The sequence below is a fragment of the Canis lupus genome, chromosome 4, assembly GCF_048164855.1.
Source record: "Canis lupus baileyi chromosome 4, mCanLup2.hap1, whole genome shotgun sequence".
In the NCBI taxonomy this organism is placed as follows: Eukaryota; Metazoa; Chordata; class Mammalia; order Carnivora; family Canidae; genus Canis; species Canis lupus.
The window spans coordinates 3,043,428-3,115,516 of NC_132841.1; the positions used below are offsets into that span (position 1 = coordinate 3,043,428).

Genomic DNA, 72,089 nt, shown 5'->3' on the forward strand with positions numbered 1-72,089 from the left:
AGTTGGATTATAGCAAATGTTGTCTCCTAATTGAATTCCTGAGTGCTTGATACTGTAGAAATGCAGAGTGTGGATAGAAAATATTCAAGAAGCAGTAAACTTGTTTATGACCAATACTGACTTCTAACTAGATCTTAGCTTATTGTCTTACAATGTATCTAAGGAAGAAATCAATAAATTGCCAGAGTAAAGACAAGAAAGTTTTAAAAAATTTATGAATTCTTCTTTGCTTCTATACTTTTGATTCAAGATCACCAGAAACAGTACAGTTTAATTTATATAAATATGAGTGGGTAAGTTTGCTTTTAGGTAAACTCATGGTTGATAAATCTACAAATGTTAGTGAAGGTAATTGATTTCTAGGTCACATTTTGAACTTGTTGAGATCAACCTTATAGGAAGTGAAAAGCAAACTTTTTTTGTGAACATTCCTTGCTGTTTTTTTGACTTTGGTTTAAACGGATATATGATCTAACTCAATTTATTTTTCATATTTGTCTAAACTCTCAGAAATTCATTTTTGGTAAATTTTGGTAAATTTTTGGTAAATTTTTATTGCAGTCCAGCTTTAAAACATTTCTATGGTCCCCAAAAAGTTCTCCTGTTCTCATATGTAGTTAATTGCTCCAGGACTAAGCAACCACAGATCTCTTTCTTTCTCTATAAATTTGCAATTCCTCAATATTTTACAGAAATGGAAGTATACAGTATTTCATTTTTTTGCAGCTGGCTTCTTCCACTTAGCATAAGGTTTTTTAAATTTGTCATTCCTGTAGTATGTATCAGTAGTTAATTTATTTTTATTGCTGAGTAGTATTTCTTTGGGTGAATATATCACAATTTGTTTATTGATCCACTGGTTGATGGATATTTAAATTGTTTCCTCTTTCAACTTATTGTAAAGAATGCTGCTGCGAACACTCACTCATCTCTGCGTGAATATATGTCTTTACTTCTTTTGGATAAATTTCCCAGAGTGGATTTTTTGGGTTGCATGCTAAGTTTATGTTTAACTGTTTAGGAAACTGCCCAACACTTTCAAAGTTGTTTGTGCCATTTTGCACTCTTACCACCAATGCATGAGGATTCTAGTTTATCTACATCTTTGCCAACATTTAGTGTTATCTGATTTTATGCTATAGCCATTCTAATGGGTGTGTGATGGTATCCTATTGTAGTAAAATATGCATTTCTCTATAGGCTAATAATGTTGAGCATTGTTTTATATGCTTATTAACCATCTATATAACTTCTTTGTGAAGTGATTATTCAAATTTTTTGCCCATTTAAAAACTTGGTTGTTTTTTTATTGTTTGTTATTTATATATTCCGGATACAAGTCTTTTACCAATCAATATATGATTTGCAAACATTTTCTTCCTCTGTGGCTTGTATTCCCATTTTTTTAATGATGTCTTTTGAAGAGCAGTAAGAATTTTGATGAACTCTAGTTTATCAGTTTTTTTCTTTATAGGTCATGCTTTTGTTCTATATCTTTGCTTAACACCAAGAAAGCAGAACACAAAACCTATGAAAAACCAGATGTAATTGCTTAGCAACCCAAGCACTTATCAGTTGTTAAAACACATGCGCACATACGTGTGCACATGCATGCACACATATGCACGGACACACATACCAGCATGCTTACATTACAGTCTACTTCCTTGAATTGGTAGTAGGCCAGATATTTAATCCTTTTTATTTATTACATAGCAAATAAATAAAAAGCTAAATCTACATCAAAATAGCAATTTAAGAGCTTTTGGCTCAGTCGACCATTTGCCTTCAACTCAGGTCGTGATCTCCAGGTCCTGGGATAGAGCCCATCGAGCTTCCTTCTCAGCAGGGAGTCTACCTCTCTCTCTCTCTCTTCCTCTCCCTCTGCCACTCCCCACTGTGCATTCTCTTTCTCTCTCTCTCAAATAAATATTTTTTTTTTTAAAAAAAGCTTTTTCACCCAGTATCTGTGTACTAGGAGCAAAGATAATAATCCGAACAGGTTACTTATCTCTAAAATGAGTGTAATAAAAGAAGAAGGGAAATACACTGTGTAACTTTTGCAATAGTGCCTAACACGTAAATGCTAATTCAATTCTCCATTCCCCTGATGTAAGGAATATTCATTAATTCAGTTAATATGTTTGAGCACTTGCAATGTGTCAGCAGTGATCTAGGTGCTGGGAATGTGTTGTTTTGAATAGTCCTGCAACACATTCTAGAATCTCTAGATTTTTTGGGGAAAAAAATCCCATTTTTATTGGATTTTCAAAGCTGAGGCTGCTAGTTAATATCCTGGCCGCCACCTGAAAGAAGTCCATCTGATGGGTGAGAGACTGTCTCCTGTAGAAAGTAACACAAGCCCAGAGAGGCATAGAGAGAACATTACTGGTGTCATTCGAGCCATTAAAGCCAACTATAACGGAGCAGCCCCGGTGGCTCAGCGGTTTAGCGCCACCTTCCGCCCAGGGCCTGATCCCGGAGATCCCGGAATCGAGTCCCACGTCGGGCTCTTTGCGTGGAGCCTGCTTCTCCCTCTGCCTGTGTCTCTGCCTCTCTCTCTCTCTTTCTCTCATGAATAAACAAATAAAATCTTAAAAAAAAAAAAAAAAAGCAACTATAACATGACCATGGTTGGGATTCCTAATCAAATGAGGGCCCCTACATGTTCTTGCTTGAGGTGGTTTCATTAGGTTACATCAATTGCAACTGAAAGAGCTCTGACTGATGTACCTTTGCCAGGTCACATAAAGGTCTTCCAGCCTCGGAAGCCTTTTGTCTATAGGAAGACTGTAGCCATCAAAGGGATTCCACCTTTTATAGCAGATCTCTCAGGGACTAATACAATCCCTGATCACTTTAATATATGGGTCATCAATCAAAAAACTATTGAATATATATCATTCCAAAACATCTATTGAGTGTTTAACTTAAACCCTCAAAAAAATCTTATCAAAGATTTTTCCTTAAAAAAGGACGGCACCTAGGATAGTGATCAGGACATCATCCATTTAAAAATCATTTGTTACCAAAAAAAAAAAAAAATTGTTACATGGAAGGATGAACAAATTGAACAATTCAGAGTCCAGTAAATACACAAGCATAGGCAGGGGAACATTTTTTCATGTCAAAATCTCAATTTCTAAAAAACACAGTGATATAAGAAAAGTTCATCTAATAATGTCCAAATAACATACCTCTAATTTATTGACTAAAAACACACATCTCTGGAAGATTTATTTGCAAAGGGCTATCAAACAAGCAGTTTCATAGAAGGTTTCTTTTTCTTCCTAAAATATGCATTTGTTCATTTGGTCTTCACATAAATAACCCAAGTTCATTGTGGAAAAATAATAAAAGATGATCAAAGCAACAATAATATACAGCCATCCAAAAAACTTCAGTTTGGTAAGCTACTATTACTATTTTGGTGGTAGTGCTGGATGTGGGATATGTGTATGCATTTCTACAGACTGATCCTGCTATTATCAATTAGTAATATATCATAGAGATCTTATAGTTTTTACATGTAAATGCACATAATTTGCATAATTATTTAAGTAACTATACAGCCCAATCTACAATATCTAGTGTTCTAATGTACAAATGTTCTAGAATTCATTTAGTCAATTTCATAGTGCTAGACTATTAGTTATTTTCCCAAAATAACAATTCAGCTATTGATGGCCTGAAAGTATATGGGTGTTTTTCTTAGCTTTTTATGTATATTTGTCAAACTGTCCTTCATAAAAACTGTAACATCTTACATTTCCACCCATCAACAAGCAGGAGAAATCTGCCATTCACACCTTCACTAGCATTATCATTTTAAAAATTATTACAAGTAATTTATGAGAAAATAATGGTACAAAATAAACATGCAAATAAATATGTATAAAAACCACAATATGAATTCTCTGCAGAAATATAGTTGATTCTTTATAAGATAAAAATCACATTAAACAGAAGAGAAAAGCTATATCAAAAATATAATTTTATAGCAATTTCCATGCATCCTTATAACAGTGATTTGTATCCATGTAATTCACTTTTCTGTGAGTAACATCAATTCTTCTTCATGATTATGTGAAATTGTCCTGCTTTCAATGAGTCACAAGTGGAAACTGAATTGTTTACAAGATCGAACTTTCTCAAGTATACTATTAAAATATCAATCAAATTCTTAGATTTTTACTGCCAAAGGGTACATTATTTTAAGAACAAAAGAGGTTTATAGACTGGAACAAATAAATAAAACAATCTACAACTTGGTGAAGAAAATTGTTATTTCATTAGTTTTAACAATAGTAGCTTAGCCTGAAAAGTTCATAAAGCCTGTTCAAATGTAGCAGATAATGAGAAAATCTTCCAGAGTGACTGTTGTTTTAATAATTTGGGGGGCTCTCTTTAAAAATAAATTATTTTACATTAACCTTTATTATTTAATTGTGACAATTGAATTAACATTTGATTGAAGTCACATTTTTATAGCATTTTATGGATTTGAAATTATTATATTTATAGAAAAATATATTATGACAGGATTTCTAAAATATGTTTTCTATATCACAACAAATTCAATTTTTAAAAGGGTTTTGTGGTCAAAGATAATTGAAAAACATGGTTTACTATATACCTCTCTCTTACTATATATCCTCTCTCTTAGAGATTCGCAACATACATTAGTAAATTAGAAACTCTAAATTCTAAAAATAAACATCCTGTTTTACTTTTAGTATATTCCAAACTTTTTGGCCTATACTTTGTGTCTCCTCCCCATATTCTGAGTGATAGCTTCACTTTTTTCTGGTCATTTTCTTCCTGGCTGGTGCAAAGCCTAGTGATATGAACTGGTCATGTGATTGCCTCCCAGCATTGGTAAGGGCAGGAGGCTCAGCTGCTGAGACAGTGGAAGGACCATTTATTATGAGAGTGCTGTGTCCAGGGGATACCTGGGAGCTCAGTCTGCCTCTGCACCAGGGTCATCTTGCTTCTACCACCCTTAGTTCTTATTTAAGCTGACAATGGCCTCCTCCATCTCTCTCAGCTTGCCATTTGGGATTTCTGGACTACTTATTTTTGTGGCTTCCCTGACTTCTGTTATATTTTGGAATTGTAGTGATAAGACAGAACAGAAGCTCTTACCTTGGCTCAGTCACTAAATGTCTACTTATTTAAAAACACATGAGGTACTTACTGCGTGTCAGGCACTGATCTAAATACTTCACGAATTAACTCTTCAATCTTCATGCAATCAAATGAAATGCATGCTTCTTATCAGCTTATCTATGAATGGAAAAACTTAAGCATGGCGAAGTTCAATAACTTGCTAGTTATCGCTAGTGGCTGTACCAGGATTTACACTCTTACATGCAAGCTATGGTGGTTTCTTGCTAGTCGTTACTGATGTTCTTATACATCATATCCTCTTCGTAGGGTCCACAACAGTGTGTCAGAATTCCTGCCAGAATATCCTAACACTGCCTACCTGGAATTCTAAGACTTTCCCCTTGCTCCATCTCTATGGTGGGACACTCAACAGCCTCATTTTTGACTCATCCCTGTGGACTGCTCATCTGAACTGAAATCATTTATCAGATCCTCTTGATCTTTACACTGTGCCAGCTAGATGCGATGGCATCTGTCAGGATTGAAATCAAAGCATTTCTGAGTGCTGCCCAATGCCTGAGTCTGCTCACATGGTTCCATCATGTATTCTGTAACTAAATACTCTGCTGATTTTTAAGTTATGAGCGCTATTCCTTTTCATCCAAAAACATTTAATCTCCTAGTTAATTGAACTTGTTCAGGAAATGGTACTATGTAAAAAAAAAAAAAAAATATATATATATATATATATATATATATATATATATCCTTTCTTACCTTCCTTTCTTTCTTATATGTATGTCCTTTAAGCCTTGAATAGTCATGCATAACTCCTTTCCCTTAGCCACATTTCCTTTGTTTCCTCTATAATAAGCAGTGGAAAAGTCATTTTAAGTGATGAAAGAATGAGATGAGTCAAAATGATTTTTCTACTGCCCCTGTAGTCTCTACTTTAGATAATGCTTAAAATAGATTCAGATTATACTACAAAGATTTCAGATCTCTTTGGATTTTGAAGTATATGTGTTCCTGGAAACTCCATTCTTGGGGCACCAGGAAAAGGATCCTGGGCAACTGCTTCAGAGCAAGAAAGTGCTGGAGAGATCCCAAGCCCCAACGTTGTACTTCACTTGAACAAGAGTGCTGTCTTGACAACACAGATAGGTGGTATTATTGCCTTAGCGTTTGGGGGTCAGGCAGCAGGTGGTGAGCAGTAAAGAAATCAATGTTAGAGGCTGGAAAAATGGTGATCCATGTTATGCACGATGAGATAGTGAAGTTTTCATCCATGGTAACAGAAGATTATATGCCATAGTCCCTACTCTACTCTTGGCTGTGTTTGGCTAAGCATTTTGAGAAAAAGATAAATTCAGAAAAGATTGGACAAGTTATACTCAGATTTAAAATAGAGTAAGAGTCCAGAATTTGGATACTTAAAGCAGTTGGAAAAGCCAACTGCTTCTGAATTTCACAGTAAGAGAATTTAGAAGACTTTCAGAGGCAAAGACCTGGTAGAGCCTCGTGGCTAAACTGAATGAGTCAAAGATTGGAGTAAGGGTGTAGACCTTCTATTCAGGCCTAATAGCCTTGAGGTAGCCACCATTAGGTTTAGGGAAGAAATAGAGGTAAGAAAACAGACAACAAAAGGGGGAGAGGTGGGAGAAAAAAGAAAGAAAGGGGAAGAAAGGAAGAGCAGGAAAACAGGGAAGGAGAGAGGGAAGCCAGTTAGAAGGCTGAGTGGGTCTAGGAAATGACATAGTTGTGCTTATTAAGAATGTGACTTTTTTTGCCTAGTGGCAAATATATAAGAAGCTCTCTAAGTTTGCTCAGTAAATTGCATTTTAAAGGAACACTGAGCCAAACAAAAACAAAAACTTAAGACTATTCAAGAGCTGAAATATCCCTTGGGCTCCAACCTTCTACAAACAGTACATAAACTCCAAAACCGATGCAGTCCCGGGGGGGGGGGGGGGGGGGGACGCAAGCCATAGTCCAGATGTGGTAGTCAGATGACAACCCACAACATAAAACCTCACCCCGCCCCCAGAGAGCAAGGGCAGGAGCCTGGCAAAACAACCAAACAAACAATAAAAACAAGAGAATGGAATGAAGGAAGGAGGGAGGGAGGGAGGGAGGGAGGGAGGGAGGGAGGGAGGGAGGGAGGGAGGGAAGTAGTTTCTCCTTAAGAATTGAACCAATATTCAGTAAGAACAATGCTCCCAAGACCCAACAAAACTAATTCCAGTAGTCCCAGAGACCTAAAATGAGAGTTTTTATTATAACTATCCTATCCGTGTGTTACCCACTATTGAAAGGATTTGGGGTCCAGAAGAGGAGACACTCGTATCTTAAGTATTTGCTTCTGGATCACTCATTAAGGAGCCACATCTGTTATCTGATGAAGAGGTCTCTGCCATACATAAGCTTGGATATGAATAAGGTTATCGATGACAGCCTAGTTTGTCTCCCTTAAAGAGATATTCACTGTGTAGAAAGAATGGGAGATTTGGTCATTAGAAGGGAAAATGATGGCAGCACCTGGTTAAATGTTTAAGAAACCTATTTCCTCTCCTTGGGAGCACAGTCTACAGTCACACTACACATTGCTTGCAAATGGGATCACCATGTGACTAGATCCTAGCTAGTGCTATGTGAGCAGAAGAGAGGTGTGCTTGTCTGGGTCTCATTCATTAAAATCCTCTATTCCTAGTGCTCTTCTTCATCTTCAGCAATTCTAGAGGCTATATGATAAAGGAAAAAAGGCAGAGGCATCACAAGATAGACAGGACCCACCTGAAAACTGCAGAGAGCAAAGCTTCCCTGCTCCCCCACCCATTTACAGTGGACTAAAACTTGAGAAAATGATAAAAATCTTATTGTTTTTTGTTAAGTCTCTGAGATATGTGAGTTGTTACTGCACTTAGGCCACCTGCACTAATATCGAAATTATGTTCAAAATCCCAAACAGCAAGCAAGCATCTTATGTTCCCTTTGTTCTAATAAATGTACTTATTTTTCTGTAAAAGCTATAAATAGATCTTAGCATGAATTTATTTAAGAACAAAGACAACAGTAACAATTTGCTAATGTCATCTGTTTTCTGCCCAAAATAAGGGATGAGGGGAATCACTTGTTTAAAGAATATTGAGATCATAAATGTTTCTCCCAGGACACTTTGTCTAATGAATGGGTTAGACCATGACTAGCAACAGGGACCATACTAGTGTTCTTCTCATTCCCAGATTAGACTTATGATGGAAATAAGAAAGAACCACCTCAATATCTTCATCTAACATCCTTGTGCTAATTACAGGCTTATAGATCATTTAATGATGTGATTTATCCTTGGCACAATTGGATAAGCCTTCTGATTAATAGAACATTAATTACTCTGTTAGTTTGCTTACTTCAGACCTGTTGGATGGTTTTCTCATGTGAGATTTTTTCAATTACTTGATTGCTTTTCTCTAATCAAAGGTACATGTTATATAAAAATAATACTTTCATATTATCTATATTATGTTTATATTTATTTTAAAATAATATACTTTTAAGCATTTAGAAAACTTTTTTTTCCTGAAAGTTCCATTTCAAGAAAATTTTAGCAGAGAAGACAAGTGAAAAGCAAAACTCTTACTCTCATGGAAAAGACCTGAAAGAAAGAGAAAATTAGAATGGAAAAAAGAATCAGAAAATTAGAATGGAAAAAAGAATCAGAAAGAGGAAATTAGAATGGGAGAATGTTAGAGATAATATCTGTTGATCAAAATGACACACATATAGAACAAATAAAATGAAAACTTAGCTAATAAAAAACTGCCTATTTAAAGATAAAGCCAACATGAAATTTTAAGCATCAATCATTATTTAATGGTTTTTTAATAGTTTGATTTGGTGTTGCCTTATAGACATGATAATTGGAAGACTGAATTTTCATGTGGATGCTCTAACATACCATACTACTGATTGTCACCTTTCAGCCCTTCAAATGTAAGCAATCTTCAGATAGAATAAAATGCTTCTTAATTTAGAATTAGTAATATTTTTAGACATAATAAATTATTAATCTTACCATGAATAATTTATACCAGAAAACTCAGATATTCAAAGAATATTTCCAACTCAGGCACATTTGAAAGAGAGGTAGAATTTTTCAATCCCAGAGATCTACATAGATTATTTTTTCAAGGACAAATACATTTTCCAGAATGTTTCAGATCCACATGAGCCATTGAGGTTGATTTCATATTTAAATTTATACCTTGCACCTGGTCTCATTCTATTTCCACTTCCTAATCACTAGCTGGAACAATATCTTTTCAAGATATTGACAATGCTGTGATATTTTGGGAATGGTGCTTTAGGGAGGATTCAGTGAAGATAATTATTCTATCTTCATGAATTTACAGCTTAACATTTCAAGTTTACATGTTAGCATATAATCCTCTAAATGTAATTAATGCAATAGCTCTACAATCAGAATCCTTTTTGCAAAAGCTGAACCTTTTGGTTTAATATCTTTCTTAACTCCTTTTTAATTTTTACATATTATACCTTTCCAATTAAAGGTTAAATAAGGGTTCAGACATTGCCCTTAGATATTCATTCACAAAATTGACCTGATTATCTGAGGGCAAAGATTAGCACATTACTTCCTGAGAGAATTACACATGTTAATTGAAGATAGATCTTAGCCCTTGAAATTAATGAAAGTTATTCATGCTCATTGTGCATGTAATTTCATCATTTGTAAGTCCTGTATTAGTGTGTAGAAATAAAAAGTCTAAAAAGCCCTGTTTTTCAACTTAAATATTCATGTTTGGTTGAACCTACCATATAAAGTCAGTTTTTAAATCTGATTAAATATGTGGTTTCTCTCTCCCCTTCTCTCTGTGCCCTTTTTCCTAGTTAGTTATTTTTACCCTCGTAGTTATTTTATAACCCTTTGACTAATATCTGATTGTTCTGGCTGGTATAAAAGAAGTGCACATAAATAAATTGGAAAGGAAAGAAAGAAAGAGGGAAGGAAGAGAAAGTAGATTTAGTATGTTTTTGCTAAATTAATGTGTTTATTTATTTCTGGGTTGAAATTTAAAACAGTTTTGTATCTAAATCCTTTGGGGGTTCTGCTAAGACCTGGGCATTCTGTAGCTAGCAAGCAATCACAATACCTGTTTGCAAACTAGGACTAATGAAATGAAGAATGTGATTTTTAAAAATATTTTATTTATTTATTTCACAGAGAGAGAGAGTGTGCCCATGTGTACACATCCATAAGTGGGGGAGAAAGGGCAAAGGGAGAAAGAGAGAGAATCTCAAGCAGACTCCACACTGAGCTCAGAGCCAGAGGTGGGCCTGATCTCAGGACCCTGAGACCATGACTGAGCAGAAATCAAGAGTCAGTAGCTCAACCAAATAAGCCACCTGGGCACACCCCAAGAATGTGATATTTTAACACTATATTTTTACAATTACCATGTTGAGAGGGATAAAATATGAATAAGGGCAGAGAATTTGTAGAGACAGTAGATTTAACCAATGTTAAGAGTCAGAAATTCTGAGACCTATAGCTTATTTTATTCATTCATTCCTGATTTCGAGACTGGGGAGTACTTTATTATCCTATGACTAGATTAACAGTCTGAGATCACAGTAACTCCTGAAATTACCATGCTAACTCAAAAAATGTGACTTCCCTTCCCAAGGCACATCGCCCTGAAGACATGAGCAGGCACATAGTAGCATGGGCAAAGCACTCAAAAGCCAGCCAGAATTCTCAGTGAACTCTCCGTTCACTCATACTTAGCTAGTGTCACTCATTAGATGTTGCTAAGCTAAGGCACATTAGCTATGTGTGGAAAAAGCTTCCATTACACAATCCTGCTATCACTTTTTAAATACTCTTTTAATAGTAAAAAGAGAGGGCTATCAATAAAGGGTCCCTTACATAAATAATACATCATAGGTCACACTATTTCAACAGGAGTATGAGAATAAATAGTACAAGGGTTCTTTGACCCATTTCACTAAAATGGACCCATTTCACTAAAGCAACCTCTTGCCTTGATAAATATTAGTTTGTTTTATTTTTTTTTCTTTTCTAACAAGCAAAACCAGTACTGTTTGTCTTTGTCATAAACTAACCTGTCCAAGAATCAAGAAAAATTTCTTAGTTTGGACAACAATTGTAACTGCATTATATAGCTCTTTGTATTCCCTCCTTTCCTTGAGCACAGCTACCAGCTGTTGGGATGGTGAGAGACAGATATACTTGGGAGAATACATTCATTTTTTAAAAAATCAACTTACTTTCAGTTTGACTGAGGAAGGAAAGGGCCAATGTAAAGACAGGAAGCCTAAGCCAGGCTTGAATAAATGCATGTCCTTCCAGACTGAACAGCAACTTTTTTCTTTTTATTTTAGTAGGTTCCACATCCAGCATGGAGCCTAGCACAGGGCTTGAACTCATGACTGTGAGATCAAGACCTGAGTTAAAATCAAGAGTCTGATGCTTAACGGACTGACCCACCCAGGCACCCCTAAACAATGACTTTATATCTATAAATGCTGGTGGTCTAAAATAGCAAAGCACCATTCATTAAATTCTAGTATACCAACTTTTAATTAAGAGAACAGGACTTTTTTTTTAAGGTTTATTTATTTATTTGAGAGAAAGAGAGAGGGCACCCAGCATAGGGAGGGATAGAAGGAGAGGAAGAAAGAGAAAATCCTCAAGCAGACTCCACTGCTGAGCACAGAGCCCAACACAGAGCTCAGTTCCAAGACCCTGAGATCATGACCCAAGCCAAAATCAAGAGTCAATCAATGCTTAACTGATTAAGTCACCCAGGTGCCCCCATCAGATTTTTTTTTTTTTTTTTAAGGAAAAATGCCTGTGCCTATTTAGGCTGACATTTTCTGGTCACTTTTGTAAAATCTATGAGCCCCTTCTGAGACAAAGAATATCTGGAGCATCTGAACAGTGTTGCTCCATACTATAAGGCCAGGTACTGATAGCACTGCTTGCTATCAAGGCAGATAGCACTGGGCAAAACGCTCAGCATCTCCTACCTAATTTGCTCATCTATGACATGGGGCATGCTAATATATCGCTCAGTGAAATGAGTAAAGGTAAAATTAGCTAATGAGTATATAAAAGCCTGTTGAAAAGGATAAATCACCTTCTTAATAAAACTGAAATTTTTCAATGTAGCCTGCTTTTCCCTGCTTTACAAATGACTCTATTTTGAATGTTAACTGTTTTGCTAAAAACATTACTTAGAAATGTACCTGTTAATCAAGAGATCCTAGATGTAACTAGATATATCTACATCTGAATTTATATTTATCCATGAAGTAACCCTTGTATATACAGGATAATTTTAATTTTGCACATATAATCTACATTATACAATACATGTCTAGGTGACACAAAATCCCCAAATTTTGTTCAGGTTTTTCTATCCACCCCTAAACATCACTGGACATTTAATCAAGAAATTTATATATTTGGGAATTGAGGCAGGAGGAATGTGGCTAGGACCCTAGAGCACCAGGTTCACTTCCCCCAAGGGTGCAAAATACATATTGACCTATACAGTTATGGTAAGTTTCAAGCAGGTTGTTAAAAAAATTAATAAATTTCAAATTTATTAATAAGAGATGGTTAGGTATACAGTCAGGTTTAGGAACTGAAGCAACTAATAGAATTCTACATTCCAAAAAAATGTATTTTAAGAGTTTAAGATCAACACAGTAAATCTAGAAATAAATAGAACACAATAGCATTTATAAAGTACCATATTCCATCAAATCTCAGATGGCATTTTTTGTAAAACAAACAAAACCAATTTCAGAGAGGATATAAATTGAAAAATGTTTCAAATGCTGTGTTAGAGTTTCTGAAATATAGCCTATGATTGAGAAACAGAAATGTATCTGACCAATAGAATTATCATTTATGAGCATTTTAGTTTTTTCCAGCTTTATTGAGATTTAATTGACATATAATATTTTGTACATTTAAAGTGTACAAGGTGCTAATCTGATACACCTAGATATTGCAAAATGATTAACACTATAACATTAGCTAACACCTCTATCATCTCACATAATTATCATCCTTTCTATGGTAAGAACATTTATGATCTCCTCTCTCAGTAACTTTCAAGTAATACAGTATTATTAACCATAATCACCACAGTGTACATTAGATCCCCAGAACTTATTCACATAACTGGAAGTTAGTGCCCTGTGGCTAATATCTCCCAATTTAGGAGCACTTTACTTGATTTCAAGTCCAGGGAAGCCAGTTGGCTCTCTGGGCTCCCTGGTGCACTGGTACACTGAGGTTCAGCTATGTGGAATAGGCACTAGAAAGAAATAAAAGTGCAAATCTGAAAATATTGGTCAAAGTTGAATCCATCTAGAGATGTGAAGGAGTAAAGCCTTCTCTCCACTGTGGTATTTGAGGGAATCATGGAAAATATTTGGCTTTTGTGCTTTAGAAGTTCACAGAGAACTAAGGAATGAAGATCCTGACATCTCACTGCATTATCAAAGAGTCGAATATTGGTCAAAACTGCTATTTCTTTTCCCGACACACATTCATTTAAAATGTTTAGCTTCAAAGAATCATCAATCTAATACTTTTTCTTCTGAGAGCAGACCAACAATGGTGACATGTTGGTTAAATGAAGCAAGTGGATTGTGTTGATGAATTTTCTTGCAGTACCCCAATCTGTCATCTCTTGTCACCAAGTTGTAAAGTGAACTTTTAAATCAAAGTATAGATTTATTTACCCACTTTCACATCCATCTTTATCGATTTCTTGGCCAAAAACTGCCTGAGAAGTTCTAGGTAAGCCTTCCTGCTCAAAAATCTCCCCCAGTTCTATACTTGTCCATCATGAGACTTCATTACCTTTTTATAAAAGCAATGCCAGTCATCTTTTCTGCTACTAAAGGAAGCCCACAGACGATGGGTTTTATTCAAGTGGGATAAAATCTTAGAGTGACAGAGATGGGACCCACTTATAGTTCCAAAAAACAAAACAAAATTAAAAAAAAAAAAACACCAATCATTTTGCCTTGGTTTTGAAAGAGCCTTGCCAAAATGTCATTCTTCCAGGTGTGCAAACCACTTCTACAAACCTTATCTGATAACTCTTCTAAGATTGCTGTAAGCTAGGAAAGAATAAGATGTACAGAAATGGAACCCAAGAAAACATATCTTAACAAGTCACGGAGTCCAAAAAGTTGTTCAGAGAATATGAAAACCAATGCATAAGGTCCAACAGCATCAAAAACAACTTTCTTCATTGTTTGGCATAAAGCTATTGGCTCACAAAATATCCCCCAACACAAAGGGCTAGGAGAGATGAAAAAAGAGGCAGACCTCTCCAGGTCAGTAGGTAGCAGGTTTGATATTCAGGAGAACTTAGACACTTGATCTCTGCACCTGCCTGCCAGAAGCCTTTTTAAAGGCTATCATCCAGGGTGCCTGGGTGGCTCAGCAGTTTGGCACCACCTTCGGCCCATGGCCTAATCCTGGAGACCTGGGATCGAATCCCACATCAGGCTCCCTGCAAGGAGCCTTCTTCTCCCTCTGCCTGTGCCTATCTCTCTCTGTGTGTCTCTCATGAATAAGTAACTAAAATCTTTTTTTTTTTTTAAAGGCTATCATCCAGATGATCTCAACAATGCCTCACTCTTTCGAGGCTGTCCTTGGATCAGCTCCCATTGTGGGAATGGTGTGTGGGACATACATTTCAAGGACAGGGGAGGGAGTGAGGAGTCTCCCACTGGGTGAACTGCAGATCATTCCTTTCAATTACCTCCTCCAACAAAATAAAATATTAACATTTATCTGCAACATCAATTGGAATGATGATTTAGCCCATATTTAGCACATGATTTTCAATGATAGTAGACAAATAGTCACCGATTTTTAAATATTATCTCCTGGTATTTTGTAAGCCAGTGGTGAAAACTGAAATGTCATTAAAAGCAAGATGGCAACTGGGGCTCCTGGGTGGCTCAGTAGGTTAAGCATCCAACTCTGAGTTTTGGCTCAGGTCATGATCTCAGGGTCTTAATATTGAGCCCTGCATCAGACTCTGTGCTCAGTGTGAAGTCAGCTTGAGATACTCTCTCCCTCTTCTCTCTCTTTCTCTGACCTTCCCACTTGTGCTCTCTCTCTCTCTCTCTCTCAAATCAATAAATCTTTTTAAAAAAATTGTAAGATGGCAACTGCTAACATCTCATCTTTAAAAAAGAAAGCAAAATTAAATAAAATGATCTTGTTTTGAAGAATAATTTAATTCTGAAATGCTTACTAGCATCACTTTTGTTCTTTCCAAGTTAAGCCATGGTTCATGTCCAGATCTTTGCAAAATGGACAAAAAAGTAAGAGGTAGTTAAGTATAAATTTCATGTTTTTTCCTGAGGAGGAACAGAATACATCATCCCAAAATTTACCATTTGGCAAACTGATTATTTTAATTTGAAGTTGCTTAAGGAATAATCTCTCAGGTGAAAAGTGCCCTTCCTGTACCAGAAGGGTAGAGGGCATCCTTATCGCCAGAAATAGGAAATTCAGAGCCAGGAAGTACATATGAACAAACCTTGTTACTTCACTAATTTACTACCCTAAGCTGAAACTCCTTTTTCATTGTCAGTTCTTCACAAATTTATTGTTTCTTTGTCTAAAAGATATAAAAGTTTCCTATTTGGGTCATATACTTGATTATAATATTTTTATAGGGCTTCTGTACGTACAAAATTCAATTTGTTTTTCTTCTGTTACTCCGTTGTAGGTAAGAAAAAAAAATTCTTCCACTGCCCTTCAAACTCTTGCAGATGGATTGAAATTAAATCTACATGAGACAGACTTAAAAGGAGGAAAAAACCCAGTTTTATTTGTACACACAGAGACTCAATAATGAAATTGAGACCTAAAGAAATGACCAAGGCAGGCAGTTTTTATACTTCTCAGACAGAAACCATATAAATTTGTGAGGAACTGACAGGATTTTTTTTAGAGGACAGATATTTGGAAACTTTTATTAATATAAGGAATTCTAAGTGGAATTTTGGCGGAGGGGACAGATTAGTAAAACTGTAACAAAGGTTGTTTCCATAGCTCATAGCTTTCTTGGCTTTAAAGTTTCTCTCTCGGGATCCCTGGGTGGTGCAGCGGTTTGGCGCCTGCCTTTGGCTCAGGGCGTGATCCTGGAGACCCGGGATCGAATCCCACGTCGGGCTCCCGGTGCATGGAGCCTGCTTCTCCCTCTGCCTGTGTCTCTGCCTCTCTCTCTCTCTCTCTCTCTGTGACTATCATAAATAAAAAAAAAAAAAAAATTAAAAAAAATAAATAAAGTTTCTCTCTCTGGTGATAAGGATGGCTTTTTACTTCTTAGTGGAGGGAGGGCACCATCCACATGGAAGATTTATTTCACACTTTCAGACAGAAAGAAGAGGGTATGAATGTCCTTGTACAGGCTGTTTCCTAAGAAGCTTCAATTCCATGTGGTACATTTTGGGTGGTGTGCCCTTGGCCCCTACACTGTCTTATGTCAATTTAGTTATTAGACCAGCTAAAGAACATAGCAGGGAAGAAGGGAAAAGTTTTCTGTGATTTTTGAAAATCCTAAGAAGGGATCTTTAACTGGACGGGAAATAATTAGATTTTTAAATGCAAAAAAAAAAAAAAAAAAAAAAAGCATTACTTAGTCTTTCATATTCAATTTATTTTTACTCTATTCCATAATATTTCTAAATATAATTCTAGTATATTAGTCCCTCTCATAAAGGTTGTTTTGGTTATAGATGTAAAGGTGGGGTCATGTGATCCACCTCTCCTTTAGGTCTTTTGGTCCATTTGCATTCAGAACTTGGTTATTCCTCTCTGTCTCCATGTCTTTTTGCAATTCTTCCTTCCCTATCCTCTCATATTCACTAGAGATATGCCCCTAAATAGGAAAGTAGATAGTTTGGTGCCCCCCAAACAGCCGAGCTACCTGATACAGGTTGATCATTTATTGAGTGTGAAAACGCTTCTATCGGTTTGAAAAGGCTACATTTTTCTCTCTGAATTGGATTTATTTTTATATATATTACTGTATTTATTCAAAAGAACTGCCTTCCTCCCTCATTCATTCAACAACTATTTATTGAATTCTTGCTGTGTGCTGGGCATATAAGACAGTGAAAAAAATCAGATATGGTTGCTGCCATCTTGGAGCCAAATACCATTTTATCAACATTTGGTTTCTGGCTTATCCCCTGCCTTTCATTTGTCCCCCTGGGATTCCCATGACCCAGGCTTTTACTGAAACAACCATCCTGTGTTTGCTTACATGATTTCTAAGTTTGAACAACTTTCATAGATGATTTCTAGCCTCTATTCTTGCCTTTCAGAATTTCAAAGACTTATATAAGTAAATTCAATTAACATGCTCATAAATCCCCACATTCTTACCATGACCAGAGATATTATTATTTCTCTAGCACCAGGAGTGTGGTGCAATAATTTTGGATATCATTTGGTGCTCACTTTGTTACAAAAGGAAATCTCATTTCACAGTTCCCAGAAGAGGCTTCCAATTTTTGTTTTATAAGAAATTATTACAAAGTATCTTTCAGAGTTTTTCAAAATGAACTACAGTTTTCAAATTAACAATATCCCTCAGAACACAGTGGCTTTGTTCAAATTTTAGGTTGGTTACTTTAAAATAGACCTACTCCTGTCAAAATGCAGTGAGAGGTGAAGAATGAAGAATAGCATTGAAGTGGGAAAGAGAGTGTTTTATAGTGACAGCTTCCCTGTTCTTCAATGTTTTAGCAGAAATAATTAAATTGAGGCTCAAGCCTACTCTAATAGAGGCATATTTTTATATAGCTCACTCATGAAATTATCTGAGACCCAAAGGCCCTATTCCAGGGAAGTGAATGCCTCTGAGGTATGATTTGGATGGAAAAATAAAACTCTGCATTGCACTGCTAATAAATGAAAGATTTTTATCTCTCTCTTATATCAAGGCAAAAATACTAAAAAATCGGCCTTGTGAGATAGGTACATTTAAAAGTAGTGTGATGTGTTGGAAATAAAATCAGGCCAAGAATCAGAGCAATGGATATTAAGGCCAGGTCTGCCACTGATAAATTTTTGACCTTGGATAATTTGCTTAATTTTTCTGAGCAAAGTTCCTAATGCATAAAAATAGGTTAGCAACACCTACCTTCATGGTATTGTTGAGGGGTAAAAATGAGATAAAATACATAAGTAAATAGCTTTATGCCTGGCAAGTGGTCAGCCCTCAGTAACTATTTTTTTTTCCCTCCTGCCTCCTTATGTGCTGGAGAATCCCATGTGAGGCAATGGAAAGCCTATGTTTCACTGATTACACCTGAAAGCTATATGTAGTCCATACATGCAAGGGAGCAAGCACTGCAGAATGTGGGGGGGAGCCAATGCCTTTTTGGTGTGATTTCATGGCTGTCGAAACATCCACTGTGAAACCACAGGCACTTCACAAGTGTTGTCATACTGTAGTAACTGCAAAATTATGCTCTGGTTATCATCCTGTTAAGTTGTTGTCATTGAAAACTTTAAATCTAGTGTGAGATTTAATCATTATTCTTTCCAGCACTTAATTTCTCTACTTCCTCTTACTCATCTCTCAGAAACTCCTTCTCTGGCTGCTTCCTTCTCAAGCTCCATGCGGGACTCCCTTCTCTTCAGGATTTCTAAATGCTGGAGTGACCCAGTGGTCAATGAAGTCTCTGTTCTCTGTATCTAAATTCAGAACTCATCCACCCCCTTGGACTTGAACTTCCAATTGTATCCCAATGACTTACACGGATGTTTCCCACCCCTTGCTGCTCTCAGAAGTACCATGGTGTATCTAATCAGCTACTTGCTTAGATATGTAGGGAGGAAAAGTAATTTTCCCTCTACCCTTCTGAGTTCTTGGCTGAGACTCTTAATAAAAGACAGATTAACAAGAGAAAAACAAACATATTATTAACACTCATGACTTATATACACATAGGAGATACCTAGGAAAAAAATGAGTGATTGCTGAAGTGGCTTAGAATTCCAGTTTATATAGCATCTTCAACAAAGAACAACACATTCCTGGGGAAATGATGGGACAAAGGAGAGCTAAAGTTTTAGACTTCCAAGGGAGGAGATAAAGGCTAGTTAGTAATGTTTGTCATGTGGATTCATCAGGTGACTTCTCTAGGCTGCTAGGGTCTAAAGTCTTTTCAGGGATTAACTCCTCCCTTCCTGGTAGAGGGGGGAAGAAGAGAACTTTTATAAATGTCTGTCCTGCTTTTAAGCAAATAGGAGGACAAAGAGAGCTTTCTTATATGTGCTTCTTCTCGGTTGTCTTCAGCTCAAAATAACCCTTATGTCAAAGTGCATAATCTGCTACCCTTCAGAGATCTGATAGGCAAAAGAGAACTCTTGATTTTCTCCCCCCAAAACTGCTTCCTTGATTCAGTGAATGGCACTATCATTCCATCAGTTGCTGAGATAAAAAATCTAAGAGCCAAACTTGATTTAGTTCAGCATCTTCTCTTTTGCTGCCCCCATTTCCCCAACACCCAAGGCATTGACCAGTTCCCTCAGTTCTCCTTTCAAAGTATACTCCAATGTCACACTTCCCAGCACCTGGCCCAAACCACACTCATCTATGCAAATTGTCAATAAAACAGTCTCCCTGTTCCCACATGGATCTTCTTGCAGTCTGCTCCTCACCAATACAGTGAGAGAGATCTTTCCACAACATAAGTCAAGTTGTGTCCTTCTCTACTTCCAGTCCTCCACTGTATTGCTATTCAACTCCTATTCAAGCTTATAGGACCGCACATTATCTGGCCACTACATCTCTCACTAACCTCATGTGCTGCCAGTTCTCCTTCACTCATGGTATCCAGCCACACTGGCCTTCTTGGGGATCCTTAAATGCACCTGCCTCTCTCTTTCTTATAGCACCACCACCCTTGTAAATCCTCCTGCCTGAAATGTTTTTGCTCAGAGCTTCACATAATTCACTGTTTCTCTTCTTTTTGGGCTTTTCCCAAATGTTACCTTAAGAATAAGCTGTCTCCAATCATCCTATCTAAAGTAGCTCTTGTACCCTCCTTGTTGCAACTTTCTTCCTGTCATCGGCTTAATTGACTTGGCATTCTGTCACCATTTGAAATTATTTTTTGTATGAATTTACTGACCATCTGAACTCCACAATAGAAGGGAAATTCCTTCTGGCATAGACTTCATCTCTCATTCTCCTTCATGGCATGTAAATAGGCCTCTAGGCTATATTGTGTAATTAATAAGCCCATTCGCTTAGTCACCCAAGCTGTGAAATTCCTAATGATGTTTAATCTTTTTTTTCTTTTTTCTCCAGTGACTACTTCATCACTAGCTCTTGTTTATCTCCAAAATGATGTCTCCACATCTGTCTCCATCTTCCTGACCCTCATCATTTGTCATGTGAAACGTTACAGTAAATTTCTAATTGATTTGCCCAGTCCAGCTCTTTCCTATCCCTTATTGCACAAGTACTCTATTTGTTGTTGTTGTTGTTGACAGTCCATCAAGGCTCTCAGCTCCTGCTCAGAGGGTCAACTTAGTCTAGAAGACTCCAGAACTTTCTTTGGAACCAAAGGTTACTTGGATTTGAAACTCTGGTGAGTCGTGTGTGTGTGTGTGTGTGTGTGTGTGTGTGTGTGTGACCTTGGGAAAATCATTCAAAGCCTGACTCTCGGTTTTTACATCTATATAATGGAAATTATAGTATCTGTCCTATAGAGTGGTTATGAAGATGAAATGAATTGTCATAAGGATAAGTTACACAGCACATAGTAAGTGCCTAATAAGTGTTAGCTATTTTATTATAGCTGCATCTATCTGACATCAATTTGTCTTGGCTTTTAGTCGCCATGACATCAGCTCTGACCACAACTCTATGCCACCATGTGATTCCAGTGTTAAACACCAATTGTATTTAATTCCTATTTCTTATGCAAATTGCATAAGAAAGGCATCCTTGGGTCACTGTTTGTCCTTGGTCCAGTCACTCAAGATTATGAGAGAGAAGGGTCACCTGGTACAATCAATCTGACCTATGCCTAACCCTTCAGCAAGGGCCACGGGGGGGGGGGGGGCATTTAGGAGGTAGCTCAGGCAGCCTGGGAAGAGCCTAGCATGTCTACCCTACCAAGCAAGATGCCTGCCAAGTGCCTGCCAGTCCTTTGAGAATAGAATATAACAATATAGATCTTAGTACGAGAAATCTCTGTTTTGGAAAAAATGACTATTTGAATTTTGTTTTTAATTTCTGTAGGGTGTTTTTTGTTTTGTTTTGTTTTGTTTTGTTTTGTCTCCCCTTATCATTTACTGAAGATCTCTTCAGAAGAAGTTAGCTTATAACCACTATGCTTAACTGGATCCAGGATAGTGGTTTGGAATGGGTAGTTACCCCAGGGGTTAGGTACAGGGGAAGAAGGAATTACAATGAAAGAACCCCAGTTCTGAGCCATATATGGGCTTCCTTAGAGTTTCTTTCCCACCCCAAGAGTGGTCCTTAGGAAGGTCATCTCTACTAAAATTTTGAATGTTGTGTTTCAAATATCTCCCTACCACCTCCTTGTCCCTTGATACTCTTCAGAAACTTGACTACTAATCAGTTGTACTTAAGAACATAAAAGCCACTGTTAGTACATATATATGTTCATTGGGAAGAGTGAGTCCTTGGGTGCTATCACTTAGTAACCTCAAATCCTAGTGGTTTGTCAGATTTGCCAGCAGAAGGTGATGTTTTCAGGGAAGATAGAGTAGGATAAGTACCTTTTTGTAGTAGAAAGGGAAGGTGGAGTCCAGAGCATAGAGCATGAAGCTGAGGGGAAGCTCTTTAGCTGATGGGGTATACACTGGGTGCCCCATGAGAAAGAACAGATCTGGGGAGCCAAGGAGAAAAAAACAAAAAGGAAAGAAAAGCCTGTAATTAGAGATATAGGACTGTACTAAGACATTTATTCCAAATGTTTGCTTGAAAGCAACTTCTTAATGATGAAGAGTAAAAAATAACTTTAGGTTCAAATGAATGCTGTGCCATTGTGTGGAACTTGAGTAGTTGCAGCTGATGATTTGTCCCATCTTCCTAAGAGATGGTTTGCCCGTCTTCCCCAGATCACCTGGTCACCACTGCATGGAGTGGTGCATGCAATGGCTATGAGTCTCTCGAGTTGATAAACTGCAACATTGTTACCTATCAGCACTTTTTCCAAAAAAATTGTTAAGGAATTTACAAAAGCAAAACTTAATGGATAAAACCCAGAGGTTGGAAGTGCATGTGAGCAACCTCACAAGCCCTAAGGCACCTTTAGTGAGCACAGGTACTATATACACAGTTTTGTATTGTTTTTTTTTTTTTTTTTTAAACTTGACTCAAGATCTAACTTTGGATCTTCATAATCAAGCCCAGGGAAGATCACTCTTTTAAAGTTGTGAGAATAGGGCTATTTTTGACGGAAACAAAATTAGCTCTTCAACCTTTGCCTGGCCTCAAAGAACACTATAGCTAAGTTTATCTTTATAAGAAGAGTGAAGCATGCCTTACAAGAAGTAGAATGACTTCAACCAAAGTGGGCCTATGTTGCTGCCAGGGAAGAGCAAGGTAGAGTCTCCCATGCTGCTCTCAGGGTCCTCTCAGTTAAAAGGTTTTGGATCTTTATTCTTACTTAAATTGAGCAAAAAAAGATCCTTTGTCCTCCTTAAACATCAATGTTTTGATGCAAATATTTTGTTTAATTTTGCTTTGAGGGGATTTATATTTTCCTGCATCAGGAGTAGAAAGTAACCTTTCCAATGCTCTCAAGATTTGAATCACAGTTATACTGAGTACACAGTGATTAAAAGCCTAGATTCTAGAGTCCAATGCCTGCACCCAAGTCCCCACTCTGCCACCTCCTTATTGTGTGACTCCATTTATATTAACTTCCACTGAAGTAAACTCTGCTAATCTCTTATGAGCTAATATATGAGCAGCATGCACTTAAAACCATGCCGGAGATAGTTGTAAGCTCTTATAACTGTTGGCATGTTTCATGCACTACCTCATTTATTCTTCATAGGACCCTCATTGAAAGATCACAACCAGCCTTCTGAAATGGATACAATTAAAATTCCCGTTTTATAGCTGAAGAAATGGGGCTTAAGAAGGTTCAGCTACATCCCCAGGATTGCAGAGCTAAGAAATAATAGAGGGGGAATCAATTCTGGGTCAATATGGCTGCAATTAAGACACAAGCCAGATCTGCCCTAATCCATATATTCAATGCTAGCCATTCCTCAAAGATTGCTGGATATTTTGACAGTGTTTCTGAGAGACTGGACTGCCAACAGTGACAAGTGGAGCATAAATAACAAAAGGAAATCAACAAACATAAAGTCAACTGAAGCTCTATCACACTTTATTAACTTGGGGGCTAGGAGGGGGGATGTCTTGAAATCTACCAGCCTGACAAACAAACCTGAAGGAGCCGGAGTACGCACTGCTAGAAGGACACAAGATACAGTCACTATCCTTGTGTTAATGATAATATAGTTGGACAGACTAAACATTGTACTCAACATGCAAAATAATCATATTAATCACCAACAGGAGGCATAATGCATGATCAGCCTAAAATAGGGTTAATCAAGCAAGAATTTTAGAGCAAATGATGAGAATTGGCTCTTAAAAAAATTGACGTGAATCATGTGGTTTCGATATTAAGTGCTATAGGAGTTTGGAATTGGGGAGATAATGACATTACTGTAGGGCAAGAATTTGAATTGAGTCTTGAAAGAAGGAAGAGACTTAGATAACTGGGCAGGAGCTTGAAAGGGATTTCAGAAAAAGGGAAACATGACTGATGCCATAGGGTCAGGAGAAAGTGCAAAATGTCTAGGATGGAAAAGGAGAGAAAGAGACAGAGAGGGAAAGAAGGATGGAGGGAAGAAGAGAGAGAGAGAGAGGAAAGGAAAGGAAAGGAAAGGAAAGGAAAGGAAAGGAAAGGAAAGGAAAGGAAAGGAAAGGAAAGGAAAGGAAAAGGAAAAGAAGGAAAAGGAAAAGGAAAAGGAAAAGGAAAAGGAAAAGGAAAAGGAAAAGGAAAGGAAAAGGAAAAGAAAAAAAAGAAAGGAAGGAAAGAAGAGGGCTCACTCAAGAAGATAAGGAATTAAGGAATATAGCTGTCAACATGATTCAGCTTACAAAGAGTTTTCACAAATGATCAGTTACTAGCTAACTCTAAAGTAGAAATGTATAGATATTAGTATATCCATTCAAAAAATAAGTTGAAAGTTGAACATGTATACAGGTCTGCCTTCCATTAGTGTTGTAGCCTCTTTTGTTTTATTACATCATACAGCCCCTGAAGTACATAAGATAGAGAAAAATTACTTTTCAAAGTCAGGGAAAGAATGAAATGAGCATTACAGAGTCAAATTTAATTCTAGCACCTCACATGGAAAAACATCTGATACATTCAGGATGTTTCTACAGGGTTCTATCTTGAAGGCACATGCTCTCTCTCTCTCCCCCCTCCCTCCTTCCTTCTCTCCTATCATCTATCTATCTAATCTATCTATCTATCTATCTATCTATCTATCATCTATCTATCATCTCCATATATAAGGTGTCTATCTGAAGAATCACCTGTTATTCTTCTTTCCTTAAGTTCATTTCCTTTATCTAAAAAGTGAGCTTCATACAAAAAACATTCGCAGAGCAGAATGAATTTGACTAATCAGTATGGTCCCTTTTCAATGTCCTTCCTTCCTCCCCCTTATATTTTTAACTTAAGCTATATGCTAGTTGAGGATTTTTGAAGATTCATTTTTATGAAAATACCCCTCATAAACCAATTGAAATTATAGAATTTTGAAAACACTTATGTCCCATTCATATGAATGAGGGAAATGAAGTTTCATTGTTTAGAAAGATTCTGACATAAGGTAGAAAGATTTCAGATTCTTTTTTTTTAACTTGCCTCAGGGTCGGAGTCCAAATGATTTGTCCATCATGGATTATACTGGGAGTTGAAATGCAGCTTCACATCCAGCATTTCCTATAGAGGCTCATGCATAGGATTTGTCTTCATTATGTGTCTGTAAGGATGAAGGTCGTTGGAACTGGGAAACTCTGACTTATGAGAAAATTAGATAAAGCCAGAATTTTATAATATTAATGTTGACACCAGTTACTGTTTGTTGATGACTCATAAGTGAGACGTGTGCTAAGTGCTCTAAATGCATTATTCTAGCTTCACAAGGTCCCTGTGTGGTAGGATTTTTTTCTGCCATTTTACATCTAGGCTTAGAGGGGGTAAGCAACAAGCCCAAGACCATACAAAATATTTGATGGCAGAACAAAGAAACGATCATGAATGCCCTCTAAAAAGTAAAAAATACAAGATGTACATGTACTCTGTCTCATGTTCAAGGGCTATACATTTCCTAATAAGTGGACTCTGTAACCAACCCCCCCAACCCCGTAATTATGAAATTATATCAATGACTGCATAAGAAATGGTAGCTGCTCTGAAAAAGACACCATCCAAAAGGGGAAATAAATAGGAGGTTCACTTTTAGGGGCAAGTTGAAGGGTCTTGAAGATCAAGTCCTGGGAGTGCGTGGGTATCAAGTACACTGGGAACAACTCACAAAGTCAACAGGACAAGGTCAGTGGAGGGGACACAAGAGAGAAAACCAGAATTGGGGCATGAGAGGGCAGTGTCCTAACAATAGAGTTGAAAAGAAAGCCCAAAAGTGTGCAGGGGGAAGAGAGCACAGGCAGGACTTTAGACAACGAGGATGCATAAAATAGAAAACAGGCAGTGTGAGAGTTCAAAATGCATTCAGGAGTGGGATTAAAAGTGACAAGGTAACAGGGAGATCAGGTGATTCAGTTGGTTGAATGTCTGACTCTTGGTTTCAGCTCAGGTTGTGATCTCAGGGTCATGAGTTAGAGCCCCACCTGTGCTCAGTAGGGATTCTGCTTGAGTTTCTCTCCCTCTACCTCTCCCCCTGCTTGTTTGTGCTCTCCTCATTCTAAATCAATCAATCAATCAATCAATCAATCTTTAAAAAGTGTGTGTGTGGGGGGGGTAAGTGATGGGGAAGCAAGGTGCTCCCTGAATCTGCTGCCTACTACAACACAAGGCTCTAGCAAAATCACCCCAAAATGGCTTTGCTCCAGCTGGTTGGTTTGCTGATGTGGAAGACCACAGGAAACCACAGACCAAAGCCAAGTAGGTTAGGGTGGCTGTGAGCCATGAGGGCCTTAGAGGTAACAGGGCTTCACATCCCAGCTCTGCCTTTCATGGACTACCCCTTGTGTAATTTTCCATGCCCTCATCTATAGAAATCACCAGGTCAAATATATCCATAAGATCCATGTGGATTAAATTGCAAGCTTAATGTAAATAATGGACTTAATGCAGTGCTTAATATAGAGTAAGCACTCAAGAAGAGCTATTAACATGATACAAAAATATTTGTAGGGTTTCTGTTTAAGGAGTAGGCCATTTGCAGGGATTATCATTTCATTTGTAACAGTTTATCTAAAAATATGAATTCCTCTGAGCAAAAAGAAAAGTAAAGAAGGAATAAAGCAGAAAAGAAAAAAGTTGTCATTAATAGAACAGTATCCAATATTCCCAATATCACTAAAATTACTGCCTGTACCTGGCAAGAAGGCATCATGTCCCCCAGAGTGAGGTAGTGCAGTGATGCAGGGATTCAGGGATTCAGGGATGCCATGCAGGGATGGACTCCGAGGCTCTCTAACCACATCTGTCTCCTTCCACTGCATCCTGCAGAAGCCAATGTGCACTTCCATTAAAAATAATCACAAGCAATTTTTAGTGTTGCTACAGGGGAACTTTATGCAGAGTCCCATCCCAGCTACTCAGGTCTCAGATCACTTGTCCATTTGGTTCCACCCTTCTTGGACCACCTCATTCCTGCCCAAGCCCTGGCCTGTTGCCTTAGTGTCTTTTCCAGCATGACCCTTCCTGACACCCCCATGTGCTCTGCCATGAAACCAGCACTCTCAGCCCTGGTGTCACTGTGGCTTATTTCTGCTGCTGCTGATGGGTGCTGCCACTCGGCAAAGGCAGCCTCTCTGGCAGAAGAAGTGGGAGACTGGGAAGCAGTCAGGAAAAAACCCTTGTGGATATTTCCATCTTATCAGTCTCAGGCAGCTCTAAACATTATGGTCCTATTGTATTGTCTTTTACTTCTACATTTCTATAGAGGCATTTCTATTCTAATGGTTCAATAGAAGGGAAAAGAAATTCCAGAAATTAGAATATTATAATATTATAACTCAGCTAATATTTACTTTGTATGAGTCACTGTTCAGTACACCTCTATGCCTCCCCTCTTAAAAAAAAAAAAAAAAAAAGCTTTTATTTATTTATTCCTGAGAGACACAGAGAGAGAGGCAGAGACATAGGCAGAGGGAGAAGCAGGCTCCCTGTGAGGAGCCCGATGTGGGACTCAATCCCAGGATCAAGAGCCCCAGGCAGATGGTCAACCACTGAACCACCCAGGCGCCCCTCTATGTCCCCTCACCCACCCATTCATTCTCCCACTAAATCTGTGCAAGAGAGGATGAAAAACTCTCCCAAGGCCGAACTGCCATCAGTGGTAGAGTTTGAACTGAACTGGATCTCCTAACTCTGTTCTGGCTGGTTCCTCAGGTTACCCAACAACATCTTCTCTACACAGAAGGTTTTTTTAAGATCTGTGCTCTGACAAAAGGCATGTGTGCTCCACATCTCTCCCAGGAAATGCCATTCTATGAAAACACTAAGTAACTTAATCTGGAGTTTGGGTTTTTCTGAGAGTCTAGCCTGTAACACTATTTTTATTTTTGTGTGAAGTTCCAGGAGGAACAGAAAATACTTTCACTCTGCATTCAGTACGAGTGACCCAGGAGACCAATTCTCAAGGACCCATTGCTGTCAGAAAATGAAACAAAATGCCATTCTTTGCAACAGGAACACTGATGTTAGATGTTCTGAGAAATATGTGCTGCAGTCAGCAGTCACATTGTTTCACAGGGTTCAGCCAAAGTCAATAGGCTTTTATTCCCAGAATATCTTAGCCCGAAAACACACCATCCTTTCAGAGATGTCTTCAGAAAGTTGCCTGCTCATCTGCAGCAGCTCATCCCTAACTATAAAGCAACTTTTCTGCAACAGCAGACGGAATGAGGCCCATAAGTTTTTAACGGTGGACCTTTGGCAAAATATCATCATGAATTTATTTATGGAAAATCAGAAGTAATACCATGTAAGCCCTATCAATATATTCTATGTATTATATATCTCATTAGTATTTAAAAATACTATTTCTATTATTTGCAAAAAATAAAAATAAATAAATAAAAATGATGTTGCAGTCTGGCCTGTAATTGTAAATCTATGCTACAACTGTTCACATTTGATTATAGACTATGTTATGATATTCTCTGCTTTCTCCCTGAAGGGTAAGAAGTACTTATTTCTCATCTTTTATAGACTTCCTTTCACAATGTTGGGCACTAGGGTCATTTAATAAACAAGTTTGACTCAAGATTCTGATTATCAGTTCCTTAGTTGCTATAAATAAAGACAGCTGTTTCTTTGGGACCTGAGATATTTGCTATCTCTGTCTCTCTTAGCCCAATAGACTACAGTTACATTTTGCTTCAAGAAAGATACGATATTGGATCCACCCCCTGGGGGTCCTGGGGGTCCTGAACACTTGGGCTTCAGTCCACACCCTGAAATGGTAAGCAAATATTGTGTAGATGTGCTTATATGCGGCTTTTTCAGGGTCCTTGGATTTTACTAATACCCAAAAGATTGTAGAAGCAAGATTGAGAATACTCTGTGAGCCTTAGAACATCCTTTAGAATTTATCATTTTGTCCTCTAATTTGTGATATCCTATACTGCAGTGATTTTTGAATCTATGGTCCATTTTCCAAGGGTGTCCTGGACAACAGAGTGGTCATAGGACAAACATTGCTCACTGTCAGTATATAATCTTCATTCTAGAATCTTGTGATTTCAGTTAGGAATGACTAGTCACTGTTTTTGAAGAAGTAGGTGTTCTGAAATTGACCCACATGGAAAACCGTACCCAGTCACCTCTCTAAAAAACTTAAGGATTGCTTTAAATATGATTCCTCTTTTTCCCCACATTATGATTCCTTTCTAGTGGCCATGACCTTCCTGAAATTATCAGGATAGCAAAAACCAATCAAGTTTATGGAATCTTAATATTTTACTAATGACGTTGTCAGCACACATGCCAAAGAAGAAAGCTTTCTGCCATCATGCATGTACTAATCTGCTCACACATAAACAACTGTCACAATTACCTTCCAATTGTATATACTACCTACAACACGTAAGACTTTTTTTTAACAGAGAAAGAAATCACTTTTATTATTGAGTAAAAAATAAACCAGAATGAAGTATATCACAGGTAATCCACAAAAAGAGCACAAATACAGAAATCTCACCCTTTTATATAGCCAAGTGGATACAACCCATATGTACATATTTTCAAAGTAAGCCATATCTAGTTCTCCAGTAAAGGAAATCTGGCAGCATCAAATTTGTCACATCTTGAATTTACCTGTTGATTGGTGTGACTATCCATGTTAACCAATTGGCTTTATCCAGGAGAAAAACAAACTTTTCATATCTTTTCTGGCATGAGGTAGTTTTGCAGTTTATTTTTTTTTTGTTTTTTTTTTTTGTTTTTTAATTTTATTTATTTATGATAGTCACATAGAGAGAGAGAGAGAGGCAGAGACACAGACAGAGGGAGAAGCAGGCTCCATGCACCGGGAGCCCGACGTGGGATTCGATCCCGGGTCTCCAGGATCGCGCCCTGGGCCAAAGGCAGGCGCCAAACCGCTGCGCCACCCAGGGATCCCAGTTTTGCAGTTTAGAGAAAGGTGTCCAAGAAGTTGGGCAACTATGCGCCCAAGGAAACTGGTGGATAGGGTACTATCTCCCTTGATGTTTACATTCCAAAGAGGTGGCTCCCAGGGCTATGAGAGAGAAGTCCCTGGGTCTCAAAGCTGACAAAAAACTTATCCAGCTTACAAAAAGATTTATATAGATTTCAGAAACAGGAAAAAGTACTTATAATTCTAAGTTTACTAATGTACATTCTCTAAGAAAATGGAGGGAGAGAAATCTCTTCTATTATTTTCAATAGGGGGAATTAAGCCTCTTACTTTTAATTTTTATTTGTCCTTACACTGCTCATGGTGAAGCTCCTTGGGTCCCAGGGGAATCACTACTCTGACTTCTGACATAGTTCTATAATTTCTTTTTTTTTTTTTTAAGATTTTATTTATTTATTCATAGAGACACAGAGAGAGAGAGAGGCAGAGACACAGGCAGAGGGAGAAGCAGGCTCCATGAAGGGAGCCCGACGTGGGACTCGATCCTGCGTCTCCAGTATCACACCCTGGGGGTGCAGACGGCACTAAACCGCTGCGCCACGGGGGTTACCCAGTTCTAGAATTTCAAATCCCACAGCAGATTGTACGTTATCTGGAATTCAGGCTTCTTGTTGGAGGGAAATATGCTGACTAAAGAATGATGAAGGGACAACTGTCAAGTCTGACAGTGAGTAAAGAGATTATACTTACAAAAAGCGGATAGAGAAGTATGAAAGGAAGCCGGGAGGAAGGGAGAGAATAGGAAGAAGGAAGCAGTCAGGAACCCTCTAGTGGGAAGAAACAGTCCCGTAACCTAGGGAACTGCTGAGGACAACGTGGTAAGACCCTTAAAAGCACTTGTAAGAAAAATAAATAAAGGGAACACACATATATAATCTTTGCCTCTTATTTCGAGAACTGTGCCCTAATCCAGGGTCTCATCCAGTGATTTCAAAAAGTGCACAGAATGGACATACCACCACTTAAAATCTTCCTTCTGGGGATGCCTGGGTGGCTCAGTGGATGAGTGTCTGCCTTTGGCTCAGGTAATGATCCTGAGGTTCTGGGATCAAGTCCTATGTCGGGCTCCCGGTAGAGAGCCTGCTTCTCCCTCTGCCTCTCTCTGTGTCTCTCATGAATAAATAAATAAGATCTTAAAAAATAAATCTTCCTTCTGGCCCAAGTGTCCCAAGTTCCTGATGCTAGATAAACTGCTCTAATCTATAGTATCTTCTATGAGGATAAGCAGGTTGATGTAGATCTGTGCTACTCAACAGGGTGGCAAATGGCTCCATGTGGCTCTCAGCACTTAAATGTGCCTAGTTCACTCTGAGGTGGCTGTGAGTGTAAAATACACAACAGATTTTGAAGATTTAACATGAAAAAAGTAAACAGTTCCATAAAATATGTTAATCTAATTTTAAGAGATTACCATTTAGCATAAGGTATTTTAGCATACTAAATGATATCTTTGGATATGTTGGGTTAAATTAAATACACTATTAAAATTAATTTTGCCTGTTTCTTTTGACTTTTTTTAAGGGTGGTTAGTAAAAAGCATAAACATACACAGTATGTGACTTGCATTACATTTTTATTGGTTTGTACCAACTACATTGGTTTGGGTCCTAACCAGCAAAACAGGCAACATAGATCCTTGGAGCTCTTTCTAGCCTTGTCCTCAACACAAACAGGAAATGAAGATCATGCTGGGATAAAAGAGTAATGGAGACTGTCAGTAAGAATGCAGATGTTAGAAGGCAAAATGGAAGAGAAATATAAACCAAGCTAATGCGATGCAAGAGAGAAAAAAAGAAATTTCCCATTAAGGCCCCAATCCCTCAGCAATCTAACTGTAATCCAGGGAACCACATGAGTGCTAGAAGAAAATGTGAGTGAGTTTCTCTACAGCCTGAGGTGGAAGAAGGTTTTCTAATGATAGCACAAAGTCTATATATGAAAAAAAGAGAAAAGATTGATAAAATGACTATATAAAAAGTCTTTAAGTACTTTATTTTGGCCAAAATTTTTAAAAAGGACATAAGCAAGGTCAAAAGCCAAGAGACAAATTAGAAGAAAACATGTGCAACACCTATGGGAGGTAAATGACTAATATTCTACTATCTGAATAAGTACATTTTAAAAATTAAGAAAATAAAGACCACAAATTCTAGAGAAAAATGGGAAACAGATTGAACAGTTAACAAAAACTATATAAAGATACAGATGAAAAGGTGTTCAAACTCTTCCAGAGTAAGAGAAATGCAAATTAAAACTACAATGAGGTTCTCATCATCAGATTGACAAAAATTCAAAATCTTGACCATACCATCTGCTGTCAAAGAGTGGAGAAGTTAAAAAAAAAAAAAAAAAAAAGAGTGGAGAAGTACCCACTGCCAGATAAGTTCCAGATGTGGCCAGTGGGAACTCATTCAGGCTCCCCCCTGGGTCTTCTTGACATGCCTCCATCACTCTCAGGGAACTTTCTTACTTTCTGTCACAATACATTCAAATTACTTCAAACCTTCCATGCTTCAAGCCCAAAGTCAAGCATTTCCCCAAGGAGATCTGGTTCTTCCTCTAAGAATTTGCACTGAAACTGTACTTCCAACAACACAGAAATACCTATGCAGAAGGTGATTCACTACAGCATTCTCTGTAATTATAAAATACTGGAAAATACCTAAAGGGGAAATCATAAGAGTTAAAATACTGTGCATCTGTGATAAAAGAATAACAAATATCTTTATGATAGCATAAGAGTGATTTCCAGGATATACAGAGAATCACTGAGGTACTAGAGCTTAAGTGCTTTTTGTTAAATATGACCCACAGCCTGAAGATTTTAAGATATATGTGAAAGTGTAAGGGAAAACAAGAAAGCATACATGGTCTCATTTGGTTTGTTTATATTTTGGAGTAATATAGGAATGGCAGTTCCCAAACTATTTTGTGTGTATTATAAGACCGAGTGAATGTATTGATGTCACTGGATGTCAAGGTTTCACTTTGGAAGAAAAGCAGCTACACTTATGAAATGAGATCAGGCAAGCAAGAACACTACATAGTTCACAATTCGGAGTGTGTGTCTTTGTGTGCATGTGCACGTGCGTGTATGTTTCTAACTGTTCTTTGTAAAGTACTAGAAGCAAGGAGTATACCACACTTAGAAATTGGTTTCTAAATATCATTCTTAATGAAAAAGAATCAGTATCCTTGGAAAAATGACTAATGACAGGGCTGGTACAAGGAAGGCGTAAGATAAGAATAGAATGTCTTGTGCCACAAATTTTTTAAAACTATTTTATTTATTTGAGAGCGAGAGTGAGCAAGCATAAACAGAGGGAGGCAGAGAGGGAGAGGAAGAAGCAGACTTTCTGCTGAGCAGGGAGCCTGACCCGGGGCTGAATCTCAGGACCTGGAGATCATGACCTGAGCTGAAGGCAGATGCTTAACTAACTGAGTCACCCAGGAGCCCCTGTACCACAATTTTTAAAAGTGTCCTAAAAGTGAAAGAAGTATGTCAAAAAGACACAGGAATAAGCTTGCAGTTCTTTTTGGCCAAATGTAGGGCAATCTGATCATTGAAATAAATGAGGACATTAAGAGCTTATAACCCATGATATAAGATGAAGATCCACGAGTCTATACTGATGATAGACATAGATGATAGAGAGACAGATATGTACAAGATAGAACCAAAGGAAAGCTCTCCCTTGCTCTAGTATATCAACTTAGAAAAGAGATTGGTGGATCCAAAAAAATCACCATTTGCAGCTATCATGGTTAAAACCAATTTAAGCAAGCATCATCAATAGGTGGGAGGGCAGTTTTGATCCAAAACAGAGTATTTTATAATCTCAACATATTTCCTTGCAATATATGTATTAATTACAGAAGAACAACAATGATGTCATGGGGAAACAGCACAAAACTTTAACCAAATTCCCAGAGGTTTACCATCTCTAACAAGGGCCACATGAAAACCATGAGTCTCCAGATGTGACACCAAGTAGGACTCAGTGTCATTCGTGTAGGATTCTAGGCAAACACAGACTAACTATCTAATCATAAGGACACTTTGTCAAATCCCAGACAGAGGTATGCGATTCTGTTGGATTCTTCACAAAAATCCATAACATGAGAGATAAAGAAAAACTAGTTAATTTTTCTAGATTAAATGGTATTAAACATAAATGACACCTAAACACAACACACAATCCCAGGCTAGAAAAAGAAAAGTACTATGAAGGACGTAATTGAGATCACTGATGAAAATAAAATATTGGCAAATCAGAATATGGACTGTAGATTAAAGTTTTGTATCAGTGTTAAAGTTCGTGAGTTTAATAACTGAACTATGGAGATGTAAGAGAATATTCTTGTTCCTGTGAAATACACACTGAAATTGTGGGGTAAAGTGATATGATCCATGCAACCTACTTTCAAATGATTGAAAAAATAAAAATATGTATTTATAGACGGAGAATGCTAAACCAAATGTGGCAAGATAATAAAAATTAGTGAAACTGGGTAGAATATACAAGGTACTTTGTACTACTTTTGCAATTTTTTCTGGAAGTCTGAAATTTTTTTCAGATTAAAAAAATGTTTTTAAAGTATCTCTTAAACAGGTTTGCCAGATTGAACAGAGGCAAACTATGTTCATTTATTTCCCAGATAGACCTCAGGAGTTCCAAGCATGGTTTCTAAAATAAATGGTCATATGGACTATCTGGTGAGGGACATACTAGCTAATTTGGAAGATTTCTGTGACCACTCTTGAAACAGACTCAGCAGAGATTACTTATGTGCCCAAGAGTAGCTGAGCAGAGGAAAAAATAGCTGCTCAACTGAATTCCTCCTTTTAGGGAAGGAGATGGTCACCTCCGTTGACATCTGATTGAACAGATGATATCAAGGACTCCACCTTCATCTCCCTCCACCTCACCCTTACCTCCAACATATAGCCCACAAATGGCGAAACAGAGGTCTTCAGAGATTAGAACCCAAATCTAGGGAGATTAAAGTCAGCCATCTTGGCCAAATGTAGGCCTCAAAATAAAAACTAAATTGAATGTTAAAATAAAAGCATCTAAAAGAACTTCTGAGATTTGGACTTAGTAGAATGTATTATTTACACTTAACAAATAACAGCTACCTCTCAACTTGATTCTCTAAAAACACATATTTTAGTATCCTGTGTGGTATTTACCTAGAGAAAAGCAGCATTAAAGAATTTATGCCTTCAAAGGGAGAAAGTGTCCTGATACTCAGTCTAATTCTGAAATTGGATCTAAAAAAATCACTATGTATCAAAACCTATCCACCCTTACAACAACCAAAAAGTTATTAGGTTCACATGAAGTTATTCATGAAGTTCATGAAGTTATTAACTTCAGCTTTTTTGATGTGAGAAAAAACTATAGGAAAACATCCATGGCCAGCAAAGTGCTATTGATTCAACTTCTCATCGCCACATGCTACCTCCTGTGAATGGAATTTCTATTTTCTCTGCTTCTTAGAATTATCTAGAAGCCAAGAAATTTCCTAGAAGATGGTGTAAAACAGCCATTGTAAGATAGATAGATAGATGATAGATAGATAGATAGATGATAGATGATATAGATATGGGATCTGTTTCTCTGGGGAACCCTAATATACACAGGAACTCATTCAGAAAGTTTTATCAGTTTAACAAGTAGGGATCCCTATTTTAGAGGTTGCAACCCCATATCTGTGGCCTCATGCACCTCTGTGACTTGTGTGGAATTGCTAGCTTGCTGACTCTAGCCAATGGAGGTCACTGCATCTTATGTCATGTTCTAAAAGCCCTTGGTCTACCTCAAATCAACCGCTAAGTTGCCTTAGGAAAAGAAAACCTTCAACATTCTCTGGTTTTACCTCTAATTTCTTAGATTATGCATTAGGCCAAGATAATTCATATCTATTGGAAGAAGTCATTGAGAGGAGATGATCACCAGCTGACCTGTGAGTTGGACCCAGGCAATCGAGGCTCTTTATCTACTCCCCTGTCCTTGGAACATACATTCTGCTCTTCTGAGCCAAAGCTGTTTGAACTGTGCAGCCTTGAGCCTGCCTGGACTGAATACATGACTGAGCTCAGTTAAGGCTATTGTATAAACTTCTAAGGTAAAAGGTGGGTGTGGAGATCTACTGGTCTTACAGCCACCCAGGACAAGCCTCCCATATAAGTTCCCTTGCTTATTAAAACTGCCATCTACCAATCTGGAGTAATCTGTCTTCTTCTTTCATCTGTCCTGGCCCTCTATGTGAGGACCAGTTTGCAAATCAACAAGGTCATTTTGTAAAATTATTTGATCTTACACATTAATGTTCCCTTCAAGATGGAAAAATGCCAGAACACCACATAATGGTGCAAAGAGCTACAGAGCCTGAGAAGCATAGTTTTAATGCCAACCTCCTCCACTTGTCAGCTATGTGAACTCGTAAATTTCTCTAATTGGGCTTCATTGTCTTCACATGATCAGTGATCAGTATGTCTCCTTTATGGAACTGTTGCAAAAATTAAATGGAATAACTAAGGCAAAAAGTCTGGCCTACAAAAGATATAAGAGGACCATTTGTCCTTTTTCCCTTTTCCCATTGTAGCTTGGGTTCTCTTTGTGGGGACTTACTTGGCTTTAGAGATAGTTAGTAGTTATATTTTTGAAGTAAATTTTAGCACCATCTTAACTTCGAAATTTTAAAATAAAAGAAGGTTGGCTAATAGGCTATTTTTGCCAGTGTTACTGTTTCTTGTCATACTATGCTTCTGTATTTGATGCAAATTAGAAAGAATAGTTTTTTCTCTTTCCCTTTACTTGTCATGAAGAGATTTTATGTTTATTGTTCCAGTGTGATGTAGATTTCAGTGGTAAGCCAAGTTCAGTGAGAATTGCTTTTAATTTCCTTGGTGTATAAAATAATGTGCTCCCTTTGTATTGTTAATTTTAAAATGAATTACTTGTGCCATCCTCACCCTTATCCCCTCTTGGACCTTGGCTGGAATCGATGTGAAAATCTTTTTTTATGAAAAGATTACATTTTATGGGGAAAGTATAAAAAGAGTTAATTAAATTAAAAAAAAAAAAACCCTGTAGGAGATGAATTTGTAGTCGAGTTTTTGTGCCATTGGAAAGTAATACTGGGGTAGATTTCTAATATCCATGCATAAGGAGGGATTTTTCTTTTTCATTTAATGAAATATAATTATATTCTTCACCAAATTTTGTTTGATCAATGCACACAGATATTCCCATTTTCCATTCTTTTCCCGATAAAAATGTCTTAGAATCTCCTGCCACCAGAGATATTTGTGTGTGGGGTGAGGTGCTCTAAGACTGCACTTCATTATTTCTGAAGCCTGGCCAATTAGAACGAAATGCAACTTTTATTTTTAAATGGTCAAAATTTGCTTCAGTAATATAAGGATGAAAATTGGATTTTCCAAGTTTGGGTGTAGACTCCCCTATCCTGGGAAGGACCCCTTCCAGAGCCTCCTGGTCACTGAGAAGTAAGTTAAGTGTTTAATTACTGTCCGTGGGGGCATCCCAAGCCCTTGTGAATTAATCCAAATGTTCTGATTTGAACAGTATTCTCAATAATGATGCAAAATTATATAAATGACCCAAGAAGGGCTTGGATGGAATTTCTGCAGAAAATGTATTCGTATGTTAAGGTATTTTTCAGTTCATTTCCATTCATAAGGACCAGATAGAGAAGTGGGGGAGGAAATGAAAGAGAGGGGCCTCTCTGAATAGAAACAGATCCCAGCAACTCCCCAGAGGGAGGAAGAAACACTGCTATTACATTTTAGAGGTTTCTGGTGTCCACTAGAGCAATTCTCTTATTAATTATATAGTTAGTGCTTTATGGGTAGGTCTTCATTTTATTCAGCCTACCTTGGCCTAGTTCCGATGTGGAATTAAAACAGGGACCCCTGTTTTCCTACAAGAAATGGAGACCAAGGTAAAGTGACCCAGTGAATAGAGGCTTCGTCTTTCTTGTGAAAAAAGAGTAGTCGTAGGCAGTACAGGGTTATTAAGGCAGCTCTATCTGAGGCCCAGGCCGCTTCATCTTTCTGCCATCCTTAGTTTTTGGCTTCTACTCAAGTTTGCTCCACAAGCACAGGATGGTTGCTGACATTCCAGGCATCACCTTTGCATTCCAAGAAGAGAAAAACATCCAGGTAAGTCAGTTGCCTTTCCATACTTCCCCTCAAGTCTTATCCAAGGACTTTTCTACTTACATCTACATACATCAGAAATGTAATGTTTTAGCTGGATACATTGTTTTCCCAAACAAATTAGTTTTTTGTTAAAAAGAGAGAGGATGGATACTGAGTAGGTAACAGTTTCTTCCTGGGTTGCGCCCATTCTTCCCAGCATGGACGAATAAAGATAGAAGATCCAGATAATCTTGGAACTCAGAGTAGAGAGGACAGAGTATTTTCCAAGGAACTACAAGACCCCAGACTTCCTCCTACCCTTTAGGGTAAAAGCAGAAGAGAGTAGAATGGGGAAATCAGGCAGGCATCCCTTTGCACAGCCCCAAGAAGCTCAGGACATCTTAATGTTTCTTATGCAAGGGAGTACATATTGGCTGTTAAGTTTTGAATGTCCCCTCCCTGCTATATGTCACTTTCCTACAGCATCAAAGTTACTGCTCCAAGTGACTTGGCACCCAACTCTAGTCCTGGGCTGTGTTTAATATGTCACTCAGAAAATGCCACATAGGAGTACTTGCAGAAATCCCACACTGTTCACTACAGGCAGTGGACTCAAATTTCAGCCACAAATTCAGGGGAGCAAAACACTTCCATTCCGTCAGACAAAAGAAACATGATTACAATCGCCGCATGTTCCACAAGTTAGCCTCAAGACCCAACACAGGGACGTCCAATCCAGTACCGGAGTATTTACAATAACAAGGTACAGTACACCGTATTGTAAATGTAAGTGCTCCTATTAGGTGATCTAAAGGTGCTAAGTAAGGATCAGGGAAGAACACCTGACCCGTCTTTGGAGTGACAGGAAGGCTCACACTTGCCATGAATTTTCTTTTATATTTAATCTTCAATATTTCTTTTACCTGTAAATATCCAAACCAAGGACCTGACAGTCCTCAGTGCATGAGGATTTTAGAAATTTGAAACAAATTTTTTTTCTTCAGTTCAGTAGCTTTTTTAGTTGAGTTGAAGTATTTATGAAAAGGTTAAAACTCCATGGGGCATCTGGGTGGTTTAGTTGGTTAAGCAGCAGACCCTTGGTCTCAGTTCATGTCATGATCGTAGGGTCATGGATTGAGCCCTGCATCTGGCTCTGCACTCAGTGGGGAGCCTGTTTGACATTCTCTCTCTTATTCTCTCTCTTTCTCTCCCTTTGCCCCATCCCCTCTCATGCCAGCTCACACACATTCCATCTAAAATAAATAAATATATTTTTTTTTAAATAGAAAAAGAAAAAAAGGAAAGGTTAACTCCAGATGGCTTCTACTGCCATGTGTTGTCAGGCTCAGGTTTGTATCTTGCAGAACAAGCTTTGGTTTCTAGGATGGCTTTTTCAAGCATAGCTGCAACAATGATTTTGTTATTTTTTGGTCTGGACATCTATGCTCTCATCTATAGCTCTCATCTATAGCTCTCACTGTATTACACAAAAACCATGCTATGGTGACATAGAAAATACCTCTGACTCCACTTTACAGTTCTGTTAAATGTAACAGACATAGGTTGATTAAATAGTATATCCAAAGTAAAAATATATATATGGTTTATAATATACTCAGATTATCAAGTATTTTAATAAAGTCAAAGAGCTACAGAAAAGTATAGAGATGACAAAGTGTAGTGGTTGATGGAGAGTGCTCTGGAGCCAAAGTGCCCAGAGTTATATCTCACCTCTACCGTTGGTCAACTAGCTGTGTGACTTTGTGCAAGTTACTTAACCTTTCTGTGACCAAATTTCCTCATCTATGAAATCAGGATAATAATAGTACCTTTTCCATAAGGATGAGTTAGCAGTGGTAAATAAATTTATGTCTTTATACTAGTGTCTACAATAGAATATTATATATATATATTTGCTATTTATTATTGATTTTCATTGAAGATAATAGATTTCACTGATTTTATTATTTCTCTCCTTCTAGAAGAAGGAAGAGGTTGGTTATAAACTATGTGCTTTATTTTTGTGGCCAGGCTCTCTCAGATTCTATGGGATAGATATGCTCAAGACACCTTAAAGTTATACGGACTTAATATAAGAATATTCAGAGAAGTAAGGAAACCTTCTTGTAAGTTGGGCTCCCTCGTGTATGCAGAACAGGATGCCAGTGTATGCCAGTCAGGATATAGCAGGAGCCAGGAGCCCACAAACTCCGTTCCTGGCCAGAGTTGATCCTCCATCCCCATGACCCAGCCTATCCCCATGTGTCTGCATCTAGGTGCCCTGCAGCTGCCACAGTTTTAACTTCACTATTCTGAACCATTACATGCTCTTGAATCTCACATTCCAAACCCCAAAGAAAGGAGACCTGATTTAGTTCATTAGTCTCTTTCCAACATAGAGCATTCTACGGGCAGATTCCCCACATCAAACATCCTTGAGCTTCATTTTAGCATGCCTGCACGATGACAGGTCCAGGTCCCCAATTCAAACAATGGTAGCCAACGTACCCAGGTCACATCTCAAAGCGTAGCAAATTTTGAGGAAAGAAACCCTCCAATGGCAGCTTTTATGAGAAGAAACCTATGTAAGTGGCAGACACATTGAGATGCTGTTGTTCACATGTACTGCTAATAAAAGTTGGTTGTTTTGTTTGTTTTTTTAATGTTGCATTTTATTTTTGGCTTATTTGCTAATTTGTTTCAATTAAATATCTCACAGGGTCAAATATCGAAGACCCAAGAACTGCCATTCTCAAAAGCCCTAACTAGTCTTAAGCTGAAGCATAAAACTGAGGGGAAAAAAGAGAGGCTCCAAGGTGGAACTCCCTGAGGAGCCATGCCAGGAAATTCATCTCTTGGATCCTACTTCTGTTAAGGAACCTGGACTGTATAGCTCAGTCTTTATGTCCAAACTTTGAAGGTATATAAGAATCTTATAGCATATCACTTCCCTTCTGTAGACTGAACATTATCCTCAATTTATTTTTTGGGGGGGGGTCAAGGGAAAAGGGGTCTTTTCTTTCTGGAGTGAAAAGCACTACTCATCATAAGAGCTTTAATCTTAAAGTGACTGGGGTTGAAAAATATAGCATGAGTTGCCTTTTAACTGTTCAAAAACTGGAACATTTTCAACATTTTGGGGCTAAATCAAAAATGCTTCTGCTTTTACTTCTAAATCTTGACCAAAAAATTCCTAGGAATTTTTAACAGACCCTGAGTGATTATGTCAAAATATTAAGCTACCTTTCTGTTTATTGTGAAATTAATTTTACATAACTTAATTTTTGCTGCCATTCTTAAAAACCAAAATAACAGGGACTGAAATCCTCACCACCCCTGCTGTCACTCCCACAAGACTGAAAGGGCTTTCTCCAGTATGAGGGGTAGGCACTTGTGTTTGGGTATCTGGCCAAAGGACGTATAGATAAGAAATGTTTAGATTTTCCAAGGATGGCCAATCATGGTTCAAAGGAGATGAAAGGAGTCTGATTCCAAAATTCACTTACCTGTCTGAAGAGAGTTTGCCTTTGAATTGGTGAAAACTTCTACCTGCAAGTGCCAGAGCCAAATCAACTGAAATAGTACTTTAGGGAACAGAGGAATGTGATGGTAGGAAACAGGGTTATAACCAATACTGTAGCCTACATGAGGAGATGGACAGGCATTTCAGAGTGGCTGAAACTTGTGACTCACAGGTCATCAGAACACTTTCCAAATCTTCATTTCCACCACCACACATTCCATTCCATGGAAAAACAAACTCTTTCCTCCTCCCACAGAAAGGTTCCTGGGCCATGAGTCAATGAGCTGTTGACAAAATCAGGTCAGGCATCCACTCTGGGCCAATCAACTGTTGTTACAGAATTAAGAGTTAGAGGAACATACTGGTTGCCAATAAACTGAAGAGAGAAGACATTTCCCAGAGAAGACAAGGCTTCCAGATGAAGGCAGTGCACTGAACAGACAACAGATTTCTGCTCCATACTCAAAAATAAAAGACCATAAATCTCAATGTGAAAACAACTGAACTCTGGAAGGGGATGACTGACTATACAATCAGGAAAAAGAATTTGCTCTTCCCCTGGTGATACTCTAAGCATTTCTCCTTTGGGTTGCCAAGAACTAAATGATGTCCACCATCAAAACAAATATGAAAAATGCATTATTAATATTAGCAGATAAATTTTAGTATTTTCCTCTGAGCAAATAAAAAATTCCTATAAACACTGACATTACTGTAATTTTAAAATATCAATGAAATATTCAAAACCCTACCCAATATTAAAATCCTCCTGCATTTCTCAGCAATCTGCATCAGCTTAACTTAAACATTAAGCTTACTTAAACATCAGCTTACTTAAACATTAGACACTTTAATTCATCCTATAGTTTATGGTCATATCAGGATTTTAATCCCTGTTTATTTTGCCCAGCCCCATAATCTATACCTACTCTTTTGTTTTTAGAGCCAGCAAAAGTGTTTCTCAGGAGCTTCGCTTCTTTTCAAGAAACAAGTGTTAGGTTCTTTGAAGAGAAAAGGAGAAGATAACGAAAAAAGAAAAGAAAAGAAGAGAAGAAAAAAGAAAAGAAAAAAATTGTTAGGGTTTTAATCTTTACAAGAGCACACAGCATAAAAGCAGAACATTGGAAGATAAATTGATCCTCCAATTTTAAAAATGCAAGATACTGCATAAAATTCAGTCCATAATTACAAGTTTTAAGTTTAAATAGACAAAAATTTCCATCTCTTGAATTTCAAATGGGCTTAATGTAACTCAGTTTTCATATCTCATTGTATTATTTTGTTGTTTGGAAAAAGATATAGAGAAAGAAATTTTTATTATGGTAAAAATATGCATAATATAAAATATACAATTTTAACCATTTTTAAGTATACAGTTCAGTGGTATTAATTCAGAACAATAATAAGTTCTGGCCCCAGATATTTTAAGGCCAGATCCAGAGAAGGTTTCCATCTTACTCTGCTCCAAAGTGCTTTTGGTTCCAGAGACCAAAAACCATTCTTGTCAGACCACCATCCTGCCTCATCCTTATCCTGGAAATCATACTGCTTACCCTGTAAAATCTCTGAGTACTTTAAGGGAAACGTGCATTCACTCCTTTTTCACCAAAACATGACAGTTAATTACAATTTTATGCTGGCCCTGACAAGCTGCACTGCAGAGCAGATTTTCGCACGCAATCTTGATGGGAAAACAAATGGAGCAAAGGCATCAGTTATGACGGTAGATTATGTCGTCTTCACACACACACACACGGAGTGAACTTCTGAATCCTGAGTGGCCCTCAGCACAGAACCACAAGGAATAACAGAGATATCATTGATCCATCTTTCCTCTGCATTTTATAACATACATAATTGTTTCCTGCTTGACTGAATTTAGCAATCTCCCCTGTCAAGTAAATGTCCGAGCAGTCTTTTAGAGATGAAACCAAAGAAATTAACATTCCTCGAAGCTTTTAGCACAACATATTCTACACTCAATAGCCCACAGATCCAACCTGCTCCACTGAAGACAGTGTCTTGGCTTAAGGTACTAACTGAAAATTATATATTATAATCATTATCCTGCCAATTTACTAAAAGCTGTCATCTGCGAACCCATTGCAGTTTTCTCTGATAACCTTTATGAAAATGTTATGCTGTTTTTGCCATCCTGACCTCTAGTCCCTGATACAATAATGTTCAGAATCACAAAAATAATTATAGAGATTATAGCTGAGTAAGATGGGAGGAAAAAAGAAGGAATATTTTCCTATGCTTGTTTTCGGGCTGCAGGCTCGCATCATTAATTTAAGACAAAATGTTGGCTCCAACAAAAGAGGTGTGTATCCAAATACTGATTATAATCAACATTTAAAAATTTTGGCATCATCCCAATTGTTTTGGTTACTTTCACGATATAGGTGGCTGAAACTGTCACACTCTGCTTTCAAAGAGGTGAACTTGCAGAAACAATAGGAAATATCCACATGATTATGCATGGATTTCCCCAGGAATGCAGCACCCCACATGGAAAAGAATACTCAGAAAATGCTCGGATTTATTTACATTTTGGGAGTTTCCTCTTTGTCACTACAAGGACACATTTGTCAGCATTGCACACCCATCAGAACTGCCAAGGAAGAACACAATATTGGAAATCACAAGGATCGTGCAGGCCTCTCCTTGCCCCTCCCTTACTGGTGGGAAAACTGAGAGCTGGAGGTAAAAGTGACCTTGTAAGGTGACACCTCAGAGAGATTCAGATCAGAAGCCCATCTCTTTTCTTTTTTCTTTTTCCTTGTTGTTGGGGTTGTTGTTGTTGTTGTTTTTGTTTTTGAGAGAGTGACAGTGCATGAGCAAGTGTGGGGGAAGGAGGAGAAGGAGAGGGAGCGAAAGAATCTCAAGCAGACTCCCTGCTGAGTGCAGAGGCCAATGTGGGGCTTGATCTCAAGACCCTGAGATTGTGACCTGAGCAGAAACCAAGATCAGACACCTAACCAACTGAGCCTCCCAGGAGTCCCAGAATGGAACTCCTTCTAACAAACCATCCTCTACCTTGATTCCCCAGTGTGCACTGTTCTCTGTCAACTCCCAGGATCCACGTGGGATATGTGCTAGACAACCTATGCAATTCCCTGGGGGTTAGCTACTTTCAGCAGCCAGATTTGCTTATTATAACCCATCATCCTGCCCCAACTGTGAGGCAATGTGGGACTACAGAGAGACTGGAAATGTAGGGATGATGGTGAAAGTGAGCATGAGTTAATTTCAGATAGTTAGACAGATGATGGATCAATAGATAGACAGGTGATGGATAGATAGACAGATAGACAGTGATAGTTGGATAGATGATAGATATATGAGAGAGAGAGAACTACCTGGGTTCTGCGATAATTAAACGAGAGCACATATCAAGATCCTAGCATGGTGCTGAGCATCTACATTTCCTGCCCTGGGATTCTCCAGACAAACAGACCTAGACAAGGAACTCTACAACTACATGCAGGTGAAATTCAGAGGTGAGGGGAGAGTGTCCTCCCCTCCCCGCCAGGTGTACCCTTTAATTAATAGGGAATGGGAGCCAAGAAGATGGATGAATGCTCCTCCTTCCATCCCTCCTGCAGACTATTCAGGGAGCCACTCTTCAGGCCTTGAGGTACCATCAGAGCCCAGAAACCCAGTAACAAACCCTACAGCAGTTATTCCCCACCTGCCCTTACTCTCTCTAGTCCCTCACTCCTACCCTGGGTCTCCTTTGCTGCCCAAATAAACCACCTGCACCCAAGTCCTTGTCCCAGCTCTGTCTCAAGAGAAACACAAACAGTGACAGCCATTGCCCAGCTAGCTGTGCAGTCATGAGAAAATGACTTACAATCCCTGGAAGTCTATTTTCTCGTTTCAAAGTGCAAAGGATAATACAATCCAGAGAAGTGTTGAAAAGGCTAAAGAAGGCGACTCTGTGGAAGTGACTGACCCCAGACTGGCCCTGCCTAGGGTGACACCACCTTAATCAGGCCATACCTCAACTTGCTGAGGCCAAACCTGGGAGTCATCCTTGAGTTTACCCCTTCTTTCAGCCTCCACATCAAGTTCTGTGGTGCATCCTCATCTCAACCTTCAGCATATATCCAAGTGTCCTCCTCTTCCTCACCAGGGCTTCTACCCTGACCCAAGACATCATCACCTTTGTCTATGTCACTGCAACAGCTCCAGACTGGCTTTTTTGGTCCTTCTCTTGCTTCCCTAAAGTCTCGTTGTATTTTACTCAAGATAGAAGGTACATTTAAGCCTATGTCAGATCATTTAACTCCTCCATCCCAAACCCTCCTCTGATAGCTTTCCAACCCATTCAAAATAGAAGGAAAAGTCATTTCAAGGGCTTGCAAAGCCCACCAGGAACTGGCTCCTCACCATCTAGCTCCCACCACTGTCTTCCTCTTTCACTCTGTCTTCACCGCCGCCTCCAGGCTCACCTGCCTTGGCCCCTGCAGATCTTGCTGCCTATTGCAGATCTACACAGGTCACTCCCTCACAGCATCTAATCCTCTGCCCAAATACCACACACATCAAAGGTTTTTATTCTGATCACCTCTTAAAAATACAACACACACCCTGGGGAGTTCCTGGGGGGTTCAGTCAGTTAAGCCTCTGCTTTTGGTTCAGGTGTATGATCCTGGGGTCCTGGGATTGAGCCCCACATGGGGCTCCTTGCTCAGTGGGGAGTCTGCTTCTCTTCTCCCTCTCTCGTGCTCTCTCCCTCAAATGAACAAATAAAATCTTTAACACACACACACACACACACACACACACACACACACGCTGATCTAGCAAACTCCCTTACCCATTATCCTCTATTTATTAAAGAAACATTGCACTGAGCAAAATGAGCAATCAGCAGTCATTTTATTCTGATACTGTTTCCAGAAATAGGAGAGAGAACACAGACCAAGTCTAGATATGCATCTCCTTTGAAACAAAGGTCAGGAGAGTTTTTTAGAGCTGGGGTAAGGAGATCTGAAGCCATCTGTATTTGCTAATTGGCTTCACCCAGAGGAAAAGTAAACTTCCACTTTGTGACAGGAAGTGGTCAGTCGGAGCAAATTGCCCACCCAGGTTAAGCTCCTTCTCTCCCACAGACCTGAGATTTAGGGTTACTGTCTGCCTTGACAATCTCATTACAAAGGGATGGCTCTCACATCCTTGAGAAAGAAGGTTGAAGGCAGTAAAAGAAGAAAAATCCTTTTTATTTTTATTTTTTTAAAGATTTCATTTATTTATTCATGAGACACAGAGAGAGGCAGAGACACAGGCAGAGGGAGAAGCAGGCTCCATGCAGGGAGCCTGATGTGGGACTGGATCTTGGGACTCCAGGATCACGCTCTGAGCCAAAGGAAGATGCCCAACTGCTGAGTCACCCAGGCATCCCGCAAAATGCTTTTTAAAGATTTATACAACTCAAAGAAGCAGAGGAAGAATTTACAATTATTCATTTTCAAAAGTCAATGCTCCAGAACAAGGGAGGTCAGGGGCCCAGAGTCAGGAAGAAGCCTGTTTAAAATTTAATCAAAACTGAGGGAATTAACTTTCCCTCCTCAGGCCACCTTGGGCACATCACCACTTACATCATTCCCTCCCTCTTTGGACTAGAATCTAAGCTCCAGGAAAGCTGGGATTTGATCTCTGTTTACTGCTCTATCTCAGCACCTAGAAGAGAGCTTAGCATATAGCATTTGCTCTTAATAGCAGGTGCACAGCATTCTAGAATGTTTCAAACTTTACCTTTAGAATTAAATCATTTTGTTTTGAATTGTTTCAGTGGCCTTATCAATGATACCACAAAATGTTTAGCTTTTATGCTACAGAATTATTTTGAGATAATGTTTCCTGAAAACAACCTAAAATTTCTTTTTTGGGTTGTGACTCAGAGCCCTTCTGTGGGTGTGTGTAATATATATGTATTTATGTATGTATACGTGTGTACATATACCTATATATATACACACAAAAATTCAGTATGTTTGATATATGCAAAAATAAGCATATATATTGGATTTTCATTCTCAAACACATTCATCTGAACAGGGTTTCAATAAAATTTATATACCAATTTTTTACTTACTCATACATGTTTACTACCTAATTCCACCCTCTATCCTCAGCTTGGCTTTTCATTATCTGGAAAACACTCATGTAGAAACTGTCAAAATGTTTTAAAGAATACTACTGAGCCATCCAAAAAAAATGAAATCTTGCCATTTGCAATGACATGGATGGAACCAGAGGAGATCATACTAACTGAAATAAGTCAGTCAGAGAAAGATAATTATATGATCTCACTCATATGTGCAATTTAGAAACAAAACAAAGGATCATAGGGGAAGAGATGAAAAAATAAAACAAAATGAAACGAGAGAGGGAGACAAACCATAGGAGACTCTTAACCATAGGAAACAAACTGAGGTCACTGGGAGGGATGGGGGTGGAGGAGGGATAACTGAGTGATGGGCATTGAGAAGGGCATGTGATGTAATGAGCACTGGGTATTATATAAGACTGACTAATCACTGACCTTTACCTCTGAAACCAGTAATACATTATATGTTAATTATTTGAATTTAAATTAAAAACATTTTTAATTAAAAAAAATAACAAAACTCACCAGCTCCAAGATGGAAGGATCCTCCCACAGAGCCAAAAGCAGACCAAAGTGGAAGGCTCACCCCATCCTGGGTGCCTCCCTATTGCTGCCCAGCCCACCTCCAGCTTGCCATGAAGAAGACCCAGTGGAGTAGGAAGGGGCAGCTGGAGGGACTCTGGAGCTGAGCACGGCCACCCCCAAGCAAGAAGGCATGGGTGACTAAGGACTACTGGAGGACAGTGTCATCATCATCCTCCCTGAGATCTATCTTCATCCTGTCTGGAATCCTTGGGTATTTAGCAGCCAATGCAACTAATCCTAAGGAACATCTTGCATCTAAAAATGAAAGATTACTCCCAGGACCTAGCTAAAGTTGCATGTGGTGATGATCAAAAACAAACAATAGATAGTTCCCAAGGAATTTACCAATAGGCATTTGATATAAATCAGAAAGAGATGCCAGCCACATACCATTCTGCCTGAAGCTGGCTCTTCACTTCTCTGTATTTTACTAGGAACTCCTTAATAACCTGGTGCTTGCCTGCACATGGACAAAAACAGCTTTCAATGAGGCTATCAGAGAACTTGATACACTGAACAAAGACATAAAACAACCCATGTCTATGACAGCAGACAGTGCAGAGTAGAAGGTGATGAAGTAGAAGGGGGCAGAAAACTAAATGCATGGGGGTGGGGATCATCCTTCTTCCCCTCTATGAAACTTTATACGTCTCTCCACTTCTTACTCCATTTGTATTTCCTAGTGAAGAAATTCATTCAGGTGTATGGATCAACTGTATATATAGAGACTTTTCACTATATACACAGGTTTGGGGAAACTCCAATACATGATTTATGTTTGTCTTGTCCTTCCTGTTGTGCAATCAACTGCTGTAGAAAAGTATTAATGGCTTTATTTCATACCAACACAAGTAACTCTCAAATGTTTAATGTAAAGAACTAAAAATGCATCTGGTATTGAAGTATCTGACTCCATTGTGCAAGTGTCTGTATTTTGTATCGCTGTCAAGATATGGAAGAAGAGTTAATTACATGTAAAGAATGCTCTACATAGCTTCTCAATTTCCAGATTCCCTTCTTTTCTCTTCCTTAGGGCTTCTGTTCAGTAAGCAACTTTTCTGTGCTTCTCATGTATTTATTTTTAGTGGAACTCCAGAAGCATTAGACTGAATGGAAAAGCATTTCAGATTTCTGGCCTGGGAGTCACAAATGAAAAAGCCTCCTGTATATTAGGGACATCTTCTCTATCTGCTACAAGAGGTCATCTCCTCATCCACTTTTCATTGGCGGCTGTCAACGTCGACAACTCATCTTTGTCATTGGGTATCACTTTGTAATATCGTGCTGCCAGAATACAAGTATAGCTTTTGGCAAATTAAAGGGTGGGTCGTTCCGTGATACACTAAAAATGGGAAATAAAGCACAAAAGTCCACCTCTGAAACTTCAGTACTTCTCCCTGCAAATTTGTGCACTCATGAGAGAGTGTCCAGTTTATCCAGCGATGGCCATGTGAAGATTTGCAGCACTACTACATGTAGTTTACCACTCACTGTAGTTCCCCAAAAAGCCTTGTGAAAATGTTTTATGCCCTGTGTAACAGTGGAGTTACATAAAATAAAATCACATTTTATAAACCATTTACTATGTCTTCATAACAGGGGGATACCGGCATTTTAAGTGACAGATGAATTTACTCCTTTCTGAAATTTACTAATAGTTTTATTTTATGTAAGATGTCATAGGGAGACCATATTTCTTTACCGTGATACATTTGTCTAGGGATGCCTGCAAATTTATAGAACTGGACTACATTTATTACAGTAAGTGTTTCACCATGGGCCAGTATGGGAGATTTGTTTCCTGCTTTCAGGTGACAAAGGGGTTGGGTGGGCAGGTCTGAGTGCCTCGCACTGGCTGTTTCTTAAGTAACTTCTATTTTAAACAATCAGTGTGTCCAGGTGGCCCCTCCACTCATCACTCCTTTTCTGATATCTGGTATCTTCAATATAAGATTATCCCTATTAACGCATCTCATGGTAGATAATAAGGAAAAGAATTGTTAATATATATGCAAATACATTCACAGCAAAGGAAGAAATAGCATACTTCTCTAGGCCTTGCTTCTGAAACTGGTCATGTGGTCATAGTATGTATTAAGTTGTTGCTTTTTTTTCCTACCCATTCCATGTTCCTTTGCTGTCAGCAGAAACTTCAGCTGGTCCTTGTCCCTTGGAGGGTAGGATGACCAAAACATTCACTGAGAGAGACCCATGCCCTTTGCTGTCATGGTTACCATAGAACAAGGGAGTCCTCTGAGGCCTGCCAATGAAGTCCTGCATTTCAGAGATTCTTCCCTGTTCCAGGCATGCCATCCATTCCCCTGGATCCCCTCAAAGTAATGACCAAGTATCTCAGCCACGTCTACCATCCCCTTCATAGCCTGTAGTTTCGGCAGTGAGGACGATTTCATCCTACATCTTTTTCCAGAGTTTTCTGGGATTCATTGATTTACTATCAATTCTATTGATTAACCTGAGCTGGTTCTATGTTTAACATTATGAATATTTTAAAAAGTTAACACTTTTAATATACTATACATTATATATATAATATATATAATAATTATATATATGTAATTATATATCAGTTATCATGTACTGTTTCCTAACTGTATTCTGAGTTTTCTAGGCTATGTCTTTTTTTTCTTCAACCACATTGATTGTAAATTCCATAAGGTTTTCTGCCCCTTTATCTCCCAGAGAGGTATTTTCAATAACAATTTTTCTTGAGAAGTCTTAGTAGAGTCAATAGAATTCTCTTCTGGAATGCACTGCATTCAAAGTGCTAAATTTTAGGAAGAAAACCTGATACAAATATTTCAACCTTGATCACCTCTGAATTATTCATCCCTGATATATATTTTGCTCCCTGGAAGATTTGGCTGTGTCTTAGCAACCTAAGCTGACAGGGCCTTATTGAATGAAAAGTAATTTGGTTTTTTGTTGTTATTGTTGTTGTTGTTGTTTTTAAAGATTTATTTATTCGTTCATGATAGACAGAGAGAGAGAGAGAGAGAGAGAGCAGCAGCAGAGACAGGCAGAGGGAGAAGCAGGCTCCATGCCGGGAGCCTGACGTGGGACTCAATCCCTGGACTCCAGGATCGCACCCTGGGCCAAAGGCAGGCGCCAAACCGCTGAGCCATCCAGGGATCCCCATGAAAAGTAATTTGAAAGCACATCATGGATGGCAAAAATAAATAAATGCTAGATTTTCTATTCCAGGTAATATAAATATAAAATTTTTGTATTCCACACTGATTCCAATCTTTAAAAGATGGCTGTAAACCTATTAGCATATTCCAGATATTTATTGTCTCAAGATTATTGTGAAATGAAAAACATATATATGTAGATAAAAGGAAATTTCAGGTTTAATTATTGTCAAGAAATCCACTCATCATAAGATTATCCAGGCCAATAGCCATGTTATATCATTCTCTGTAGTTCCCCTGTTTAATACAGTATCTGACACAAAGAGAACACTCTATTATTAATGGAATCATTGTTATGATTGTGATTATTATTATGCTGCAGACTGAAGGTAGCGTAGCCGGGGTTGGTACAAGGACATCATGGCATCTCAAGTATTTGTCTTCGTTGAGAAACCCTTCTGTTGCTCTCTCAGTTTGGGTTTCCTCAGGGAAACAAACTGCCATAGAGAGTCGGGTGCAGGAGTTGTAATGGGGCAGGTGCTCAGGGATCTACACATGGAAGGGATAGACTGGACAGAGGAGGAAGCTCAACTGGGATGTAGGGCTTCAACCAAGACCTCAGCAGATCAATCCCATAGTCAATTCTGGAGCCAGGAAGGTCCCTCAGAGACATGGGACCTGGTCTTCCAGAATCAGGCATTTGGATGCAGGCTGATCCAGTTAGGGGGACATCACTCAGGGACAGGGAGCTCCCATTAGCCAAGGCAAGCCTTCAAGAGGAACTCAGCTGAGAGACTCTGAGCAATTCGGTATTAACCATTCAAGTACTGGGTATTTTCTCCCTGAATAGTGTTAGTAAGCCTGGAATAAAGTGTATAAGCAACTCTGACTTTTGTTTAAAATGGAGACACTTTACCTTTCAAGGTATTTAATTTTCATTTAAATTCATCTTAACTTAAACTCATCACTTTCACATGGTTGGACAAACAGGAGACAACCATAACCAGAAGCAGAAACCTCCTTCAATTATGGCCAGACACTTATCAAAAAGGCTGCTCTGTTCTCCCACTGAAGCTACTTCCTCTCTATCTGTTCTCCTTCACTATAGTATGTCTTAATTGTTTCTCATGGTTCTAAACTATCTCCTCCCCAACATGATACCACCTTCACTCCTAGAAGCACTAGACAGCTGATTCTAGAATCTGGTGCTTAACTGACTGAGCCACTCAGGTGCCTTAAGAACTTTGTTTCTTCAGAATATTTTCAACCATTTTACAGGAAGAAATAAATAGAAAAAAGTTCAGAAACAAAATATACATCCATATCCACATATATGCTGGATTCTCTAGAATGTTCTTTAGCACTAATGCTTTTTTTTTTATGTATGAGAAAATTGCCTTAAATGAATGTACATAGTAATACTGAACATACAGGAAATTATTAATGACATTAAGTATATGCAACACATTGGATTAATGGCAGGATTGTAGACATAGTATGCAACTACTTAATTCCTTTCTTGAATAATGTTTCCCTTTCACTATATCTCTAGGTCATTTCCTTGTTTATTTTTTCCAGAGGTTTTGAGGAAAAAGAATAATTCTCAGGAAGGAATAGGAAGGAGCAAAAATTTTGTTATAATAACTCAGTAAGATAAAGCCCATTGAACAGGGCAGCATCCTTGGGGCACCTGGGTGGCCCAGTTGGTTAAGCATCTGCCTTCAGCTTGGGTCATAATCTTAGGGTCCTGGGATCGAGTCCCACAACAGGCTCCCTGGTCACTGGAGAGTCTGTTTCTCCCTCTCCCTCTGACTTTCCCCTCTGCTCTGCTCTTTCTCTCAAGTGAATAAACAAAAAATATTTTTAAAAAATGAACAGGGGGGATGCCTAGGTAGCTCAGTGGTTTAGCACCTGCTTTGGCCCAGGGTGTGATTCTGGAGTCCCAGGATCGAGTCCCACATCGGGCTCCCTTCATGGAGCCCTCTGCCTGTGTCTCTGCCTCTCTCGTTCTCTCTTTCTCTCTCTCTGTGTCTCTCATGAATAAATAAATAAATAAAATCTTTAAAAAAAATGAACAGGGCAGCACCCATGTCATCCTCAGGGAAAATATAAGTGGCACCACTATTTACTCCATAAAAGCAAGAATCATAGGTGTGTCTTTATTTCAACCAGTAGCATGGTAGATTGGCTAATTAACAATACATTTCTATTTTGGATTCACTGGAATTATAATTTTTTTTAAGTACGGTCCATGCCCAGTGTGGAGCCCAACATGGGGCTTGAACTTAAACCCAGAGATTAAGACCAGAGCTGAGATCAAGAGTTGGATGTTTAACCAACTAAGCTACCCATGTGCCCCAGAATTATTATAATTTTTAAATGAAGTATTAAGAATTCAAAATCACATCTGAGTACCTAAAATAAAAATTAATAGATTGACTAGTTTTTCTCTTTCCTTTATTTATCCAGCATTTAATACTCTTAACACTAAAATTAGATTCTATTTTATAATCCACATGAAATAATCAGATGGCTTCACAGAAATCAAGAAAATGTACACAAGAGTTACTTTTGTTCTTGGTATAATATATTCCACTGGAGAAAAAATAAGAAGGGTTAAATGCATTTTGTTAATAATCTAATATCTAATATTTTTCAATGATAGAGTGATTGCTAAAATCATACCATGACAAGAAAGTTCATATTGCTGAAAAGAATTGCCCAGGAAAGACAATTGCATGAACAACTTCTTGTGAAGAAAAATAATCAGGGAGGTCCTGGGTGGCTCAGTTGGTTAAGCATCTATCTTGAGCTCAGGTCATGATCCCTGGAGTCCTGGGATGGAGCCCTGCATCAGGCTCCCTGTTCAGTGGGGAGTCTGCTTCTCTCTTTCGCTCTGCTGCTCCCCCACCCTGCTTGTGGTCTCTCACTCTCTCTCCCAAATAAAGAAATTAAATGTTTTTTTAAAAAAGAACAATAATCAGTACTCACTAAATGACATTATGAGAGTTCCGTTTCATGAGGATATTGAGTAAATCATATACACACTGATAAGTTTTAGAAAGGGTATATACATAATTCAATAAGTAATCTTAAAGTTTTAGATTTTCAACTAAGTACGCGTTATTTCTTAGTTTTTTTTCTCTCGGGATTCTGAATAGTTGCTTAAAATATTCAGAATTTTCCATTTTGTGGTTTTGGTTAATTACTATACTTCCCATTTGAATAGGGATTTATCTTTCATATAAGTTTCCTAATAAGTTCTTGAGAGCAAAGGACTCAAGTGTATTTTGTTTGTTGTAACACAGCTAAGGAGCAGGGACTCTCAGAAGGCTATTACGGAGTATTGTATTATTTTTGTTTTCATTGTCAACTGTAAATGCTTAATATACAGAGGGTGATGCCCCTGTTCTTATGATTTGGGATCAATAAAGTCTCCGCACACAGAATTCCTTATGGCCATGAACATGAATAGTAGACATATCCCAGGTGAGTCTTACTTGGGTCTCATGAGCCTTTAATGTAGTGACACATTAGGGGAGAACATGTCAGAGGGACCATGTACCTTTGCAGAAGGTGGGAAGACAAGGTTCTTCCCCAATGCAATCCACTCCTGTCTTGGTCTTATTATGACCAGGTCTGTTCCATCTATTCTATCACCTACATTTAAATACCTCCTGGGACACACTGACAAAGGAAAAGCAATTGCATTGTCAGAGTTTCCTAGATGCTCATTACATTAATTTTCTAGGGCTGCTTTAACAAATTACCACAAATGGGTGGCTTAAAAATCCAGAAATACAGTTCTGGAGCCTAGAAGCTCAAATCAAGAGTCTGGTAGGGTCATTCCCTCTGAAACCTATAGAGGAGAATCCTTCTTTGCCTTTTCTAGCCTGTGATGTTTGCCACCAATCCTTGACAGATACTCACAGAGGCAACATTGCTCCAATCTCTGACTATGTCACCCCATGGTTACCTTCTCCCTGTGTGGCTCTCCTCTTCTCTAAGGACAAAGATGATATTAGTTTAATGACTCCCCTACTCCACTATAACCTCATCTCAACTAATTGTATCTGCTTTGACTCTATTTCCAATAAGGTCATTCTGAGATTCTAGAGATTAAGACTTCAACATATCATTTTAGGGAACATAATTCAATCTGTAACAGTCTTCTCATCTGACTCATTCCCTCTTCTTCTTCACATAGCTACACTAGAGTTTTTAGCATCCATAGCAGACAGAGACATCCACAGAAGCCATTCTGGCTGACAGGATGAGAGCAAAAATTATTTATGACACTTCTGGCTTGGACACAGAAACTCTCATGCAGTCCTCTGATGCCTTTCTTCTTCTATTTTGTCTATATCCAATGGAGGAGGCTGCAAAACATGGTAGAGCCATTAGCTAGGAGAAGCTTCAACCTCACATGACTGCATGAAGCAGAATGCCATTGCCACTGACATTCATTGGATTGTGTCATAAGTAAAAAATAATTTATGGCTAAAGCCACAGAGATTTTGAGTTATCCTACTGTGCCAAATACGGGCCCTCCATAGCTATGATATTCATTCAACTACAAAAACATCATAATATAAGCACAATGAATTAAGCATGGGCTGGTTTGGAGTATGGCACAAAACTATAAAAATTAAACATTCCTTTTTTGTTCTATGTAGTCTTCACATTTTTATTAGATTTCCCTTCCTTTTTTTATCTACACCTATAAGCTTCATCAATTCATTATCAGAGGGAATCTTTATCATATGGTCATACTTATCGTTACCATCGTCTTTAAATAATAAAACCCATTAGCAAATCTTCCTCCTTTCAGAAGGAAGAGGTGGAGAAAGCAGGGCAACAGTCAGAAGTATAGGAGTGTATACATTTCCTACAGTCGGATCCATATCCCTAAAGCGTGCCTAGCTGCATTGTTTAACATGATTCACTGAAAATGACTACATACTCAAGATAATCCAAGCACCATATGAAGTTCCAAAATTAGAAAAATATGAAATCCTGACATTAAGTTTCTATAAATGAAAAACCAAAAATGGAAGTTTCATTTTGTTTTTACAAAAGTGAAGAGGGACAACATCCCTAAGTAAAATAATTTACCCCACTGAAGAAATTAAATTCCCCCCAAAATTAGTTACAAAACCTCTATTTCTTCACATGAGCCCAAACATCTTTAGTTGGACGCCTGGTGGATTTGCTTTCCTACTTTATCACCTTCTGCAGCCCATGCCATATTCTGCTGGAAATGATGTAGCTTTTTCAAACTCCCATTCCAAATCTTTCATGTGTCCTGTATTTGGAAAATTTCAGAATCCAAAGGACACATAAAGCTATCAAGTACCAGCTCCAACTTCATAGCCTTTATAAAGCACCAGCAACTCTATGGTAGCCTGCCCAAAAGTTGTTTACTCCTTCCTTCTTCTTGGCAGGCCCCTGACTTGGTTCAAGTATCTAGCCTTCTCTATGAAACCAAGTGCCTTAGGGGATACAAATCCCAACCCCAGTCATACCTGTCCCACTGTATATTTTCACATCTGTATGTGATGCCTGATTCTGAAGCAGACAACTTGCAACCAGCAGGGGAGCCAATCATGGTTTTATCAGTAAAGGTTCATTCAGAGAAACAAAACTGATATGAGTTATACAGAATAAGGAATAAAGATTCAACCATCCACAATTCTATGAGAAGCCAGGGGAAATAACTATCCAGAAGGGAAAGGTTAAAGGATCATAAAAAATAAATGAAGAAGCCCATGCAAGAAGTCTATTGCCTCTGCATCTGGTCATGGGTGTGAAGTCAAGGCAGGTTAGCTGAGGGGCACCTGGGTGGTTCAGTTGGTTAAGCGTCTGCTTTTGGCTCAGGTCATGATCTCAGGGTCCTGGGATGAAGCCTAGTCAGCTCCCTGATCAGCAGGAGATTTGCTTCTCCCTCTTGGCTCCTCCCACCCCCACCTGCTCATGCTCTGTCTCTCTCTAATAAATAAAATCTTTAAAATAAAATAATAAAAAAGAAGAAAAGCTGAATGTGAGATAACCAAAGACAGTGGAATCCAAGAAAACAAACTGAAATCTCTATTTCTAACAACACCCAAGTCTGATGCCGCAAGTAACCTATAGAAGATGGTATCTGTCACCAAATAGTCATTCACACATCTACCCAAGGACTCAGCAAAGCTGAAGGAGGAGATATATTTTTTTTTTCCATTTTTATTTATTTATGATAGTCACAGAGAGAGAGAGAGGCAGAGACACAGGCAGAGGGAGAAGCAGGCTCCATGCACCGGGAGCCCAATGTGGGATTCAATCCCGGGTCTCCAGGATCGCAACCTGGGCCAAAGGCAGACGCCAAACCGCTGCGCCACCCAGGGATCCCTGAAGGAGGAGATATTATTTGTGCTGGAAAAACTGCAGACTTAGCAGACCCTTGACCAAGGATTCAAGCCAGTAGATCGGAGACAACAGGTGTGATCAACAATAGCACCCTCCAAGCAGGTGGTTGCTGCCTCAACTTCCACTTGCAGATTGCATGCAAATTTGTCTTGTGGTCAACCCTAAATCAGAACTATAGAGGGAAGGGTGTTCTCAGAAATATACTTTTAGCCTCACTATATCACAGTACAAATCCACCACACTGGAAAACAGAAAGATGGAAACAATTGGGGCTCTTCATTACATCATTTAGCTGCTATATACACCAGCTTTGAGGACCATCCTACTGTCAGATTTCTTATTTATGAGAAAAAATATTTTTATAAGATAATATGTCTGTTGAGTTGTGGTCTTTTACTTCTAGCCAAAATTATCCTGATAAACCAATATTCTTCATAATCTAGAGACATATTATCACCAACTGAACACCATAGAGAAACTTAGTGTTATCTGGGAAAACAAGGAAAAATAAGGACATTAAAGAGAAACTACTTTTACATAATATTCCACTAAATATCAATCACTATGTCAATGTTTGTTCTAAAACCTGTGAATTGAAATTGAAATGGAAGGAACCTTCCCCATAGGGGGAAAATATCCCCCTAAGCATGGTTTCTCCTTTTTCAAAGGGTGGCATTTAACATATTCCTGCCTTTTGAAATGCAAGTAATTATAACTGCTAAATGAAAGAATCTATATCACCAAATTGATCCAGTGTTTATCATGAGACACAGCATGTATATTTAAATTATCTTTATGTCTGTGTCCCCTTAACCCATTGACTTTTTAGTGTCACAAAACTGGATGGCCTAGAGGTCTACTTGAGAAGCTCTACTGTGAGGAGAATACTCCACTTCCTTAGCGCAGCCCTTTTTTGTGTGTTTATATCCCAACCAGAATCCTAACTAAGGCATATTTACCCTGCTCTCCTCTGCTCTGGTTTCTATAAACCTACGAAGGGTGTGTCCTAAGAGAATTTTCTCACTGGCCCTCACGCTTGATCCAGCTGGAGAGTCACCTTCCACACACCTGCGCTCAACCGTAAGACTTGATGCTTCAGAAACTGGTCCCTCCTGGACCTCAGTGAGGGCTACTACTTCCTCACGAATGTGTTCTTGCCCTATTTTCTCTTCATCTTTTAATTTTCCAGTCCTTGGGTAATTTGGGCCATTTCAGTGATAGCAGAAGCCAATAGCTACTATTTTTCTCTATTCATGGGAGATGCCTCTGGTACCTATCTCTATCATCCTTGTAACCCATTTAAGAGATGGGCCAAGGTCCTCTTCCTCCTTACCACCAATAAGGCCCATCTATTTCTATTATGAGCATACCAGTATCTCCTTTCTGTTTGTCGATATTTTTATTGCCTGCAAAAGTAAGACATCTTTTCTTCCTGAAATTCTGTGTTTCCTTCTAAAGCTCTTTTCTTATGTTAAACTCTGAAGCTTTCTTAGTGTTTTACAGTAAAATTTCATTCTGCCTAAGAGTGGATTTGATTTCAAGAGCCAAACTGACCCAGCCATTTAGCTGGGTCATTTTAATCTCATTGGCACTTAATTTTATAATAATTTTATTGAGATTTTCCTAAGATGAAAAATGTCTTATGGGTTAAAGGCCCTTATTTTTCATTATCTGTGTATTGATAAAATATTTTATACCACAATGAACTACAATGAACTTGACCTATGACTTCAAATTCCAATGCACAATTAGCATCTAACCCAAGTTCAAAATATAAAGCGGGGGAGGGGAAATATGACAATGCAGGGAATGTTCTAGGATTGAATATAGTTCACAAAAAAGTAAGGAGAAGCCTACTTTGTCACAATCAATCTGGTAGAACCAATCAATACCTTTTTTTTTTTTTAAGATTTTATTTATTTATTCATGAGAGACACAGAAAGAGGCAGAGACATAGGCAGAGGGAGAAGTAGGCTCCATGCAGGGAGCCCGATGAGGGATTCAATCCCTGAACTCTGGGATCACATCCTGAGCTGAAAGCAGACCACTGAGTCACCCAGATGCCCCAAGCAATCAATATCTTAATCCATTTCCTATTTTTTTAAAGATCTTATCTATTTATTTGAGAGAGAGAGAGAGAGAGAGAGAGAGAGAGCAAGCATGAGCTGAGGGGAGAGGGAAAAGCAGGCCCCAATAAGCAGGAGCCCAAAGTAAGACTTAATCCCAGGACCCAGGGATCATGACCTGAGCTGAAGGCAGATGCTTAACTGACTGGGCCACCCAGGTGCCCCAATCCACTTTCTATTTTGAGGGAAGAAGGCTTCTCTAGCTCTACCAAAGCCATTTGTCCTTTCCATGTGCAATTCTGCCAACACAAAATATAATCAGCCACAGCCAAATGTTCCTAGTGCAGCTTCCCTGATTATAGAATTAAATGCATCCTTAGCCAATACCATATTCCTGATCACTTATTGTAAGATTTCAGACAACTTCCCTAGACACCAAACATAAACCTCTTTCTATTTATACCAGCTTCAGTAACACACAAGACTGTAGATTAAAACATCAGAGGCCTCTACCAATCAGTCGGGAACACTAATCTCTGCCAATTATGAATCTTTTCTCCAAAGTGCTAGAGCATCATAATATATTAAACAATAGATTAGGTTTATACCGAGTAGGACATTGCAGGCATCTGTGTCTTTTATGCCACTACCACCCCAAATAAAAGCATATTAAAACTTAAGGTGGTTTTACTGGATTCACCTAGAAAGCACTGCCCCACCCATGGGCCCTTAAACTGTGTAGATAATTCTCAATCTTCCTTTCAGAGTTTCCTTGGAGATGTTTTATCCTTAAGACTCCATATCTTCATCAGGTAGAGTCAAATGGAGAACCCCAGAACTCATCCTGCAAATGAGAAGGTCCTTCTCCATCCTCTTGACACTTGGACACCCATCAGCATGTTTTTTTTTTTTTTTTTTTTTTTTTTAATTTGGGGATTACTGAGACTCATCTCAGTAAAATGTCATTTTTGCCTGTCCCTGTCAATTACCACAGGGAGGATCAATTTCCAGATTTGGGGAGTGAGGACCTCAGTGGACCATCCTCTTGTAAAAACAATGAAAATGCTGGTGAAACAACTAAAAATAACCATTTCAGAAATCTGAAAATTACTCAAAGCCACAGAAAAACAAAATTATGTATGCAAGACAAATTACCGACTGTCCGTAAGACAGTCGATTCTGTGACATTTTCACACATGACTACTCTCCTCACCCCTCTTTGTGCTGCCCGGTGGGAGAGCAGCCTCATGAAAACCCAGCCATCTTACAGATAGCAGAGGACTGACTACTCTTGGAGCTCTAAGAAAAGCAGAAGTTTATTGTCTTGTCCAAACTTCCAGGCACCTAGAAAATCTCTATTCCTAGGGCACCTGGCTGTTTGACTTGATTCAGAAGCCAGCACAGCAGAAATAAAAAGCCCTTACTCCTGTGGCATTAGTAAAGCAATAGGAGTCTACTGGTGACATCCCAGGTGCTTTTGGTCATTTGGTGCAAACAAGAGCCTGACCATGAATTTGCAAGGCTCTCCTAGAAAACAAGAAGGGCATAAGGTACTTGAAGAAGCTCTGATATACTCCTGGGAGCCTAGAAAGCTGTTTGCATTATGCAAGGCTGTGTGCATATCTAGGAAAGGCTGCAATCACGCCCTGGCTGGTCTTAAAGTCCTGTCAAAGCAGGAGGTGAGAGCTAAAGTTGTCTTGTAAACTGCTGGAAATTTGAAGGTTTGTTCTCTCACATGGAACACCCTTAGAAAATGCTGGAAGAAACACAGGCAAGGCCTTTAAGGAAATCTGGCAATCACTGGCTGACCACTAAATATACAGATTCACTGGTGACTCCTAGGAAGCCAGGCATAAAGATAAAGACAAAAAAACAAACAAACAAAAAAAAATCACACACACACACACAAAAAAAAAAAAAAAAAAAATCACACACAGCATGTGTGCTATGTATATTATATTGCAAGGAGTATAGGATCCACAGAATTAGTTTAGTAAAGTCTGTAAACAAATGAGCAGCAACAATACAATTAAGAATAACAAACACCCAGCAACAAAAACAAACCCTGGAGGGGACGCCGAGGGGGATTCCCCAATGCCAGAGTTGTTGCAACTTCTTAACTAAAATGTCCAGGTTTCAACAAAAAATTAGGAGACATGCACAGAATTCTGGAGTTGAAAACTACAATAAGTGGACTAACTCACTAGAGGGGAGAAGGGAGAAGAACAGGGAGTGACTGGCTGATAAAGGGTTTTGGGTGTCCTGTTGGGGTGATGTTCTAAAATTGGGTTGTGTTATTGATTGTACCATTCTGTGAATACAGTATAGGACAAGCCACTGAACTATATATATATATTTTTTAAATATTTTATTTATTTATTCATGAGAGACAGAGAGACAGAGAGAGAGGCAGAGACAGAGGCAGAGGGAGAAGCAGGCTCCATGCAGGGAGCCTGATGCGGGACTCGATCCTGGGACTCCAGGATCACGCCCTGGACCAATGGCTGGCGCTAAACTGCTGAGCCTCCCAGGGATCCCCTGAACTATATATTTTAAATGGAGTAAGTGTTATAATATGTGATTTATATTTTAACAATTATTTTAAAATCACCATAGAAAGCCCAGCACTCTGAAGCAGCTGGATAGCCCAGTTGGTTAAGCATCTGACTCTTGATTTCAGCTCAGGTCATGATCTCACGGACTTGAGATAGAGCCCTATATCAGGCTCTGTGCTGGGCATGGAACCTAAGATTCTCTCTCCCTCTGTCCCTTGTGCATATTCTCTCTCTCTAAAAAAAAGAAGGAAAGCCCAGCACTCCAAATTCATAATTCATTTCTTATAGTCTATTCACCTTTCAACCCGATTCTTGCCTTATTTTACCCCATTATCCCATCTCCCTTCCTCACTAGAAACTTCATTGTGCCCTCTGGAACTCGAGGTAGGTCATTACAAAATCTGCTTTATCTTCATCCTCTGCTTTCTTTTTTTTTTTTTTTTTTAATTTTTATTTATTTATGATAGTCACACAGAGAGAGAGAGGCAGAGGGAGAAGCAGGCTCCATGCACCGGGAGCCGACGTGGGACTCGATCCCGGGTCTCCAGGATTGCGCCCTGGGCCAAAGGCAGGCACTAAACCGCTGCACCACCCAGGGATCCCCTCATCTCTGCTTTCAACATTGCTTTCCATGTTCTTGTTCCAGCTAAAATCTGGCCCTCCCTGAAGACACTGCTTCCCTGAAATTTTTTCAAATGGTTATGATTTCATCCTGTATGTTTCGCACTCTGGGACAAGTAGATGTCTTATTAATTTTCTTAAGTAATTGAATAAAGATTTTTTTTTAAACATAGCATTATTGAAAGACCATTTCAATACACGGACTGTTACTAACATTTAAAAGGCCTGGAAATGGATATAAAGTGTGAGAGCTCCAGCTTAAAGGCAATTTCTATCTTCTTCCTACTCCAAGCTCCATCCCACACTGTGAGAGGCCTTATGTACATGTGTGTAGACACTTCCACTGCACATCTAAGCTCAGTCAGCCTCCTTCTCCCCAGCCATTCTTTGGGTCTCCTTGACCCAAAGAATCAGCATGGTCTAGCCTTGAGAGGATTGCTTCATGTACAAGGTGATCCAGGTCCCACAAGATGCACTCCAGACCATTTGGATATGGACTTGCAGTGTCCCACATACATGGTGTGTAGTCTAGAAGAGGTCTGCCAGTTCTGAGGGGCTTGTCCTTCTCACGCCATGGAATTTGTTCTCTAAGGAGACAGGCATGACAGGAAGTGGGCATACTCTGAGCCTGGTAAAATGTAGTACTCAAAAACAGGAGCCTCACTTGCCTGAGTCTGAGGATGACACTGTCCTTATATTACCTTATGCATTAAATGTATTTATGGCCAACCCCATACACTGACTTGTTTTGAGAATGAAATTTCCTTCATCTTTGAACTAGCCAATGTTACATATGGGATTATAACAAAGACTTACTCAAAACAACTCTTCTTGAGCATTCCTTAAATCGCTCTCCTAACTGATCTGTTCTGTTGAAAATACAATTTTTGGAAAAAAAGACAATTCACCAAACAATATATAAAACTAGCCCTCAAATATTAGGAAAAAAAGCTCAGAGTTGCTTATAATTAGAGAAATACACATTAATACAACACTGAGATACTATTTTTTACCTATTAGATTGGTAAAAATTTACAAGTATGACAACACATTCCATTGGACATTCTGTAAAGAAGCAGGCATTTACCTTTCAACCTGTCAATCCTGCTTCTAAGAATCTGTTCCTGAAGAATACCTTCCTTCACCCATATGAAAAAATGTATGAACAAGTTTATTCATTTTAATGTTGCTTATATTGCAAAATAGTTGGAATAACCTAAATGTCCACATGTAGGAGAGTAGTTGCAAGAAATATAGCACATCCACATGATGGAATACTATAGGCTTGTAAAAAAAAAAAAATAATGAGGAAGATCTTCATGAATTGATACAAAATGATTCTATGACATACTGTCAGATGAAAAAAGCCAAGTGCAAAATATTATGGACAGTAGGCTACCCTTCAAGTGAGAAACAAAATGAAATAAGAACATAAACATGTATCTGTTCATTTATACAAAGAGATACAGGAAGGATGAATCTGAAATTTTACAAAAAGAGAGGTTAGCTAGGGAGGGTGAGAGGTCATGGGGTAGGGAGAAGGAAGGAATAAGAACAGATAGTGATAATTCTAAGGATATACCTTTTTGTATAGCTCTGACTCTTAAAACCTTTGTTAAGTTTCATATACCACAAGAAAAACAATTAAAATCAACTGGAATGTTGGTATTCCTAAGTGGACTATCCACAATAACTTAATAGCATAAGTAAATGAATATTTGAATCACACTGAAGGAAGAGAAAAAAAGAATTAACCGAAGTAACTTTGGAAAACAACATTTTGATTGGATATTATGAGGCTATAGACAAAAACAAGTCTATTCAAAAACTGGAATCTGAGGCACCTGGGTGGCTCATTGGGTGGGCGTCTGCCTTCAGCTCAGGATGTGATCCCCTGAGCCCTGGGATCAAGTCCTGGGATCAAGTCCTGCCTTGGGTTCCCCGCAGGGAGCCTGCTTCTTCCTCTGCCCCCCTCTCTCTCTCTCTCTCTCTGTGTCTCTCATGAATAAATAAATAGAATCTTAAAAAAAAAAAAAAAAACCTGTAATCTAATTAGTAACTTTGCTTCTCCTAGGGGTATTGGTTAGCAATTCTGATTTTATATTGATATTAGAATTAAATCAATAAATAAATGTATGAAATAATGAAAGCCGTGTTTCTCATCAGTAAAGAATAATGTTGGGGAATGTATCTCCTGTAAACAAAGAGTAAGGGGAGGCTAGAAATAAACCTGTGGTGTGAGACTGGAATTAGAGGTATCAGTACAAGGAGATATTGGAAATTTGCATAGTATCCAAGTATCTCCCCCAAGACACTTATTAATTGCAAAAGGAAAAGAGATGGTCTCATTCATTTGGGGAATATAAAAAATAGTGAAAGGGAATAAAGGGGAAAGGAGAGAAAATGAGTGGGAAATATCAGAAAGGGAGACAGAACATGAGAGACTCCCTAACTCTGGGAAATGAACAAGGGGCAGTGAAGGGGAGGTGGGCGTGGGGTTGGAGTGACTGGGTGATGGGCACTGAGGGGGGCACTTGACGGGATGAGCACTGGGTGTTATACAATATGTTGGCAAATTGAACTACAATACAAATATATACAAAAAAAAAAAAAAAAAAGAAATCTAGTACACACTACCTTAACCAAGTGATCAAGGTTAATATCAATGGCCATAAGACAAACAGACATCATGTAACCTGAATATGATGTACTAATAGTACAGTGTCATTTCTCTGGCATTCATGGGAAAAATGCCTAACCTCAATCTAATTTTGAGAAGATGCAACGAACACAATTTGAAGGACATTCTACAAAACAACCAACATTCTGACCTGTTGACAATACTCCTTAACAGTGTAAAGGTCATGAAAAATAAGGAAAGACTGAGGACTATCACAGATTGGAGAAGACTTAGGACAAATGATCATTAAATTCAATGTGAGACCCTATCCTGGATCCTGGAAAAGAAAAAAGATATACATGGAAAAACTGGTGAAATTTGAATAAGGTCTATAATTGTGTTTACACTCCTATACCCGTGTTGATTTCCTGATTTTGGTCACTGTGCTATGGTGACACATAAGATATTGATTTTGAGGGGAGAGGTAGTTGATAAAGAACAAATAGGAACTTTGGTATAAATAAAAATTATTTTTAAATAAAAAGTTTGAAAATAATAGATTTTTTTTGAAACTCCTTGTTTCCTTGGACATCTGTTGGCTGGTTTATGAATCAGATTCAGAAGTTAATCTCTTCTGAGCTCAGGAGATTTTAAGATCCATCTTAAAATTCTACGGGGAGTGATGGAGGGAACTGAGGGAACACACAGCAGCTAAAGAGAGGAGAAAAACATAAGAAGAGGCAGTATTATCTGCCAAGAGTATGTAATTTGAAAATGCTTAAGACAACAGAGTTTATCCAAATTAATTCACTGCACTACTGGGAACATGAAAATTCACCATCAACTATTAATGTTTTAGCTATAGTAACTAGATATAAGATCTCTGGTTCTCAGGGGATCCCTGGGTGGCTCAGCGGTTTGGCACCTGCCTTTGACCCAGGGCACGATCCTGAAGTCCCGAGATCAAGTCCCACGTCAGGCTCCCTGCATGGAGCCTGCTTCTCCCTCCTCCTGTGTCTCTGCCTCTCTCTCTCTCTCTCTCCCACTCTCTCTCTCTCCCTCTCTATCATAAATAAATAAATAAATCTTAAAAAAAAAAGATCTCTGGTTCTCTTGAAAAGGCATAAAGAGATAACATGAAGCCATTATCAGCTATTAACACTTCACTGTGCATTTATTCATGCTCTTTAACACAAACATTGCACTGCTTAAGCGAGAACTCTGTAGGAGTGGGACCCAAGACATTCATGCCTTAGAAAGAGAAGAACAGGGGCACCTGGATGGCTCAGGTGCTTACGTGTCTGTCTTCAGCTTGGGTAATGATCTCAGGGTCCTGGGATCGAGCCCTGGATTGGGCTTCCTACTTAGGGGGGGAGTCTGCTTCTCTCTCTCCCTCTGTGATATATATCTCTCTCTCTCAAATAAATAAAATTTTTAAAAAAAGAAAAAAGGAGGAAAGAAAGAGAAGAACAGAGGGACATAGTTCAAACATCATGTACTTGAATGCCTTCCAACTTAATTTGGATTAGGTGGCCTTCCCCGTGATCCTCTCAGCCTCTGGGTCTTCTATGCTACAACATTTAAGGCACTATTATTACCCTTTGTCTCCCTGACACCTTGGGTACAGATGTTTTTATTATATTTTAAAAATTTTATTCTGAGAAATAATGGTGGTACTTAATGTACATAAAATAGTCACTATTACATTGTTGAAAGATCAAGGAGAACATTTTGCCCTGTACTTTTTCTCCTATTAAATGTCAGGTAAAATTTTGTGAAGAGTATCTCTTGGTAGTTATGAATACTGTGAGGGATTTTTAAACCATGTTTGCATTCATTACAGTTAGTATCTTTTTGGCAAATTTGTGTGGATTATCTTCACATAGCAGTAGTTGATTGTCTAGTAAGTAATAAAACTAGTTCCTAGGTCATTACTGCTATATATAGTGATTTATGTATATATATTGACAACATATGCCTAGAGTATATTCATATCTTATAGGTTTATAAATATATTTATATATTATAAAATATAGTATAAATATAAATATGTTATATTATAAAATATAACATAGTATAAATCTATTTCTCTATAACTTATTAGGTCTCTTGGTCAGTTTAGAAAAGAAATTTCTGCTCTATGACTGCACTGATTCAGAGGTTTATTTCCCTTGGGAGTCTGGATGAGAAAGTACTCACACGGTAGGGACTCTAGGCAAGGTAGAGATCTTTGAGATCCTTCAGTGTGGAGGTCAATCCAGGAGGTAAACTGTTATTTCAGTTAGGGGGATGCCAGGCTCACTCACCAAGCCTTGACTGCATCAAAAAGTGAAGTGACAAGCAATTTGGCAAACAAGACTAAAATAGCAGGTACCCAGTGTGGACTTCCAGCTACTCTCTAAGAAGACATTAGGAAATAGAAACATTAAGAACTCCATACAGAAAGAACTTCCTACAGAGTTGTGTTGGAAATGAACTGCCTACATCCTATCATCAAAGATTTAGGTATAAATTAAGTTTGTTTCACAAATCCATCTTTCCAGTCAGAATTAGAAAAAAAAAAAAAAAAACATAAAAATGTCTGCATGCTCACCTTTAGCAAGAAATGGCATCCTTCCTGGCCACCAGCTTATTGGTCAGCCTTGCTTATTCTGAACTGAGCAAAGCATTACGGTGGCTGACCACAGAGCGGCAAGGAGACAAGGATGCAAACCCATTCAGGAGTTAATTCCACAGCCAATTAATTGTCCCCTGAGCTCATCCTCATTCCAGAGGACAAGAGTTAGGAGAAGCTATGAAAGAAGATGCTCCCATTCTCATGTCTAAGCCTCATATCAACCCTGTCTGAGGAACCTCCCTCTCACAAAGTTTGTATAAACATCTGATTCAGTTTCCTTTATTGTCAAGCCTTCTTAAATTTCCATCATGCTTTTATCTTTCTACATAATTATTTCATCTATGAATATTTGATTATAACGTGCAAGAAATCCATTTTTCCAAACTCCTTTTCAGAATGTGCTTCTGAGTGTAATAATCTTAATGGGGTAAGCCTATTTTTAAACTGAATAGCTCAAAGCCTTGTTATCAATTCAAGTATGCTTATTTATTTATTTATTTATAATCATAATTTCAGCAAGAAGAGCCTCTTAAAGGCGGCTCTTTTTTTTCCTGATCTCTAGTAATTGCAATATCTCTGATTAAATTTTAAAAGTAAAATCAAGTTTTTTTTTTTTTTTTAATTTATGATAGTCACACAGAGAGAGAGAGGCAGAGACATAGGCAGAGGGAGAAGCAGGCTCCACGCACCGGGAGCCCGACTTGGGATTCGATCCCGGGTCTCCAGGATCGCGCCCTGGGCCAAAGGCAGGCGCCAAACCGCTGCGCCACCCAGGGATCCTGTAAAATCAAGTTTTAAATGATTTTGCAACTACAACTTTATTCCTAGCATAAATTTTTATACCCATCTTTATAAAGAATAACCACAAATGCTATTTCTGTATACATATAAAGAAATTGTTAGGTATCACATTGCTATTGTATTTGAAAGAGCACATTTCCACAGATGAAGATATGTTTTAGGAGATAAATTGTTTTTTTGTTAAGAATGCAACAACTTTTTTTAGAATGTAATTACTGGGATATAGTCCACTGAATTGAGCAGTGTCCTTTCATGTGGTCACTTTGTACAACATGAGATAACAAATTCTCAGACAGACAAGGGGTAAGATGGGAGGGGGCACGGAGGAAGATGGGGGAAGGTAGGGTCTGAAATCAAAGGTCATTTAGACCTAAACATTGACTTCTACAAGCTCTCAGAAAACTGTGGAAAACACATGTAAATCCCTGAAGTATGAGGCAGGTTTGATATATGTAATAGAGTACTCAGAATATTTGAGGTACATTGCAAAAGTTGCTTCTCTTCTTTTCACTTGAGTTTGTTATGAACATCTAGAGCTACCACAAATTCTGCTTACTTCTCTCTCAGGGTCCCACAAAAAAATTATTCCTAGTTATTCCAACCATATTTCTTTAGATAATTCCTGTTTTATAGCCCTCTACATTGCTTCAGGTCTTTGTATTTATTTGTTCACCGTAAACTTGAAACTTTACCACACATAAAAACTTCACAGCTGCAAAAAAAATAATAATAATAATAATCATAAAATAAAACAAAACAAACAAACAAAAGAACCCAGGACAAAGTGAGAAACAAAAGGCAGCATCAGTAGAAATCACCTTGAGGAAATAAACAATAATGAAAAAGAAACAAGCAAAGAACATGTGGGAGATGTGGGACAGTCTTCATCAATTGCCAGGAGTTTGGTCACATAGGACCACATTTCTTTCTTTATGGCTCCAAACTCATCACCTAACTTTGCAATGGGTAATATTTACATCATTATATATCTGTAATGCTACTTAGATTGAGTTCATTTAGACTCAACCTAGAGGCAGTACTTGGAATATTTCATCACAGCCATAGGTCAAGTGGTCAAGGAGGGAAGCTGGAATTCTATGTACAGGTTGGAGGAAAGATAAAGATCTCTATCTTGGGGATACCTCAGCCCTCCTTGTACATAACTGATTAAATCAGGCTCACTTAAATTATCTGGAACCACCTCCTTTAGTTACAGCCAACTGATTAGAGATTTTAATTCCATCTTCAAAATCCCATCACAATAAAAGCTAGGTTAGCAATTGGACTGAAAAACTGGGGACTGAAGCCTAGCCAAGTTGACACATCAAAACAATCCACCATCACAGTCCACCCCTAGTCAACTTCACACCCTCTAACAGTTCACTCCAATCATCTTCCTCTCCGCACTGCCATCACCCCTCACTCTGAAGAATAAGATTTCTCCAAATGAACCAAGAGGGTGAGTGATTTTCAGTTACTAGTAACACTGAGAATCTGCCCACAATCTGTCATTTTTCAGATCAAGACAGTCAGTCCCATAGTCCCCAAAGTAGAGGCCACAAAAATTGAAAACACAAAAACAAAAACAAAGTGGTACTTATAATATAGCCCTATGCCCATCCTTTCATTCTGAGGACTGATGTCAAGACATAGTAAGGGTTACACCTCTGCCCCACCTGATTTCATAAAAATATTTGAAAAATGTCCTTTAATTTAGGAGGTTTCTTTTTCTTTTAAGAATGAGACAGAATGAATACTTTCTCTCAAGAAAATTTCTCTAGTGGTCTATACCAACCATTATGTGTGTTTGGACTGTTCGCTGCTCTTTGCTGAAACTGCTCCAGTACCAAGCCGATGTCCAAAAATAACTGCATAAATCGAAGCCAAAGCTTTCAGAAACTGTCTTTCAGAGTTGTCAAAGGAAGTAGCCACTGGATAAGAGGGCTTCCATCAGTCACCTCCCCTGGGTATGCATCTTTGAATATCCTGATGTCCATTTGCCAGTGGACAGGCTGTCCAGCAATAGGATTTCAGACTGAGTATCTCTAGCTGCCCAGTACTGACCCACTCTACCTCCTGAGATCTGTACACCCAGAAGTGAGGTGTGCCTGCCAGTAAGCTAGAGATCCTCTCTCAGCCACTGGCAAAAGAAGGGGCTCAGTTGTGCAGCACTCACAAACTGAATTTAATGAAAAATGAAGCAGAAAATGTACCATCTGGTTGACCATGTGCACACAGTGTCATGGGGAAACTCCACTGAGAGTTCTCAGTGCAGCTGCTCAATAGCAAGCACGGTCCCCTGCAAAGCCAGCACCGTGTCATCTATACCAGACCCTCCTTGCAGCTCTGTGCAGCTCCACTTACTAGGGCTTCGGGGCCAGTCCAGCCTGCCGCATCAGGAGCCTTATCAGTACCAGGGGATGCCAGTCTTGCCACCCTCAGAACTGTCTCACACAAGGGTATGCCTCCATGATAGAAGAGTAAACAGGTACCGCATTCAATTTCCTAATCTATCTATCTTCACAGTGAACCTCTGGGATTGGTGTCCTGTAAAAGTGCACACTTGAACAGGGAGTCATTCAGAACGGTAGGCACTTGATTTGCTAAATGCAAATGACTAAAACATTTCTTCCTTATTGCTTAGAAGCCAACTTCTTACTCTCCTGATATTCAAGCTTGCCAGGTGTGGTAATTTTGACCCAACTCCTACTTGTAAT

The 72,089-nt window shown here is 38.5% G+C and overlaps 1 long non-coding RNA gene across 2 annotated transcripts; it reads right to left on the minus strand.

Annotated features, from left to right (window-relative positions):
- Nucleotides 1–25,152: 25,152 nt before the first annotated feature.
- LOC140631455 (uncharacterized) lies at nucleotides 25,153–50,751 on the minus strand. 2 transcript variants are annotated; one of them, XR_012029005.1, is made up of 6 exons: nucleotides 50,583–50,751; nucleotides 48,926–48,995; nucleotides 42,762–42,833; nucleotides 38,044–38,299; nucleotides 26,852–26,979; nucleotides 25,153–25,273 (listed from the first exon to the last, which is right to left on the minus strand). It is a non-coding gene; the product is annotated as an uncharacterized lncRNA (long non-coding RNA). The 2 variants fall into 2 exon arrangements; XR_012029006.1 differs by lacking the exons at nucleotides 25,153–25,273; nucleotides 26,852–26,979 and adding an exon at nucleotides 31,699–31,827.
- Between the last annotated feature and the right edge of the window lie 21,338 nt (nucleotides 50,752–72,089).